The 70,133-nt window shown below is 51.3% G+C and overlaps 2 protein-coding genes across 2 annotated transcripts; both read left to right on the forward strand.

The window, feature by feature from the left end:
• The first annotated feature begins 9,187 nt into the window (after nucleotides 1-9,187).
• Bpi (bactericidal permeability increasing protein) lies at nucleotides 9,188-32,179 on the forward strand. The gene is made up of 15 exons (XM_015999667.3): nucleotides 9,188-9,543; nucleotides 12,367-12,481; nucleotides 13,799-13,927; nucleotides 14,847-15,005; nucleotides 15,918-15,981; nucleotides 18,470-18,533; nucleotides 19,728-19,816; nucleotides 22,495-22,671; nucleotides 23,523-23,582; nucleotides 24,540-24,707; nucleotides 25,660-25,727; nucleotides 26,596-26,638; nucleotides 29,233-29,296; nucleotides 30,038-30,114; nucleotides 31,834-32,179. The coding sequence occupies exons 1-15, from the start codon at nucleotides 9,264-9,266 to the stop codon at nucleotides 31,870-31,872; spliced, it is 1,596 nt and encodes a 531-aa protein (XP_015855153.1). The 5' UTR covers nucleotides 9,188-9,263; the 3' UTR covers nucleotides 31,873-32,179.
• An 8,167-nt stretch (nucleotides 32,180-40,346) lies between these two features.
• Lbp (lipopolysaccharide binding protein) lies at nucleotides 40,347-64,606 on the forward strand. The gene is made up of 15 exons (XM_006971061.4): nucleotides 40,347-40,539; nucleotides 42,437-42,551; nucleotides 43,495-43,623; nucleotides 46,851-47,006; nucleotides 47,575-47,638; nucleotides 50,965-51,028; nucleotides 53,592-53,683; nucleotides 54,172-54,348; nucleotides 55,152-55,211; nucleotides 57,240-57,407; nucleotides 58,366-58,433; nucleotides 58,859-58,901; nucleotides 60,008-60,071; nucleotides 60,864-60,940; nucleotides 64,224-64,606. The coding sequence occupies exons 1-15, from the start codon at nucleotides 40,416-40,418 to the stop codon at nucleotides 64,266-64,268; spliced, it is 1,446 nt and encodes a 481-aa protein (XP_006971123.2). The 5' UTR covers nucleotides 40,347-40,415; the 3' UTR covers nucleotides 64,269-64,606.
• The last annotated feature ends 5,527 nt before the right edge of the window (nucleotides 64,607-70,133 follow it).

The following is a 70,133-nucleotide window of genomic DNA, read 5'->3' on the forward strand; positions in this document are numbered from 1 at the left end:
TGCCTGACCTGAGCAGAAGGGGCATCAAGAGCATCCGATTTGACTCGGCTCGTGGGGAAGACAGGTCAACCTTCTTCACATTAGCAGAGGTGTATGCCACATCATACTTTACAAACAGTAAGTGGTCAAAAAACCATAATCTAACAGTAAAATTACATCTTATTTAAGGGCAAAGACCCTGACTTCAAGGTCCCAAGGGACTAAGTCCTACCACCTGTCCCAAGATGCCCATCAAAGGGACAAGCAGCAGTAAAGGTGGGACGAGAATCAGAATTGGCACACCTGTGCTGGGAATACAGAGGGCCCGGTATCCTCACCCCTGCCTTGGGGGATGAAGCTACCTTTAAGGGTACCAGGTCCTCAGCCTGACTTCAGAGGTACTGAGTCCTCAGCCTGCCTTCAGGGGTACTGAGTCCTCAGCCTGCCTTCAGGGGTGCTGAGTCCTCAGCCTGCCTTCAGGGGAACTGAGTCCTCAGTCTGCCCTCAGAAGTGCAACCAAAAACATAACAAGGAATGAAGTGGGCAAAAATAAGCAGCACACCATGCAGCCTTGTTGAAAATGATCTGGTTGATCACAGCCCAGGCCTGCTTCTGCAAACCTCCATCTAGTTCCTGCTGTGACGTCTGCTTGTATAGAGGGGCAGCCCCTGTCCCACCATGAGGTAACTGCTCCTACATGAGGGGTAGCCTTAGGTCCTGTCATGGGCAATCACTCCACTTAGGCATGGGCAAGTTACTTTTCCTGTGAGGTGGAGATACACTGGTGGGAATGGACACTTAGAACACGTTAATAAGTGCACAGATAACCATAAACACTGTCCCCAGGCTCACCGTCTCTCTTCACCTTTGCAGCTGCTCTGTTCTCTTTGCTTTCCTCTCCCCTGAGAATCCGGAATTGTGACACTGGTAGCAGTGGTTTTCTAGGGTTTATCTGATTTTTGGTTTGGTTTTGTCTGTTTTTTTTTTTTTTTTTTTAAGTTTGGGTGGCTAGAAGGCTACAGGCCCCTCCCCACTTCTGCTTCTCCCAAGTCCATCTCACTCTCACCCTTCCCAGTCTCCCTACACTAGGCAGCTAGTTAGAAATTACAAGGCAGCCTGGTGGTAATGGCGCATACCTTTAATCCTAGCACGTGGGAAGCAGAAGCAGGTGGATCTCTGTGAGTTTGAGGCCAGCCTGGTCTACAGAGTGAGTTCCAGGACAGCCAGGACTGTTTCACAGAGAAACCCTGTCTTGGGGGGGAAAAAGGAAGGAATGAAGGAACGAAGGAATGAAGGAACGAAGGAAGGAAGGAACGAAGGAAGGAAGGAACGAAGGAAGGAAATAAATAAATAAATAAATAAATAAATAAATAAATAAATAAATAAATAACAAGGCTTGCAGGACCCTGGAGCTGTACTCACCTTCATAAACAAGCAGCAGCTGGTAAAGAATTGAAAACAGGACTTATCTATTATCAGTGTGTGTGTTTGGCAGTTCCAGTCTTTATCTCCAAACTGTTTTCTCTCATGACGATTTTGACCCCACTCCTGCCCTACTCTCCTGTTACATTAGTGACTGAACTCCATCCAGTATCCTCAGACAAGCCCCTGGGCTCCTTGGTTCAGGGTCTATACTGGAGACCAAAAGAATGCAAATATGTTAAATTCGCAATGTCCCCTCCCTTTCCCCAAATCAGGGCTTTATAAGTCTAACTAGCATCCAGAAGGTCCCTCAGACTTAAAATCTGTAGAGTCACCTGCCTCAAAGGACAAGACCAAAACATGCCCCTGCAGCCTCATCCCCAGTTCCTCCCTCTTGCAGTTTCACACTATAGCCCCTAAGGTTCCCTCCGCTGGGTGGCCTGTCCCCTCCTCCAGGGCTTGTTCTGCACCACAGGGCAGGTATCAAGTGGGTGGAGCCTTCCTGAGGGCTGGCTGCATAGGTCCCACTTGGGCTATGGCAAAGGCATTGTGACAGTTCCCGGTCTCAGGGTTCCCCTCCTCACCCCACCCATCCATCCTTTGTGTCGCCATCAGGATTGTTCCAGAAAGACATATCTGGTCACACTCTTGCCTCTCCTCTGAGTTCTCCCAAGAGCATCGGTCTTTCTGGCAGGACACAGGCCCTGGCTGTCAGATGGTGCCAGTGTTAGGGTCCTGGAGAAGTCTCACAAAAGACCACCATACACATATGCAATCAACAAGAGCGTTTATTGTCTCGAGAATAAAGGTACCAGCACGCTGGGGCCACACATCTGACACAAAGGCAAAATGGCAACTCTGAGAGAGGCTTGAAGGCTCATTTTATGCACAGCTAAGAAGAGTTTCAGTGACAGGTCATCTCAGATATAACTGGCTTACACGCGTGGCAATCATATTGGTACATTCCTGATTGGCTAGGGCTAGCAGGGGCTGGCGAAGGCTATAGCTTTTCCATTCTGGGGACAGGCTAGACAAGTCCCAGGCTTTGTCCTTATTTGCTTATTATCTTGAGCTGCTTTGGGGGACTGGCTCAGGCCTACTATGTGCTGGGGGGGGGGGGGCTTGCTCAGACCCAGTATGTGCTACCTCCCTCATCCATGCTGTGAGGGGCATTGACAATTGATTGTCCTCTGTTCGTGACTTCCTCAGAAACGGCCTGCTCAGTTTCAAGAAGCAGGGACTGAGGCCTAATTCTTAACTGAGTTATTTGGAGCCTGTCATGATATTTGTCTGGCCCTCTCAGCCAGACCTTCTAGGCACAGGTTCCTGGGGATCAGGAGAGTTGAGGATTCGGCCTCCTGGGCCAGGGAAACTCACCAAGCCTGAATCCTTTCTCTGAAGCAGGAGGAGGGGCTGCTGGATGAATCAGAGGGCCTGCAGTACAGCTTCTTGGCCAGAAGACCCACCTCATTTTTCCCCCAGGAGGTCATAGGTCAGCAGTATCCTCAGGAGGATTGATCCCAGGACCCCCACAGACAGCAGACTGTGCAAAAGAGACATGAGACACTCACATACATTTAGTGTGGGACCAACTCAAGTTTTATGGAACTTTCTGGATTGTTTTCTCTGATTTGACCCATGTTTCATTGAATTTGCAAGTATGGAATCCAGATTTTGAAAGTTCCTGCCTCTCCCACAGTTCCAGTTTTGGATAGGCTTGGAGGCAGGGGAACAAAGGGAAAAGCAAGCCACACTCACACTGGCATTCCCCCATGTCCCAGCTCAGCAGTCATGCACTGTATACTGCCATCACATTTCCTCCTGAGGCAGGCTCCCTGAGGCCAGTATCACTGCCCCACCTGCCAAGTGAGGAGACCCAGGCTGAATGAGGTGACAGCCCTTTCTAAAACCTGGCCCATACCTTATGGGACGGAGTAGTCAGTGACTCCATTGTGACCCAGGCCTGGTGCTTCAGAGACTTTTGGATAAGCACAAGATGTTAGGAAAGGGTGGTCAGGTCGGGAAAGCCCCCTGTAGGGACTCTAGTACTGAACTCACAGGCACTGGGGTGTGATGCTGTCTTCCCAGGCTCAGCCTCTATTTATCCCTTGGGTCCTTTGTCCTCTCTGTCTCCCAGGTGCTCTGAGAATCTTGAGATTTGTCCTAGGAGGTCATCCTGAGAGCCAGGTCCTGGTTCCAGGAGGGTGTAGTGGGTAGCCATTCCAGCTTTGATCTGGAAGTTCCAACCCCCACTGAGGCTTTGGTAACTGTCACGCCTACAAGGCGGGGCCGAGAGAGGACCCTGAAGACCTGAGATCCGGATGCGCCGCTCTCTTGGTTCCTGGACCCTGGACGCTGGAGGTAGACCAAGCAGAGTTCTCCAGAGAACACTGCCAGACTGTGCTACACCTTTCCCAGATCCTGTTACCTATCCCTTCACTTGTAAGTTACCCCTCAAAATAAACCTCCCTTTTAACTATGTGGAGTGGCCTTAATAATTTCACCAATAGGAAGGTGTCAGGCTGAGAGCATACCCACCAGCCAGATAGCCCTTGGGTGACTTCAGGATATATGCCAGGGCTCTGCTACCCTAAGAACAGCCCTGAGTATGACCACAGTAGCTGCCACATGGTGCTCAGACACTTCCCAGAACCCCACCCTGCTTTTGTGACTTCCTCGTCACCTGAGACTATAAATCCATTGAGTTTCACAAGGAGGGCATTCTGACACCTGTGGGCAGGTGCCCCACCTGCCAGCACCCCTCACTGTTTTACCAACCCATCCGAATCACAGCAACATCCCCGGCAATGTCACAGACTAATGCACTGGGAAGGCAGCATCCTCACCAGGTCCCCTGCAGGAATGTGTGACCTATCTCCTACCCCCAGAAAACTTCAGACCGTCCCCAACTGGCATTCTTCAGATAGTAGCTGGCTTGTTCTTCAGAAATGTCAAGGTCATGGAACACAGAGGAACTGTTTCAGCTGACAGGAGGTTTGAGGGACACAAGTGACGTCAATAGCAGATCCTGCAGGGATCCTGGGTCCTGGCAGGACCCTGTGGATACTGCACATAAGACTTGAATGGGGTCTATGAGCTGGCTGCCAGTTCTGGATCAACATTGGTGCTGTGATTATGTAGGAGAGCCCTTGTTTCCAGGAAATACATACTGCATTTATTCTCAAGTAGTTCTGAGAAAACTATACACACACACACACACACACACACACACACACACACACACACACACACATACACACACACACATCTATACTCAATAGATGTATATGTGCATAAGACAATGTTTTGAACTGTTAATAACTCCATGTGCCTGAAATTTTTGTGTGTAGGTCTGTGCACTTGTAGGTCAAGTGTCTTCTCAATCTCTCTCTGCATTTTTAAAACATTTTTAAAAATAATATGTGTATGAGTGTTTACATTCATGGTCACCACATTCTGCCTGGTGCCCACGGAGGCCAGAGAAGGGTGCCAGGTCCCCTGAAACTGTAATTACACAGTTGTGAACCACCAGGTGGGTGCTAGCAACTGAACCCAGGTCCTCCCCAAGAGCAGTAAGTGATCTTAACTGCTGAGCCATTTTTCTGGAGACAGGCTGACTCTCGATCCTAGAGATCACTAATTCAGCTGGACTGGCTGGCCAGCAAGCCCTACGGATTTTCCTGTCTGCTTTCCCCTGTCACTGGGGCTCCAGGCATGTGTTGTCATATGTGGCTTCTCTTTTATGTGTGTTCTGGGGATCCAAACTCAGGCCCTCAGGTCTGACCCTCCCTAAGCTATCTCACCAGCCTCATGAGTTTCAATATAGAAACTTCCAGTGCCATTAGGGGACTATTCAGTAAGTTTGGTATTATTTCATGATTAAAAAATAAATTAAGAGGGGTTTTATTTTATTCTTTCGTCTTAAGATGGTGTCTGCTGTAGTCCAGATGGTCCTTGAACTTAACTGTGTAGCTGAGGAGGACCTTGAGCGCATCCGGTTTTATGCGGTGCAGGGGATGGAACCTGGCGTGTTGTGCACTCTAGGCAAGCACTCTGCCAGCTGAGCTCTGTCTGTTAGAACCCAGGCCTGCACCTTAGGCCGGACCCCACAGCCTGCATCAGGCAGGCCAGGCCTCCCTGCAGCTGGGCAGTTAGGAAGCAGTCTTGACAGCTCTCAATTTATGGTCCCTGGCTTTGCCGTGCTCTTTGTCATGTATGCGATGATGAACTAAACCGTGTGATAAGAGGGTATAGAAGGTCAGACCTCTCCTTTGCTCTGGGAACTGGTCTGACACTCCCCAGGGAGAATGTTCAGAAGGAGCTCTGAAGCCCCTCCCCCATTCTCACTTTTTTTTTTTTTTTTTTTGAGACAGGGTTTATCTGTGTAGCTTTGCGCTTTTTCCTGGAACTCACTTGGTAGCCCAGGCTGGCCTCGAACTCACAGAGATCCGCCTGGCTCTGCCTCCTGAGTGCTGGGATTAAAGGCGTGCGCCTCCACGGCCCAGCTCATTCTCACTTTTTTATGAAGCAGGGTATCACTACATCACCCTGGTTAGTCAGGAATTCTCTATGTAGACCAGGCTGGTCTGGAACTCACAGAGAACTTCCTGCCTCTGCCTCCTGAATTGGCTCTTTCTCACTCTTAATGAAGGTTCTCAACCTTCCTAATGCTGCGACCCTTTAATACAGTTTCTCATGTTGTGGTGACCTCCAGCCATTAAATTACTTCATTGCTACTTCAAAACTGTGATTTTGCTGCTGTAAATGTCTAATATGTGGTCCCAGGGGGGTCATGACCCACAGGTTAAGATCCACAAGAGCCTGTCTGCCCTGCGCCCTCACATCCTACACATATACCTCTACACCTGCACCCCCAAGCCAGGATCAGGGAGTTACCACAGCATACACTGGAAGCCAGGCACCCACCGAGGAGGAGAGTCCCAGATGAGGAAGGAAGGAAGTGGAGAAGGCCTGAGAATGAGAACTGAGGCAGGGGAGAGGCCTCTGGGGTTTCATTGGCCACAAGATGACCTCATAGGAAAGCTGAGTATTCAAGGCTAACGAGAGATGTGGTGTCTAAGGATGGAGTATGGTAACAAAGGAGAAATCTGAGGGTCAGCCAAGTGAAGTCAGGTGACACACAAGCAGTGGATCCAGAACTTGGGACCAGGAGGCTCCACCCCCATTCTTAACTACGGCTGCAGGGGCCTGCTGACCATGGGAGTGGCTGAGTGGAAGGCTCACAGAAGGACACAAGAGCCGTGGAGTCCTCTGTCTGTACTCGCTCAAGACAAACCAAGAAGCCAGAGGTCCCCCAGTTCTGCAGTGGGGCCCTAGTGAGCTGTCACAGAGAGAGTATGGGCCTTCCCAGCCAGCAGAGAGCAAAGCCCAAGCATGCCTAAGATAGCACCTGTGTGTGCAAGTCCACTGATGGCTCCCTTTATTGTCAGCACACCCCCAGGATGGGCACTGTCTCTCCTCCATAAACGAGGAAACAAAACTTCCAATGGGCCTGAAGCTTAGCCAGACTATCGCAGGAGCGGATGACAAGGCAGGACCCGGGAACCCGGGTCTGTATGGCACTCACCCTTGTTTACCTTTCAACAGAGTAAGGACGGAGAGCAGAAACGTGCACAGAATGGGCCTCTGGACCCGCCCACTCTGGACAGTCCCCATGAAGCCCCGCTGTGACCACGGGCTCTGCTCATCACTTAAGCCGTGTTGAGCCCGGATAGCTGAATAGGGTGTGGAGTGTTGATGAAGCAAGCGTACATTCTGAGCAGAGTAAAAGTCCAGGCTAGAGAGGGCTCCGTGGTTAAAAGAATGTATCATAGCTCATGCAGAGGACCTGGTTTCGACACCCCACACCCACTTCAGACATCTTACAACTGTAGTCTAAAGATTTCCTGTGTCCCCTCACTAGGGGGTGATGCTTCAGGGCATGGCTCAAACAGTCACCCACTACCTACTACAACTGTAATTCCAGCTCAGGGAGATCTGACACCTTCTTTTGGCCCTTGAAGTCACCTGTGTGTGACTTCACACACAGAGGTATACACACACACACACACACACACACACACACACACACACACACATTTTTTTTTTTAACTTAGGAAGACCAGAAGTCCATAGGAATAAAAGAAATGACACCAGGGTATGTGCACAGTGTCAAGATTTCATGAACCTGGGACATCTGTTCTGTGTGTGTTCCAACATCACTCTACATTTTATTTTATTTTCAAAGATGTATTTATTTTTACTTTGTGTGCATGAGTGTTTTGCCTGAGTGTATGTCTGTATGTGCAAGTGTCCAGGATTGTTTTCTCAAAATGGCATTTTATGACAGGTCATGGATCCAGGCTGCCTGTGGATATGGAAGGGAGGTTCTGGATGAGGCGCAAAGGGGGAAACCCAGGGACAAGTCTTCCTGGAAACTCCCCCTCACCTCCTCCTGAAAGACAGTGACCATTACCTGACTCGGTATGATCGCACGGGGGAGCAGCAGCCAGCCCTCCTTGAGCCTTGGCGAGGATCCCTGTAAAACATCTGGCGGGACCTGTGTACACAGCTCTGTGTTCCTTCCTGTGTAGGGCAGGAGACTCCAGCTAAGGCAGACAGACAGGGGGCGGGGGGAGAGGGGGGGGCGGGCGGGGACCGCTTAGAACCAGGCGGTAGGAATAAAAAAGGAAACCTCGGGAGGACCCAGGGGGTAAGAAACCTTGAGCCTCTGAAGCCCAGCCCCTTCTGGTCACCATGGAGACTTGGACAGCCTGCCGGGGTCCCGCCCACCGGGGGGCTGAAGCTACTGCAGTCCCAGGGAAGGGGCTGTAGAACTACCCTGTCCTGTGAGCAAAGCTGAAAGAGGTTTCGTGGTCCCCACCTTGCCCCTCCAGCCAGGCGCCCCCGGCTCCCGATGGCATTAGGAGCATTTTGGCATTAAGAGTAGCCTGCTGTCCATCGTCAGCCAGAGGGATGAAATGTGTGAAAACAAATACCTGGTTAAGAAAACTGTGAGCTGAGGAAATGATGAAATTTTGAATTCTGGGCGAGAACGTTTGCTGTTTATTATTCAGAAAAAGGGGACCTTGCAAGGCTACCCAGTGTGATCCCATTTCTGATAGAAAAACAAACAGGCAGGACCAAGTACGCTTGCCAGGAAAAAAAAAAAAAAAAGGACAGGAGAAAATTAAAATATGTTTGGTCTTGTTTCTTGGAGAAGAGTCCACGTAACTTATTCTCGTGTTTATTTCGGGAGCTCTGGCTAATGCTGGATTCTCTTTCCCTGCTTTCCCTGCTGTAAGGCCATTCGGTCCTCACGTTAAGCTAAGGGCAAAGGTGATAGTCTGTCTCCCTATTCTCCAGAAGAGGAAACCGGGGCTCAGAGAAGCTCAGAGATGCTGAGACTTGTCTAATGTCAACCTTAGAGAGTAACAGAGATATCAAGGACGAGACTCCAGAATTAGAGCCTTCAAAAAAATCCCCCTAAGGCCTCCCAGACCGGAGGTTGGGGGAGGGAGTGAGGTGGGGGGGGCGGTGCTTGGGAGGAAAGCTCCAAAGGTTCTGTTTTCTGAAACATCTTACTAAGAAAATTACCTAAGGAATAGAAAATAGATACAGTGTTTCTCAATGTGGTCACCACCCAGCTTCGAAGAAAGCCTTAAAGGAGGTGGGGAGGAAGACTCGGGGAAGGGATGGGGTGCTTAGGAAGAGGGATCAACCCCAGAGCCACAGGCTTCAACAGGCTTGCTCGTGCAGGCTTGCATGTGCGCGCGCACGTGCACGGCACATGCGCACATGCCCATGTTCGCACAGACCTCCAGGCTCCTCTGGGGCAGCCCCTGGACTGGTCCCCAACGTTGATGGGGAACCGCAGCTGCCCTCCCCCTCCCGCCCCCACGGGTGCCTTCCTCCTTCCTCTTTCTACTACTGCCCTGCCCTTCCACAGACGGCTTCTTCGTACGTCTCCGGTTCCCCTCCGAGGCCTTGAGGTTTGGGCTGCCCTGGAGGACATGGCCTGGGGCCCTGACAACGTGCGGAAATGGTCTACCCTGGCGCTTCTGGCCATCATGGGCACAGCCCTGACTGCGGCCATCAACCCTGGCTTCGTGGCCACAATCTCCCAGAAGGGTCTGGACTTCGGTAATTGGATGCCTCTCTCCCTTTCTCCTTTATCCTCAGAGGCACTTATTAAGCATTTAGGGTGTACAGCCCTTTAAATCTGGTGGTTGGCAAGCTTATAGCTCTGCTGGGGAGACCCCCTATCCCTCCGTTTTATAAAGGAAGAAACTAAGGCACAAACTCCTAGGGCTGGAAGTAGCAGAGCTGGGGCTGGACCACGGTTCTAAAAGATTCCAAATGCCCCCCGGACCCTGAAGGTCTTCATGGTCCCCTCTCTCTACACCGTCCCTTGGCGCAAATTTCTAGGCCTTTTTTCCCCCAAAGCCTGGTGTCTGCCTTGCCTCCTTTGCTAGAGGCTGAGCAGGCTGGGAGAGGAGCTCTCTCCAGTGAGATGTCCAAACTCAGCTGGCAGACCCAGAGAAAGCCATCCCAGACTACTCCCCCAAGGCCAGGCAGGTAACAACTCCGCTCACCTGCTTCGCTGCCAGGCGCCTCACAGACCCACGGGTCCCGTTTCTTCCACTGAAGGACTGGGTGGGACACACCACTCCTGTCCACTCCTGCAGGTGAGCCCACCCGAGTCGCGAGTCGCGCAGTGGCTCAGGGAAGTCCGCACCTGCCTTTGAGCTCAGGTCCTCGCTGAGGCCCTCCACGGAACTTATTGGTGCTGCCCCCCGGTGACAGAGAGAGGAACTGCAGAACTCAGGAAGGTCCCAACTCAAACCAGACCAGGCTGAGACAGGTCCTCAAAACCTGTGTGCACAGGCCCCAGGGGATCTGCTGTCCTACTCCAGAACTCATGTTCCAGCCTAGGCAGGGCGTTTCGGAATCACAGGGATGCAGACAGATTCACCCATTGAGCTTTGAAGGTTGTGTTTAAACCCAGAGCTGGTGTGTGTGTGTGTGTGTGTGTGTGTGTGTGTGTGTGTGTGTGTGTGTGTGTACATGTCCTCACATGAGTGCATGTTTGACAGTTTTGGGGGAGCAGAGGCTCAGCCAGAAGTCCTCATGTGCTACAGCTGCTTCACTTTTCTCTTCTGCTGGTGTCCCATGTGGCAACTGGAGTGAGTTTCTGGAAGTGCGGCAAGCCTATTCATATATGTGCCTTCTTCCCCATGCCTCACACCCAAAGGCTGACCCTGGGACCTGAGCTCAGGGAACAAGAGGCTTGCGTTCCCTGACTCTGAGCAAAGCACTGGCCTTGCCCAGCCTGTTTCCTCTTGTGGGGGGTGGAAGGGAGTGCAAGGCTCCTCTTCCCAGCATTGCTCAGCTTTGCAGCAAGCGGTGCCTGATGGGCAGGAAGATTCCGTGCATTTTGTTGTGGCTATTGCTGGTTATGTATGACTACCTCCCAGTTGGTTCCTGGGAAACCGGAAGCCTGTTCAGCTCACCTCTCTGCCTCCCTCCTCTCCCCTCCGGCGACATGTTTGCCTGTTAATTGGATCCTTGACGCTGTTAGCCACAGCGTCACTGGTGGCAGAATTCCTGCCTTTGGGGCATTCATTTATTTACCCAACAAATAGTAAGTGCCAGGCACCACGGTAAATACCGGAGACACATTAATACATAAAAACTGACATTGCAGCCAACTTCTGGGGACTTTCATTTAGCAAAGGAGAGTGACATCAATCAGAGTCATGGTGAATAGATGCCTAATTACAAAGAAAGATGGTTGCTTCATATGAGACATTTAAGACTGCGAAGATAGTGCTGTCTGTGTCGGGGAGCTTCCTGCAGGAAGTTAGGAGTTGAACAGGTGGCTGTGGATGAATAGCAGAAGCTGCACGTCCAAAGGCCCTGTGGAGATTGTCTGGAGGGATGGGGTGGGTGTCAGTGTGATTACAGCCCAGAGTAAGGTGTGGAGAAAGATGCTTGGCTGGACGTTTGGGAGTGATATAGCTGACCAGGATTCACAAACTATAGCCCATAGGCTCAGTGTGGCTTGCTGTATATTTCTGTATAACCTACAAGCTGGTAAGGTTTTTGTTTTGGAAGGGGTGTGTGTGTGTACATGATCATGGGGATGAACACACATGTGTAGGTACCTCTCGGAGCCAGGGGAAACCTCAGGTGTGGTCCCTGAGGAACCATGCACTATGTGTGTGGGTGGGTGGAGATTCTTCATGTTCACGTGTGAAGGGGGGACATACATGGTTGTGTGTGAGTGAGGGTGCCCATGTGTCATATGGATGCCAGAAGATGACATTGTGTGTCGACTTTCTTGATCACTCTCCATTTTACATTTTGAGGCAAATCTTCAATCCAGAGCTCACTGATAGAACTGTTCTAGGCAGCCAGCTTGCTCTGGGACCCTTGTCCCCACCTCTTAGGCACTGGCATTACAGACAAGTTACCACACCATCCAGCGTTTATGTGGGTCCTGGGGACCTGAGCTCTGGTCCTTATCCTGTGTGGCAGTGACTTTAGCTACTGAGCCATCCCCAAGCAGTGGCTTTGGTTTTTAGAGATGGGGTCTTGCTATATGGCCTTAAATAGAAGCTCTCCTGCCTCAGCATTCCCAATGCTGGGATGACAGGTGCACCTACAGTTCCCTTAAAGACGGTATTTGTAGTTCAAATGGTTTAAACAAAAAAATCAAAAGAAGAATGGAGCACCACCCATGAATGACTGTTCCAGGGTTTCCAGCGCAGTGTTGGGACATGGTCACCTTCCTGTCTTTGCCTCAGTGATATCAGAGTGGCACACGGTGTGGGAGGAATGGGTGAGCCACCCTGCCCATCCCACTGCCATTGCTGAGGTCAGGCCCAAGGGTTGGGAGCCACGGGGAACCTCCAGCCCTGCTCCGGAGCTGAGCTCTGAGCTTGTCTCTGCTCTGTCCTCCAGCATGCCAGGAGGGTGTGGTCGTGCTGCAGAAGGAGCTAGAAGCCATCAGAATTCCTGATCTCACTGGAGTCTTTAAGATGAAGCCGCTGGGAAAAGGTTACTACGATTTCTACAAGTGAGGCTTGCGGAGGCTTAGTCCTCCAGACATGGGTTGTGGGGGCCTGAGTCCTGTGGCCACCAAGTTCTCAGCTCACTGACCTCAACACTCCACAGGCAGCATGCACACCAGTCTGAGGGGATACCGCACCTCAAGCTAAGCATGGAGGAAGCCGCCAAAACTGTCTTTCCAGCACCCTACTACAAAGACCATCTTTAAGGGGTGTGTGGGTGCACCTGTCATCCCAGCATCGGGAATGCTGAGGCAGGAGAGCTTCTATTTAAGGCCATATAGCAAGGAGACATCTTGAAACCCAAAACCCTGGGCTACACACATGTATTTCAGGGACAGAAAAACAGCCTGTGCCCGAAAGCATTGCCTCACATGACTGGGTGGTCCAGCTTTGACACGCTTGAGCTGGGCTCGTGTGTCACTGGACCATTGGTCTCTCTTGCCACCTCTCAGTGTCAGGCCCTTTCAATCTTCCAGAGACAAGAGAGCTACCAGGTAATTCTAAGAGCACAGTCCCCTCGGCTGTCTGTCCAGGAAGAAGCCTTCTCCTTGCACCACAAACCAGAGCTCTGAGGTGCACTCTGTTATTTATTTATTTATTTATTTATTTATTTATTTATTTATTTATTTATTTATTTTGGTTTTTCGAGACAGGGTTTCTCTGTGTAGCTTTGCACCTTTCCTGGAACTCACTCGGTAGCCCAGGCTGGCCTCGAACCCACAGAGATCCGCCTGCCTCTGCCTCCCAAGTGCTGGGATTACAGGCGTGTGCCACCACCCCCTGGCCTGAGGTGCACTCTGATTGACCCAGTTTAAATAATGTCCATGCCCCGAACCAACCACTATGCCAGAGGAGTAGAAAAAAAAAACCAATGGGCTAAGCTTAAGTCCCGCCCCCCAAGAAAGACAGACGGGATCCTAGCATGGACTGGGTGAGACGGGCTCCCCAAAGTACATTTGCAGGTCTGCTGTCCCAAGAAAGGGGATGAGGCTGCTGGGCAGAAAACCCCCAAGTGTTTTATGCCCAGTCCATTCAGCAGACATCTGAAGTACCTACTATTGTCACAGCAACAGATTTCACATTCCAACAGTGAGGACAGGTGGACACATTCCACCCTATACAGAGCCGGCGCTCAAGGCTCAGCGGTCTTCCGTCTTTGTTGACAGTCACTCACCCTACAAGATGGAGACTGCCTGTCCATGGTGAACCCAAGGAGCCTAAGACACAGAGAGGCCGATTGACACACCAGGGTGGCATGTGGGTGAAGGGCCTCACGAAGCCCTCCTGGCCCAGGATGCTGACTGGGACCTTTTCCTCCACAGCATGGTTGTGGAAGGATTTCATATTCCTAATCCCCAGATCCGTCTGCTGCCCAGTGAGGGCCTCCGGCTGTCCATCAAGGATGCCAACATCAAGATCAGTGGAAGATGGACATCAAAGAAGAACTTCCTGTGAGTCTCATGCGCAAGGATCGCTGGGTGGACTGGTGGCATTTGCAGGCACCAGAGCCAGGATGTTGGGAATGTCCACTTCTGCTTTGTCTATAGGCATGTGTCCCCACAGGGTCCCTGTGGGGAGGAGGGGGAGTCACTTAAAAACACTCTACCCTGCATGAATAGCTGAGTTGGTTCACATCTCAGTACAGGGTGCGGCAAGGCTGAGTCAGTGTGTGTGGCTCAGGAGGGAAAGCGAGGTGGGACTTTTGGTTTCTTCCTGTATTAGCCAGCTACTGTTGCTGTGTGTAACAAACATCCCGATCTCAGCGGCTTGAAACAGTAACCATGATGCATTGCCTGTACCTGTGTCTCAGCTAGGCCCAGCTGAGAGGTGTGGCTCTTTCTCTGGGGTCCTGTGTGTCACCCAGAGCGTAGTCTTAGTGATAGAAAAAGTACAAAAGGCGGAGCTGATCATGCACATTCCTGTCCCCTGTCTTCCATAAATTCACTTCATTCCTACAGGGGCAGTGATTAATTAAGTCCATTAATCAATTACTGGGTCAGTAATTGCTTAAAGTCACGACACCAAACACTTATATTTTTAGAGACAAAACTGAGATGTACACCCCCATGTTCAGGTCCTAGTACAAGGTCTGGGTGAAGAAAGAAGCTCAGAGAGGTTAAGAGACATTCACAAAGCCACACAGCAAGGGTGGGGGGGTGGAGGAGGCAGAGTACCAGGTGAAAACAGGTTGGGATATGGGGTTAGAACCCCGACCTCCAGGGTTGGGAGCTTCGCACAGCTGCCTTTTCTCTCTGATGCGCCCCCATCCCTGGAGTGGGGCCAACGGGGAGCCTGAGGTCCCCTGCTGATGGGGGAAGTGTGAGGAGGGAAGGGTTTGCTCCAGGCCGCTTCTCTCCATCTCCTTTTCAGCAAAGCCAGAGGCAAGTTTGGCCTGAGCATCCAAGGCGTATCCTTCTCCACCGACCTGAAGCTGGGCAAGAGCTCCTCAGGCCATATCACTGTCAACTGCTCCGCCTGCGAAAGTCACATCGACAGCATCCATCTCCAAGTCTCGGGCAGCATGCTGGGGTAGGTCTCCTGGGCAAACGCCCTTCCTCAGAAAGCATAGCTGTAGACGCGCCTCCACTCAGACCCTTACAGAGTCCTGGGTGTGAAAAGGGCAGGGCCCGGGGGTGGGAGTGGGAGCAGGGAGCAGACACTGACTGTCTCAAGGCACAGCTCGGTATTGATGGGCGTCCACATTCCTACCCCCCCTCACCTGTAAGACTGACTCTGCACCAGAGGATGCCAGGCATTGATGAAACCTCGCAAGTACCTCATCAACCAGAACCTTGCTGTGCAGTCAACACTGCTCAGCATATTCCTGCTCTCACGCCATCTGCCCAGGGAACTAAAAGAGGTCTCGTGACCACCATGGAGTAGTCAAGGCAGGCTGTCTGACCCTAGGCCCTCAGGCAGCCCAGCCTGTACTCATAATGCACTAGGCCCATGGTGGCTGGGGGAGTGGGGGCGGGGAACCTTAGTGGTGTTTTTACATCAGAAGGGCTCACGTAGGGCGATAAGAACCTAGACTTAGAAAAGGTACAGAGTGCCCCGGATACCTAGAACTGGAGGACCTGGCCCAGGCTGGGGGCAGGAGGAAATGACATTTGAACTGAGATGAAAAGAGTGAGTGGGTGGAAGTTGGTGGTGGGGTGTTTTGGACAGGGGGTACCACATGCGCTAACTGTGGTGAGAGGAAGCAGAGGGTACCAGGGAACAAGGCAAGCCAATGCGGCTGGTTTACAGAGAGGAGGGCCGTGGGGAGGTGGGCATGGGATGGGGCGGGTGTCTATAGCTGGTAAGAAAATAGTCCCGTAAACAGGTTGCTGCCAATGGGGAAAAAAAATGTCTAATGAAGGCTACATGACCCAGGGCAAGCTGCCAGGGTCCCCAGGCACACCTCAAAGTCCCTTGTATGTCCCCACATGTCCTCCCTAGGTGGCTGATCCAGCTGTTCCACAAGAAAATCGAGGCTTCCCTGAGAAACACCATTTATGAAAAGGTAGGCGGGCATCAGTTGGTGGCAGAGCTGAGGCCTCAGAGAGACAGCTTAGCCTTGCTGGGCACCTTGGCCTTCATCTCAAGCCCTCAGCATCCACAGAGCGTTTAAGTCCAGGGCCCAGCTGGGTGCTTTACCGAGAGTCCCACAGATGTGCAGGGAAGGGTGGCGTCCTCCCCAGCAAGCCTTCCTATAACTGCCAAAGCTTCTCTTTACCCTACCCCAGTTCCTTCACAGAGAAACAGCCAGCCTCTGTTGTCTTCCCCTGGCTGCCCCCCCTCCTCTCCCCTCCCCTGCCCTCCCCTCCCTCCCTTTCCCTCCTCTACCTGGTGCTGCCCTAGAACACACAACACTGAGGAGGAAGATGCTGCACCTACAAGATTTCTTGCTGCCACTAGGAAGGACCCCTGTGGAGTGTGGAGCAGGGTGATGTCGAGGGTGCAGATGGCGGGGTATCCCCCATGCTGAGGGCAGACATGGCTTAGCATAATGCCAAGAACTCTGTGTGTGTGTGTGTGTGTGTGTGTGTGTGTGTGTGTGTGTGCGCGCGCGCGCGCGCACGCACTCTGGCATTGGGTCCCTGAAGGTCATCCCCAGCAGGCTATCCTGCTTGGCAGCAGCCTTGAAACAGTAAGGAGTCAGGTGCCTCAGGCTGTAAGTAAGGCCTGAGCAGGCTGGAGTGGGCTGGGACCAAGAAGGGAGCTGAGGCCATGGGAGGCTCGGTCTCCAGGAGATTTGCTCGTTTGGAGCCCCCCCACCCCATTGGCTGATGGATAAAAAAACAGTGGGAGCACACAGTGCCTGAGGGGCAGCTGGAGTGTTTGGCCGCCGTCCCTGCTCCCCCTCCCAGCCTGGGCCAGTGACAGCGGTGGTATAGGAGCCTCTGAAAAGGGTGGCCCAGTTCCTCTTGGGGCTTCAGGGCCCGCTGTGACAGAAGCACATTCCAGGGGCAGCATCTCTACCCCTTCCCTTTGCCCTTCTTCCTTCCCAAATCCTCCTCCATCCTGAGCGGTGCACACCAACTTCTTTTTCTTGAAGGTTTGCTCTTATCCAGTTGGGGACCCAGCCCATAGAATGAGTGTCACCCCGTTACAGCCTTTTCTTGACTTTAGGGCCAAATCTTCGGCCCTGTCCTTGCCCAAGGATGAAACACATCTTAAATGAACATATACCGTGGCACGGATTTGATAGGATATCATTGTCAGAGTTCCAGCAGCAGCATGCCTGACCTTGGAGTCCTTATCAAGTCTAGTTCAGCTGCCTGAGCACAAACACGGAGATCAGTCTGATGACCCGGGTGGTTACTAAGTAACTGACAGGCTGGTAGTATAGACGGCTTGGATACAAAGGGCAAAGGAGTCATGGGGTCTTAGGTGGGGTGGGGTGAGAGTTCATCCTCTCTTCAAAATGACACTCAATTTAAAACTTGAGAATTTCTTATTTCTAGAATTTTCCATTTAATAGTTTTGGACTGTGGTTGATTGTAGGTAACAGAAGTTTTGCCCAAGGCAGAGATTCAGTTATCCAGGCTGCTGCAATTGATCTGTTCCATGCTGGAGGAAGGGGGTGGTGGCAGGGGAGATCTAGAGAAATGGAGAGACTTCCTCAGCAACAAGGTCAGCCAGTTCTCAGGCCAGTGTGTCTTCTTCCCTTGGGAGCCATGGTGTGGGGAAGCTGCCAGAAATGGCATCTCCGGCCACAAGGCTAAGGTGAGGGCACCTACACACACCCGAGCCTAGAGGTTGCCACGCTATCCAAAGCCCAGAGAAGGGAAGGCTGACCACGAGCCATCTTGTACTTGTTCGCCGCTCCATTCCATGAAGGATCTGAGACAACAAGAAACAGGTCAAGAGAACAAGAAAACCACAGTGACCACAGCACTCCAGCACAGCTCACACGAACACCCATCGGGGAAGTTTTACGTTCAGGAAAGACACAAGGTGCAGATATATAGGCAATATAGTCTTTTGCAGTTAACTGTGTCTGAGGTTCCTGTGGCCAAAGGCAAAAAGGACGCTTAATTAGCTGCATGATTTTTAAGAAGACACTAAAGGGAGAGAACGTGTGTATGCTGTGGTTTGGATTTGTCTGCACAGAGTTCATGTGCTGGACACTTAATCCCCAAATTAATCTGTTAATAGTGTTTAGAGGTGCAGCCTGTGGGCAGCAATAAGGGTTAAATGAGCCCCCACGGTGGCTTTGGTGGCTTTATAGGAAGAGGTAGGGGGACCTAAGCTAGCACATGCCTCTATCTTGCCAAGTTCTACCCTCTACCGTGTTACAATCTGAAGCCTCTTAGCAGACACTCCCCCTGATTGTGGACTTGAAGGAACCATGAGCTAAATAAACCTGTGTTCTCTGTAAATTACTTGGTCTCGGGTATTTTGCCATAGCCACAGGAAAAAAGATGGAGACGGTGTGCCTGGACTCTCACTTGTGGAGGGCACTTTCCACTTCTGAAGCTCACTGGCATTTCTTTGGTTGCCCCTAGATCTGCAAGATCGTGACCAACTCTGTGTCCTCCAAGCTGCAGCCTTATATCCAGACTCTTCCACGTGAGGGCTAGGAGTGGGCTGAGGATGGGAGGGGATGTCAGCGGCTGGAAGGGAGGCAGAGTGGGTGGAGCAGGCCTGAGCCTGGTGGCCAGGGGCACGGTGGGCTGCAGTCCCACAGCTGGCATTGGGCCAGTTCCCTGTGCAGCCGGAAGTGAAATGGAAGGCAACTCCAGTCAGGCAGCAGGCAAACACCCTGGTACGCCAGCACTCCAGTACCCCACACCCTGGCACCCCAGTACCCCTGCACCTTGGCACCCCAACACCCCAGCACCCCTGCATCCTGGCTCTCTGAGGCCAGCGACACACACAACCTGAGATGAGAGACTGCCCACTTCTCTCTAGACTTCAGTTCCCACGCCCTGCAAAAGAAACGATATCTCTATACACAGCGAATGGTAATAAGCAGCAGCTGCTGCTGGCGGGCATCCTCCTGCCCTGGCCCCCTCGCTTCACTCCTGGAGGAACCAAGACTCAGAGAGGAGCAGACACTTGTTTGAAGTCCCAGAGCCATCTAGAAGAATCCAGATCCCAGTGTGGAGATAAAACGTTATTCTTTGGCAATTTCATACATTTATATGATGTGTCTTAATCATATCTACCGGAAGTTGGGATCTTAAAAACCTCAGATAGGACTGCCCCCTTGTGGACTGCAGTACCGCTGGTCCACAGTGCATGCTCTGGTGCAGGACCAAAGAACAGCCTTCTCTCTCTCTCTCTCTCTCTCTCTCTCTCTCTCTCTCTCTCTCTCTCTCTCTCTCTCTCTCTCATCCAGGCTAGCCTCAAACTCTCAGCAATCTGGGTGGCTTCAAACTCCTGCCTCTGCCTCCCACATGACAGGGTAACGAGCATGTTGTCCCCTCACTGAGCCATTGCTATCTGTACATGTGTGTGTGTGTGTGTGTCTGTGTGTGTGTTTGTGTGTGTGTGTGTGTGTGTCTGTGTGTGTGTGTGTGTGTGTGTGTGTGTGTGTCTGTGTCTGTGTGTACATGTGTGCATGAGTCTTGAGACTGAACCCAGATCCTGGCATTGGCTCACTAGGTGCTCCAACCCAATCTCCATCACCAGATTTCACTTCTTTTATGGAAATCTCAGGGAGCCCCTGCAGGGGTCATGGGAAAAGGCCACAGTTCCCCTTGCAGCTGTGCGGGTTTCTGCCGCTGGAATCAGCTCACAACCCATTTTCTCTGTGTCTAGTGATAGCTAGAGTGGATGAGGTGACCAGGATTGACTACAGTCTGATGGCTCTGACAACCACGGCTGAGTTCCTGGAGGGGCAGCTAAAGGTGAGGCTTCCACAGAGATGAGTACCTGCTCGAATGTGTGCCCGGTAACCTTGGAAACTGACTCTTCCCAGCTGCTTTACCCCCTCCACACACACCTGCATCCCCGGCTCCAGCCATGCTGGCTGCCTCCAATAATCCAGAAACTCTCTGTGCCTGCCCCGTGCCCAGGGCCTTTGCACCAGCTCTTTCCTCTGCCCGGGGTGCTCTGCAGCAGATCTCCACACCGCTCTCCCTGCTGCCTTCCAGTTCTTGGTCAAACAGGCCTTCCAGGGAAGTCTTCCTGGGGATGCTTTCCCCAGCCACTCTTGCTGAAATAGCCCCCACCACTGTACCCCAACGCTGCCTTTGTCTCAGCAGAACTAATCACACACACACACACACACACACACACACACACACACACACACGCACGCACGCACACACGCACATGCTATGGTGAGAGAGGGGGCAGGGACTGCTTTGTTCACTATTGTATGTACAGCACCTGGAAATATGTTTGGTGTAGGGTAGGTGCTCAGGAAGGAAGGAACGAATGAAGGAAGGGTTGGCAAGGCAACAGAGGGGAGAAAAGGAGCAACGTTGCCTAAACCCATGGTTCTCAACCTTCCTAATGCTGTGACCCTTTAATACAGTTCCTCAGGTGGTGACTGAGCCCCAGCCATAAAATTATTTCATTGCTCCTTCATAACTGTAAATTTGCTACTGTTATGAATCATAATGTTTATATCTGATATGCAGGATATCTGATATGTGACCCCCGTGGGGGTCACGACTCACAGGTTGAGAACTACTGACCTAAATCATACCATCCAGAAATAAGCACCATCAAGACTAATGTAGACCCTCCAATCCTTCTCTACAGCAGTACAACATATAAAGAGAGAGCAATGGGGCGAGGGGAGGGAGGGAGAGAGAGGGAGAGAGGAAGGGAGAGGGGGAGAGAGAGAGAGAGGAGAGAGAGCAACAGCACACACAGAGGCATAGAAACAGATCCACACAGCACAGATGCAAACACACACACACACACACACACACACACACACACACACACACACACACACAATGTCTCCTGTGGCCTTTCGCTGGTGGCTCTGTGCTTCAGTGAACAGCCAGAACAAGGCCCCACCCACCTGGGACAGTTGGACTTTTTTCAGGTGTCCCATGCAGCTAACCAGAGCTGCAGCTGGTACTGAACCAGGTCCATTTTGTCCACTGTGTGGCATGCCGGTTACTAAAATAACAAGTTATTCATCTGACGGGTAAGTGTGAGTAGGCAGCCTGGGTCTCTCGTTCTCCCCAAGGATGAACTCGGGGATGTTTATGGGCTGGGACCCCGGGAGAGGTGATAGAAGGTTAACCAGGGGCAGACAGAGGACAGAAAAACAAGGAACTTGGGGCAGAGGTAAGAGCAGGCAGTTGCGTCCACAGGGACCACCCTGACAGCTCTCTGTCCATTCATGACTACTCTCTAGAGGTGCTGGACAAAACTGAATGCTCAAACACCCACATACACACAAGCAGTGCACACACATACACATGGACACACATTCGTGCACACACACACGTGCATACATCTGGGTACATGCATATGTGCACATGTATGCACACACATACATAGTACACATGCATGCACATACCTATGGCATACATACATACACATATGTAATATACACATATGCAAACATAACCTGTTTTGCATGGGGGATGGTGCTGTCCTGCTTGTATTTCTCCCTGAAGGATGTGTATTGACGTTAGTGTCCGCTGCCTGACCAGCTGGGTGTGGTGATGCACGCCTTCCATCCCAGCACTCAGGTAGCAGAGGCAGAGGCAGGAGGATCTTTGTGAGTTCAGCCTGGTCTACACAGCAAGTTGCAGGCCAGCCAGGGCTACGTAGAGACCCTGTCTCAGAAAGAAGGGAGGGAGGGAGGGAGGGAGTCAAAAGGAAAAGAAAAGAGAAAAAAGGAACTATATGACCTTCCACAGTGTGGGCAACGTGGATATTAACTTTAAAGGACAGCATGGGTCAATGGTTCAGAGCTCAGGGCTGGGCTGGCACCCAGTGGCACAGGGCCCACCTGCCTGTATGACACCAAAGGTTCAGGGATGTCCCCACTGCCCTCCTGCCCACACCAGCCACCGCACTGACTATGATGTTTGTCTTTTGGTGCACGTTTTTAGACTTTCTGTGCTCTTTAAATTTTACATAAGTGGTATTCTACCATATGTATCTATAATTTTCTTTCCTGAGCTCAACATTAATTTTCTTTCTAAATAAACAATCTGCTTTCACTGCACGTTGTCAAATCACTTTTTAGAGACATAAGGAACGTGTGTCCTTCCAGTAGCATGTAACACTGACCAAATACACACACTTCAGCCTTCCTGATTCTGCTAATGGGACAAAGAAGGCAACCTGCAGGCCACTGTTCTTTTGATGGCTACTGAGCTGAGTGGCAAGAGGGAGATGGAATGGTACATGGGAGAAGGAGGTGTTGGCTGGATGCCTCTGCTACTTCTCAGCCCTGTGACCTTCTCAAAAGTGCCCCCAGGTGCCCCACATTGCCATCAGCAGTTCCTGCTCATGCCCAGCTGGTTCTCTCCCAGCTTTTACTGGACTAGAGATGCTCACCTGCAATCTTAGGACACACAGACAGACCTGCTCTGCTCTTTCCACCCAGGGCGAGTTTTTCTGGCGGGGAAGCCGCAGCTCACTTCCTATTACTCCACCAGCAATGAGTTTTTCCCCAAACAATGACCACATGGTGCACCTGAGCATCTCCGACTACTTCTTTAACAGCGCAGGACTTGCATATCAAGAGTCTGGAACCTTGAAAATAACCCTGAGGGACCAAATGGTAAGTGTGGCTAACTGAGCACAGAATTGGACTCCGAGTCCAGCAGACCGAGGTGGGAGGCTTTGTTCACAGGGGTGGAGTTCAGTGTGCTGTGAGGGTCAGGAGGCAAGGAGCCCTGGGTTCAAGTACTGGTCCCACTCCTTTTCAGCTGAGGGACTCTAGGTCACTTATGTATCCTTGTGCCTCAGACTCACCTGTAAGTCACCGACACCAGTGTCCTCCCCAGAGTCCATTGTAAGTATTAACTGAAACAGCAGTGTGAGTGGCCAGGAGCCCAGGCAGGGCTCAGTGCATAGCAGTCACACCCCCATCAACATGTTATTCCCACCCCTGACTCAGCATCATTGGCTCTTACCACGTGTTCATGGCTGAACTCACTCTGGGCCTCAGTTTCCCCATCTGTACATGATGAAGTAACCCCCTTCTCTACAGCCTGGGAGGTATAGCCATCCCAGCCTGGCCACCTACATCCTGGGTCCCTCTTACAGCACGCCTCAAAACCATCAGGTTGTCCTCTCTGTACAGGAAGACATGCAGAATGCCCACTACCCACTGTAGAAGCAAACACAGACCCCCCGGGGGGCCACGCTGCTTACTCACAGCATGACGGGAAGCATGGAGGCAGGCTGAATGAAGCAGGGCATCCTGGGATTGGTTTGGCAGCAGATGGCAGCCACTGGCCATGCCCACCCTTCCTAGCCAATGACTAACCAAGTTGTCGCACCAGGGGGTATTGCCACAGTGGTCCCAGTGTGCACTGATTGATACTCAGTGTCTCGCCCCTGGCCTGGCACGACCTGTTCTTCTCAGCTTTAACAGTCTCTCAATATCCTTTCCCCTCCTCGCTGCAGTTGCCAAAGGATTCCAAGTTCCGACTGAACACTGAGTTCCTTGGGACCTTCCTGCCCAAGGTAGGAAGAAGGCCTTGTCTCCTCACTCAGCTCACTAGCGTGCCAGGGTGGACTGGACCATCTTGATAGGATGAGAGCCCCCTTCAGGCCTACAGACAGCAAGAGAGAGTGGAGATGACCCAGCGTAGCCCAGCCCAGGGATAGTCCAGGTGTCCCATCAATGCCCTGAGGGTTAGGCCGGGCGCAGGGCTCACCCATCCTTCAAATCTCTGCCGAGCTGGGGACCAACAGAACAGACTGCCTGCCTGCTGTCTCCCCACCTCTGTCTCCTCTGCCCACCCCTACCCCCTGCCCCTCCCCTCCCTGATTCCTTCATGCTCCTCTGCTTCCTGCCTCTCTCAGTGCTGTGAAGACAGGAATTCTCCATCCAGGTGCACAAGGCAGTTAAATGAACAAACCAAGCATGCAGCCTGTGCCGGTGACACCATTGTGTAGATGAGATTACTGTAGACAGTGGACAGGCAGGTTCCTTTTGCAGGCTGAATGGCTTAAGCCAGAAATCGATTCCTCAGAGTTCTGTGGGGTGGAAGAGCAAGATTGGGGTTCTGGAAGGACAGTCTGCCAGCCACCACTCCGAGGGGAGGGAGAGGGGAGCGCTGCTCTTCCTTCTTCTGAGGAGAAGAGCCCTCTGCTCAGAGCCCTGCACTCATGACCTCATTCATCCTGGCTTCCATAGAGGCCCATCTCTAGGCTATAATGTGAACTGCAGAAAAGGAGCACAAGCATTTCATTTACAATAGTGTCTAGAAATTTCGGCCAGGAGATGGTGGCTGAGGAGGTGTGGCTGGCAGAAGTGTCCAGGAGGTCTGTCTTGAACATCGGCCTTGTGGTCGCTGCTCTTACCTCGGCTGGATTGCCTGGGGGTGGGGGGTGGGGATGGACAGCTTGCATGGGTCTCAGGAACTTTCGATAAAAAGGGACCTCTCTGTCGCTTGTCACTGGTACCGGGCACTGCAGGTGGCCATGAAGTTCCCCAGCACAGAGGTGCAGCTACTGATCACCGCCTCCGAGCCTCCACGCCTGACCATACAGCCCTCAGGCCTCTCGCTCGACCCTGCCCTGGAGACCCAGGCCTTTGTGGTGCTCCAAAACTCCTCCCTGGTCCCTCTTTTCCAGCTTCACATGGTAAGCTGGGTGGGGACCCAGATCCAAGCCCAAATACTGTGGACTCTACAGCCTGGGCCCAGAGACAGCGACTCACCTGCTCACACTCCCACAGGCACCTATCACCAGCTGTCCTCTGTGTGTTTGCTTATTTATGTGTGGCTGTCCTTTTCTTCATTCAGCCATTCATTCCTTCATGGCATAAAACAGTTCCCAGCAGCCTGTCTTTGGTGACTCAGTTATGCATGCGTGTGGTTTTCATCCATCCATTCACCTATTTGTCCAGTTTTTAATTAAGTCGATTACTCATTCTTACGTGAAATATGCTGTACCTTTTCCGGCCCCTACACCCATCACTTACTCAATTATTCACGGATTCCTTTGCTTAAGCCTTTGTTCAGTGGGTCCTTCATCCATCACTTACTCAGCCACGCGTATCTTCTGAGTATTCCTTCATCTGTGCATTTGCGTAGCCCTTAATTTGTTCAAGTTTTCATTCCATTGCTGATTTGTGTTCATTAGCTGGCTCACCCTGTCGCTATACAAACAAACGGTTGTGGCCCCTGTGTGTGTCCAGCATCTCCCCTAGCAGAGGACGCTAGAGGCCTGTGGCGTACCTACAGGAGGTCTACAGCCTCCCAGCAGGGGGCGCTAGAGACCTGTGGCCGATCTGCCCGTCTTCAAGCTTAAGCTCACTTGGGAGCTGAAATGGGTTCTGATTCCGGGTTACCATAGGTAGACCGCGAGCTGAGGTGGGCCTTCTCTTCCTTAGTAGCTTCTGAGTGAAGCGGTGGGTGGCCAATGTGATCACAGGCCAGCCAGGACTTCCAGCCCGTGCCTCCTCCTCATCCCAGGCTGACAGTCCATTCTCCCTGCTTCCTGGGCGCTGTGGCTATGACCCAGGGGTATGGCCACTCTGCTGGCCCTCTGCTGCCAGGGGTCAGGCCAGTTACCTGGGTCGCTTGCTTTGCAGAACACTAATGCGTCTATGGAGGTGGACGCTGAAGGAGACAGACTTGTTGGAGAGGTGAAACTAGAAAAGTAAGCCTGTGGGGACAGGAGGAGGTGGGTGCCCGTCCGTGCCTGGGTCCATAGGAAAGTAGTGGCCTCCCCGCACACTCAGCACCCAGCCCTGCCCTTGGTCCTCCTGACCAAGCCTCAGACGGTGTGCAGTGCGCACACTGCCCATTTGCTCAAAGCCAGGCGTGGTGGCCACTTGGATACTCGGGTGCCTGCCTGGCAACTTAGTGAGACCCTGTCTCCAAACAAAGCTGAAAAGGACCGGGAATATGACTTGGTGGTAGAGTGTTGGCCGGGCATGTATGGGGCCCTGGGTCTTCCTCCCAGCACTGCCAAGCCAAACAAGAAACCAGACTGATGCTCAGGGACAAGTGACTCACCCAGGCTCATACATAAGTGACCGCATGTCCAGTTTACTCGAAACGGCCTGGCTTTAGTGAGCAGGCTGCGGGTTCAGCTTAACTGACAGGCCTGAAGCTTCCAGGCTGAGTAGAGCCAGGTGCCCCAGTGATGTCCTTGGGACCCTGAGTCACTCTGCCTCTAGGTTTGCTGTCCCCTGGGGCTTGGCTTCATTCCCTGTAGGCTTTCCCCACAGGCAGCAAGCATCCTATGCGGCAAGAGAGAGACACTCACTTGCTATTCTAGAAGCCTTGGGACCAGCTCCCACCGGGCAGCATGTTTTTCAGCATTGAGCAGGGGAGGTGGACTGTGCTTGGAGCTTAGGGTTTGGTCAGCAACACTAACCATTCTGGGGATGTGAGTCCCCCCCCCCCAAGGGAGAGCCTGGGGCATGCTGGGAAAGCACACTGGGTCCGAAGCCTGGGTGGTGTCCATGGGTGGGTCCTGGGCCACTCAGGCCATCAGATGACCTCATCTCCCCTCCCTGCAGGCTGATGCTGGAACTGAAGCGCTCTGACTTCGGCTCTTTTAAGGTGAGTCGGGGCCCTGCTGAGGAAGCCCCTGGCTCAGCCTTACAAAGCTTGCCCTGTGGGCAGGCGAGCTGAGCCGGAGTCCCTGCCCCACATAAACTGTGCAGCCCCAGGCCAGTCACGTCTCCCTGGGAACTCACTTGTTCCTCACCTGAGCTCGTGTGCTGGAATTCCATTGGGACAAAAAATGCACACAAAAGAACGGCCTGGGTGTTTGTTGAAGGGACAAATTAATTACTTTACTGAGCCCCACTCCCCTACCCTCCACCCCCATTCCTAGATATTAGACCATGAGATCAAGATGAGTTCGTTAACCCCAGCCCTTGAGAAGCAGAGGCAGGCGTATCTCTGTGAATTTGAGACCAGCCTAGTCTACGTAGTAAGTTCTAGGCCAGCCAGGGCTACATAGAGAGACCATGTCTCAAAGAAAGAGGCAGGTGAGTGAGATCAGGGAAGGCCACCCTGAGGAGGTGATATTTGGCTGTGAGTATGAATGAGCCAGCAGCCCTGTGACAGGAGCATCTTGGCATGTGTGGGGAATGTAAGAAACTAGGGTGGCTGGTATACAGTTAGCAGAGGACCGGAGATGTGGTCAGTGAAGCAGGCTGGGACTGGATCACCCAGGGCCCGCTAGCTAAAATGGAGGAGAGAAGGTGGAGTTCCAGGACAGGAAGCAGTCTCGGGGAACCTGTCAGGGAACAGGGAGCTGTGGTTTATGCCACTCTTAGGGCCCTGTGGTTGGACAAGGGGAACAGCCTCAGGACACAAAAGTATGCCCCCCCGGGGGGGGGGGTGAGGCTAGGAGCAGAGGAAGGAGGGTGGGCTGGAGGAGGGATTTGGAGGGGGCTTAGACGGAACGGATGGGAGCAGATGTTTGTGGGAAGGCATCGTGGTGGCATCTGGGTTGTGGCTGAGTGACTGAATGACCTAGAAGAGGTCTGGCCACTGGGCTGTCCCTCCTCCCTCAGGCCTGCCCACAGTCCCATCAGTGTGGCACCTCACACAGTGTACCTCCACTGAGGCTGAGGCCCCTGGAGCCCGGGCGGAGCCCTGCTTCCCGCTGCCTTGCAGAGCGCCTGCCTTCCCCACTGAGGGCCTTGGAGCCCCCAGCTCCAGAATCACATGGTCCCAGCCTGCCTGCAATCTCCAAGTCTGCTAAGAATCCATCTGGGATCATAGCAAACAGAAGGCCAGCCTGCCCCTCCCCTCCAGGGGCTCCTCCAGCTTCCCCTGCCCAGGCTGACTCCGGCTTTAAACTAACTTCTGCTCCTGCAGAAAATGATGCAGAGCTCAGAGGGCACAGAACCGAGGTGCCCCCGGGAGCACAGCCTGGGAAGCAAGCGCGATGACTCCAGAAACAAAAGCATCCGCATTTACGACACATCTCTCATATTCTTATTAGGAGAGTAACCAGTGAGGACGGAAACACTCAGCCTTAACTCAGTAAATTAGAAAACCTTCAAGAAAAAGAAGTTAGTGTGCCCCTCTCGGTGACAACCCTAAATATGGGGTTCAATGTCACTGCTCAAGGCAGGCATCCTGATGTGGGTTCGGGTAATTAATTAATTAATTAATTACAGTATCCTCAAAACAACACATATGCAGCACTAAGCACCCGGAAACCTGCACTTTTGCAAACCCAAGCAGTGAAACTTATTTGTATTCCTAGCATTCGCTTCGTGATTTAGAATATAGCCTTCCTGGCTTTTCAGTATGCGTCTTTAATTAAAATTCAGAATTCCTTGGTTCTGAGAGCCTCCTTCTCCTGCCTCACACCTTGGCCCAGCCCTGTGCTGGTGGTTGCATTTCTACACTATCCTGTTTAATGACTCCCTGCTACTTCTTGGTATCAGAGTAGCGCCGTGTCCCCCAAGTGAGTCCCCCTGCTGTTGGACGCAGTAGTTCAGTTAGTTCATTGTTTGTGTTCAGTTGTCTTGTGGAAAGACTCCTGCTTCTCAGGTTTTGCTTCCATCCCATGTTATTGCTTTCTCCGAACCCAACCCCTCATAGTAAGGATGCATGAGGCCCGTTCCTGCCCCAAAAACACACATTTGAAATAAAGGCCTGCCTTCCTTCCTTCCTTCCTTGCTTCCTCCCTCCCTCCCTCCCTCCCTTCCTTCTCCTCCTCCTCCTTTGCTTTTTGGATTTTGAGACAAGGTTTTACCTTTGTAACTTGGCCTGGAACTTACTATGTAGATCAGGTTCATAGAGGTCCACCTTCCATCTGCCTGTGGCTCCTGAATGCTGGGATTAAAGGCACCGTGCCTGGCTTGGTTGTTTGTTTTGAGTCAGGGCTCAGGGTCTCGGGAGTCTGTGTTGATCTCAAACTCATGATCCTCCTGCCTCAGCCTCTGAATCCCAGGCATGCCCCATGTCTTGCTCCTTTGCAAGGCTTTTGTTGGCCACGGTGGAAGAGTCCTGAAAAGCTGCCTTTCATAGCCCCTTTCCTGGTGTCTCCTGTCACTTGCTCCTGCTCTGGGTGCTTCTCCAGGCTGGGAGGCTGTGGAGAGCCTGGGGGGGGGGGGCAGGGAGAGGAGGTGGCTCTGAAGGGCAGTTGCCCTGATGACCTAGCCCCACCCCACCTTTCCCATCCGAAGGTGGAGTTACTGCAGGCTGTCATAAACTACCTCATGCCCACGTTGGTGGTACCCAAGATCAACGGTAAGAAGCTTTGGAGAAACCACTGGTTTTCAGTCCTGGTCAGAACGGTGGGGTTGCTTGTCTGCGGGTCCTGATTCCTGGCCCAGGTTAGAGGGCAGAGGATGGGCCCCTCAAATGACCCCAAATGACATCTGACCCAAAAGTTGGGAGGACAAAAGGAACTCACATGCCCTGGGCTCCTCCTCTGCTCCATTCCCTTATGAGGTGTGAGGTGGTGGTGGTGGTGGTGGATTACTGAGTGACTTTTTCAGGGTGGTGTAAAACTAATCTATCCCCAGCCGGGGTTCACACCAGCAGCCCCGAGACTAACCTACCCAAGTTCATCTCCATGGGAAAGATGGGTCTATGACAAATTCCTCGGGTCTGACCCAAGCCACCCCAGGTTACTAAACTATCCCTTGCACCAGACCTCAGTTCCATCTCTGTTTATGGGGTCCAAGGGTTTTTCACCCCAGCTACTGCCCATCCACAGCTTCATCTGCAGCATAGAGCAGCTCTGTGCGCAAACTCCCCCTCCCCAATCCCAGGTCCATGCTCTGTCTATGCTGCCCCTGGTTTCACTAAGGTGTGGACCCTCAGGAGGGAAGTCACTGGGGAGAGGACCACGGAGGTCCTGCATGTGGGCTTGGGGGCCAAGGGAGGACAAGAGGGCCGGGCACAGACACCAGGTCAACCTTCCTTCCCGGCATGCAAACCCGTGCCCGCCCCTGCTTCATTCCCCTCTCTTGTCTCACGCCACAGAGAGGCTGCGGAGAGGTTTTCCTCTCCCTTTGCCCGCAGAGGTCAAGCTCAACAACATCATGTTTCAGTCCTACCAGGTAAGTCCCCAAGGTCTCTGGTCACCAAATGTCCCATGAGAATAGCTGCCCACCGCTGCCAAGCCACACCCTGCACGGAGCCCTTCCTGTCCTCCCAACGTCCTAGCACACAAGGAGAGCTGGTGCTTAGGAAACCTGGGCATTAAGTGAAGTTCACGGTCTGAGACAGGCTCCTCGCTTTTATGCCATTGTCGCTTGTTTCTGTAAACGTGGGCTCACCAAGTAGACACACAGTTCTTTTTAGGTGAATGTGTCTAAGTGCCTAATATCAGATTATTTTTTAAAAGCTGCTGTAGAGAGAGAGGGCAGAAGAAAGAGAGGCTTGGTCTGACCTGAGGTGGGACCGTGTTCATGCACAGATGGGGGCGTCTTTGTCACCCACATGTGCGGATGGCCAAATGCCCACAGGAGGAGAGAGGATGCAGCCTCTTATAGGGATGGAAATTACTTCTGGAGTCCTCAAGGGAAGCTGGGACGTGTAGTCTTTCACAGGAAACTGTCACCTAAAGCATGGTGTGTGCTGCTGATGTACCAGCATCATCCTGGTACATTTACAGAGTTCTCCCCAGCCTATCCTGCAGGCATGTGACACCCTGAGGTTTGCGTACCTTCCTCTGAGTTTCCAGGCCCCTGGGCTTCTGGGGCCTTTCCCTCAACTGTTCCAGTCTCCCTTTCTTGTTCTGTCCCCCACCCCTGCACACCAGCAATCCCGGCCTTCCTCCCCAGGCATCTTCTCCCCATATTACTGGCATTCTTGGTCACTTTCAGTAACTCCTCAAGCCCAGCAGCCACCACCCAGCTTCCCAGCCGTGGGACCAGCCTTCCTCTATGCTGTACATGTCAGCCACTTTTCTTCCTCAGTGTCTGCACCCCAAGGCCCTGGACCCTTCATCCCTAAACACCCCCCAAAACCCATAACCCCGCAGGGAAGCCCTGACCTGGCCCTGAGTTCCCGCCTCTGTTGACAGCTTGCTTTTCTGACACAGGGCCATAAGGAGAAAGTCCTGCGTCACCAAGTTCCTCTCTCTAAGGCCTAGTCCAGGGGGACTGGGAAACAGGCGACAGAGCAGAGGATTCTGTCCCCACCCTCCCAGCATCTCTGTTCCTGAACTTTATCAAGGTCATCCAAAAAAAAAAAAAAAAAGACACCCCCGCCCCAGCAAAATTTAATTTCTTCACTTAGAAACAGAGGGAAGGACACTCTGGGTAGAGAGTAATTTTTCAGCCTTAGTTGGAACCGGGTCTTTTGAGCTGCTGCAGGGCAGGGATGACAAGGGAGGCCCCCAAGGTGGCCGAGAGAACCCCTACCAGGAAAGCTGCTGACAGGGTCTCCGGCTGTCACTGCAGTCACACAGACCCTCCGCTGACACCCTAGGGTCCCACTGCCTCCTGCCTTTCTCAAACAGAATGGCCTTACTCTGCCCCCGTCCTAGCCAGCCCCCCCCCCCCCCGCCAAGTTTTCTTTTTTAAATATGTGTATGTGTATATGTGGCTTGCACATTGTGTGTGTGAATGTGTGTGGATGCACGTATATGTGCATGTGAACATGTGTGTGTGCGCATGCGAATGCATGTGGAGGCCAGAGGTGACGTGGAGTGTCTTCATCTGTCACTCTCTGAGACCTTGTGTGTTGACACAGTTTCTCAGCCAGGTCGCCTTCTTAAATCGCAACCCAGCAGCAAGGGTGCACTTGAGCTCATGGTGTCTGTCTCTCCCTAGAATTTCCTGGTGCTCAGAGCAGACGTCCACCGGACCTGAGCGATCACCTGGGCCTGGGAGCTCAGCAGCCGCTCCCCAGGGGGCCACCGCACGGGCAGGATAGCCTGCCTGCTCCAGGAATCCTTTCATCTTCGGCCCTGCCCCCCCCAACCCCTTGCTCACTTCCCCAAGCTCAGCTCTAGAAATAACCCAAGCTAGTGGAAGTTGAGCCCAGGAAAAGAGGGAGGTTTGAATGCCAGGGCCCCACGCCTCTTTCAGCGAAGCCCCTCCAGCATTGGCATTTCCGCCGGAACTGCGACATTACTTTGGACTTTGCAAAAAACATCTGGTTTTTTTTCCTCCTGCATATTCTGTGTGCTGGTGTGGCTTCTTGTCCGTTCATTAGTGCACTCACTGGCTGTAGCCAGCGAGGCCTGCACATACGCTCTTGAGTCCCCGACACCTACTTGAGCACAAAGTGCCAGTGTCCTCGGGTCTTTCTTAATCGGAAAGGATGAGCCTGGTTTTCTAGGGTCCTGCAGTTTTGAGAGGTCTGTGTCTACTGGGCTATTGTCCCTGTCATGGCACCACTATTTTGCCTCACTCCTGTACAGCCTATTGGCTTCCTGTGGCCAATGCTGACTGTTGTTCCTCACTACCACGTGGTGGCGCTGTTGAACACATGACCCAAAAAGTTGATTTACCTCAGCAAGACACCGGCCCGGGTATGCGATTCTTCTTTAGGGTACTTAGCACATCTTATGATCTCCAGGCCCTGATGTGGGAGCCATCAATCCCAAGCTCTCCAGGACTGGTGCTGGATCCTGCTGGGGGCTTTGGGACATTCCTTTCCTCAAGAAATCTGATGGGACTGCCCAAGCCTGTTAGACGCACTTAATACGGATCAAGTGACCCCAAGGCCTCTCTGGGCTGGGGACCTTTGGTCTGAGACCAGGATGATGAACAAGAATACATCTAAAGGTTGAAGCAAGCGGCGGAGCCTGGGTACCATAATCAGTTTCATTTTTAAAATAGTATTTCAGTGACATCTGAAAGCTTTGGAAAGGCAAAAGTGGAATAGAGTGATCAGAAGCAGAGGTCCAGAATTCAGACTTCAGCCAGGCTGATGATGGCCAAGGTGGAGAGAAGTGTTTGGGGAGGTGGGGTGGAGAGTAGATGAGTGACCTTCCTAAAGAAGGATGCACACACCTGCTGACATCATGACTCTGTTACATGGAGGCTGAGGTTCTAGGGCCGCTAACCCAAACCCACAGGGCCAGCCCAGCCCAGGAGGATCTCATTCAGTCTTCAGTACATTCCGTTCCCCTCATCCTGGGACTCATTTGTGTCTTTCAGATTAGGTCACTGCTAATCACAAGCCCCCGCTTGTAGCAAAGCTGGGGTTCCTACACTCCTGCCCTCCTCGGAGCCCGTGAAACTTCTGTCCTAAACACCTCTCATGTGTCCACCTGCTTCTTTTCGCTGATGGCTAGTGGAGGACCTGGCTTAGGACCAGAGGGCAGCCAGGAAGGCCGGAAGGAGGAGAGTAAGGAAGGCACCGTGTGAGATGAGGCTGCTTTGGTCTCTAAAGCTAAGGGAAGCCCTTGGGGGAGGGGGGGTGAACACAAGAGTGACACAATCCGGGCTATAGAGACGGCTCGGCCACTGAGAAAGCCGGCTGCTCCTGCAGAGGACCAGAGTTCAGGTCCCTCAGGCAGCTCACAACCTCCAGTAACTGTAGCTCCAGGTGATCTGATGCTCTCTTCTGACCTCTGTGGGCACCTGCATGCACGTGCACATGCCTACAGACAGACAGACAGACAGACAGACAGACAGAGAGATCCAATCCTTTTGGTTTTTGAGACAGAGTTTCTCTGTATAGCCCTGGCTGTCCTGGAACTCACTCTGTAGACCAGGCTGGTCTGGAATTCAGAGATCCGCCTGCCTCTGCCTCCTGAGTGCTGGGATTAAAGGCAAGTGCTGCCACCACTCGGCCCAACTCATTTTTTTAGTCTCGCCTTGGGCCGCTACACATGGAGACACAGCCCTCTGCTCCTTCACCCTCTCTCCCGTCATTCCTGTGGCGATTAGCTAAGGTTCTCCTGAGCTTTCTGGTTACTTTCCAACATATATGAGAACCTCTGCTTTACCCTCTGAAGAACAGTCACGCCTGGGCCCTAAATGGGCAGGTGGAGCACATAGTTCCCCCAAGAACATCTCTCCAGTGTCAGGGAAAACAGCAGCATGGTCTGAATTAGAGAGGCATGTTCCCCAACACAGACCCAGATCAGGTCATCTGCAAAGTAATTGTTTGAGCCATTTCTCCTCCAGGCAGGGACCTCCTGGTGCAAATAACCACCGGTGTGCCCTAAGTTCCTTCCAGGGTTGAAAGGCTCTCAGGTTAAATGGCAGTGTGGCTGCCATGCTCTGTGATAGACGAAGACCCCCCAGACCACATGCTCTGCATGAGTGAGTCTTATGGAGTGTATTATGTGTGGTTAATGCTGTCAACCTATTCAGATTAACCAACAGGAGACAGGTAAAGTGTATTCCAGGTGTTTCCAGATAGGATTAGATCATAGGAGCTCTGACCTAGTGGATGGATGAATTTCCTAATGGATTCCGACTGTGATGGTTGGGGGCAGTGTGGAAGGTGGGAGATGAGGCATGCTTGGATGAGGTAGGTCACTGGAAACATGTCTTTGGGGCTGCTTCCCTGGGCCGACCTACAATCTTTCTTTGCTTCCTGTCTGTCACGACATCAGCTGCCCTGTTCCACCACGCCCTCCTGGCCATGATGGAATGACACTTCTGAAACCGTGAGCGGAATTAAATCAGCCCTCCCTTCAGCTATTTATATCAGGTAGTTCATCACCATGATGCCAAACCGATACAGTAAAATATAATGTCAAGAAGTTATTTTTAAAATTAAAAAGCAAAAGGGATTGTCCACCCCAGGATGACTGAATGCTCCCCCTTGCAGCAGCTCCCCAGAGGGTCAAGCACTGATTTATAACAGGTGGGGAGAGGTGCTGTGTGGGGAGAGAGGGCGAGGTTGGCCACAGAAGACCAGCCCCTGGCTTGCCATTTTGCCACATCTCACTGGTGCCAGGAGGAGACCAGGCCTGGCTCTTCATCCCATTTGGTCCCCTCAACAATGCCCAAGTTAGACAGGGCACCTCATGTTCTAGAAGACCTCATGAGACCTCAGAGAGGTCCTGAGGCCTGGGCTCAGCTCAATGTTCGGAACCCCAGCCATGGAGTTCCCAGGCCTAGTTTCAAACACCAACCCAGCGTTCCTCCCCCATCCCCCATGCTGTGTGACTTCACAAATGTCACTTGCCTTTGGAAGCTTCTTTTGTCTTTGAAAACAGGAGATAAAATCCTGACCTCTTTTTCAGCTAAGGTTGCTGGAAGGAACCTGTGGTACTACTGATAAGCTCCCTGGACAGAATTAAGAGCATGAACTGTGGTCCCAGGCACCTTGGGTTCAAATCCCAGCTCTGCCACTTGTCAGCTGTGTGGCCTCAGGCAGTCATTTGATTCTCTGGTCTCTCAGCTGGAATGCCAAGTTTTCACCACACTGACAGGACCTTGACCACACTGACAGGACCTTGGCCAATCACCGCTCCTCATACACTAGGTGCCCAAGAACTATGTCTTGAAAGGAGCTTGGAGTTGGTCCCACAGTTGCGTGACCCAAAGTCATTGTGTGTGAGGGAGGCTCAGATGTGCTTGTCCTCGATGACTCAGGAACTGCTCCCCTGTGACAGTGTGGTCTTTCTCCCTCTCCAGGCTCAGTCCTTGCCCCCTAAAAACCAAGGGTTGTCTGAATTCAGGGAAGGCTGGGTGTGGACAAATGTTAAAGAACCTGTTCTTGCTGAGAAATTCCAGGAGGCCTCTGCTGGAATTTGAAGTGATGCCCACTGTGGGACAATGACTTACCTCCAGCCATGAGGGCTGTGTGTCCAGTGTGGCCATCTCTGTTCCAGGACCCCCAACACCCCTCACAGGTGACACAGTCTTTGATCCAAAGAGATCATCTCTGGTGTTATTGATATTGGTATTATTTCATAAATCGGTGTGACTCAAGGTTTGCACATGTGCAGAGTGTGTGTGTGAGTGTGTGTGTGTGTGTGTGTGTGTGTGTGTATGTGAGACTGGGCTAGGAAGGGGCTGCCTCCCTAGTCCCAAATATTTCCCGTGCCCCAAAGTACCCCACAGAGAGTCAGCTGTGGTGTTCATGACATCATTGTTTTCCAAGAGGAACACCCCCCCCACCCCCCCCCACCCCCGTTCTCAGGAGTGTGGGAGAGAACCAGTGTGGAAAACAGCAGCGAAGAGCAAGGGGAGCTGGAATGGCTGGGATTGGGGGCTGGGGCCTCACTTGTCCCCCCCCCCCCCCATTCTCCAAGCAGAGCCAGAATTTACATTTGCATGAACTCTCAGGTGCTGTGCCATAAACCACAGGTCCCAGGCCCCTGCCTTCACGGCAGGGGCACAGAGGGGAACCTCAAGGGAGTAGAGAGAGGCAGGACTTGGGCTTCGCTGCCTTCTTCGAATGTCTTCTTGGCATTCCTCGCCTTCTGTGCCTCCTCGGCCATCCCAGCCACCACAGACGCAGCAGTACCACCATGTCACCTCTATCAAGCCTTCCCCAGCGCTCCTGGGTCTTCTGGCGGAGCACAGATGCGGGGATTTTTACATTTCTGTCTTCGGTGGTTACTGCTCCCAAAACACCAGCTAAGCCTCTGGAAAGGCTTGAGAGCTCAGCCCCCCGGGGTCCCCAAGTCCAGAAACAAGGCTCAGTGGCAGCAAGCTGTCCATCAGAGTCCAGGCAGGAACCGGAATGAGGCGCTTTTACAGAGTTGGGCACAAGCTCAGGAAGGAGTTCAAGTCAGGGTGAGCACCCTGGAAGCAAGGGAGAAACTGGGTATCTAAACCACAGGACACTGGGTGAACCTGGAAAGCATGCCCCCTACCAGACTGACCTCTGACCTCCTACACTCGGTCCTCTGGCTGAGCCCAGGTTTAGATGAGGAAACTAAGTCATAAAGAACACAGAGCCAGGCCTTAGGCCTATAAAATTCACGTAATGTTTATCCTTCAACTACTTCCTACTGTGAACTCTGCGCACCGTGAAATCCCATTCCTGGAATTTCCAGCCAACACATTTGCAAACAAGGAAGGGGGTGTGGCCACCACTTCTGTGGATGTGGGTAGACAGCCTGCTGGAAGAAAGACTCCGGGGTCACCAACATCAGCATTAGTGCCAGCCAGTGTGGGGGAGCAGTCTGGACCTGGGACAGTTGCACACTGGCTGGCAGCTCTGAGGTCCAAAGGTCCTTGCTGTGGGAATTTCCCATTCCCACAAGAGCTCCACTCTGGGACCGTCCTCAAATCACCTGAAATGGGAAGAAAATGAATTCCTATCCCCACCAAGTCGCCGCTCTCCCGACGGCGTTTCTCTGTTCTCTAAGCTGCAAAGCCCAGGCTCTCCCGACAGTGTTTCTCTGTTCTCTAAGCTGCAAAGCCCAGAAGAGTCTCCTGTTCAGTCCCAGCACTTCACACAGGGGAAACCGAGGCCTGGGATGAGGCTGCTCAAGGTCACAAGGAAGGAGCTGGGCACGGTGGGAACACACTGCTCTGGCCAGATTATGGGGAAACAGAGGCTCCCTGGGGACCCTGGGGACATGCCTGTGAGCTCTATCCTGCTCCCCGGCCTCTGTCCCTATCGTTGGGACAGCTCTTCTTATCCCAATGCCTGGCCCTGGCTTGTCACGTCCTCAGACAGGTCTTCCTTGACCAGTGTTTTGGGATGGAATCCCATAGCCTTGGACCCAGGGCTTGCTGGTGACCATGAGCTACATCAGTTACCCACCAGAGATTAGAATGCACACCCTAGGGGACCGGGCAGGCACAGGGAGGAGTACAAGCTTGACCAATAAGGGTCTAGCTTATACAGACCCTCACTAAACACAGCTTCCTTCTAATCCCCATCAATCCTTAGCAGCAGCCACAGGGTGGAAGACATGCGTCATCATCTGGAAAAAACCAGGCTGGGGGCGGGCCCAGAGACGAAGGCCCCACATGAGGGGCTGCCCCATGACAGGGACAATGCAGTACATGGAGCAGACAGTCCTGGACCGTGGGGTCGCACACGCAGAATTTCATCTTAACCCCAATGCCTTCAGTCCTTCCTGTGAGCCACGGCAGCCACACCCCTGCCCCCTCCACATTCAGTCTGATGCAGTTTCTGAGGCATCCCCAAATCCGTGGGATGTGGACAGGCTCCACCTTTAAGGGTTTTGTTTGTTTGTTTGTTTGTTTTATGTGTATGGTTATTTTTCCTGCCTATATGTCCTATGCACCACATGTGTGCAGCACCTGAGGAAGCCAGAAGAGGGAATTAGATCTCTTGAGACTGGAGTTACACACAGTTGTGAGCTACCAAATGGGTGCTGGGAATGAAACCCAGCTCCTTCTGGAAGAGCAGCCAGGGCTCTTAATCACTGAACCACCTCTCCAGCCCAGGCTCGAAGAACACCAGAGGAGCTGCAATCATGTTTCTAAGTGACCACAGTTACCACAAAGCGAGTGTAGTTACCACCACGCTGGGAAGGCGCAAGGGATTCTGGGAGCCCAGGGAAACATGGGAGTAGTCCCTGAGACAAGGGCGGAGCAAAGTTTATAAATATTGGAAATGATGGGGTGAAAGCCAAAAACACAGGACCATCCCTACTGTAAATTGTGTTTCCTGCTGTGAAATTTTATTATCTTTACTTACTGTAAATATATATATATATACATATATATACATATATATATATATATATATATCTCCAGGACTACATCCCAGTACCCAATAAAATATAAAATTCAATGTCATGTGTGTGCTGGGTGAGCCCCAAATACCCACAATCCTACCCAACTAATAGGAGCGACCTTCATAACTCCTTGATAATTTTGATCTTGATTATTGTAAGGCGTAGAACCTTGCACTATAATGTCATTGGAAATGACACTTCCCATTATTTCTGCAGCTCTGTCACCGAATCAGACCCAGAGGCAGGCCGCTCCCCTCCCGGAAGCTGGTCCTTGGGAAATGAGAGCTGGTGGGTAGCAAATCCGATTTATTCAAGGGCTGGCAACCTGGACGGTGCAGGGAGCTCGCACCCTCGAAGCTTCGACACACAGAACTCAGGATCACAAAGGGGTGTCACAGGAAGAGAAGAGACTAGGCTGTGGGCAGGAAGACTACCTGCTTCTCGGGGTCTTCATGGCCCTGGGTGCGAGTCTTTCTTATTTTCCTATATTCTCTGGCTGTGAACCATTGCAGCCTGAGGGCTAGTTCCTATGTCCACACATACACAGGATTTCGTGCATGCTGGGTTAGTACTGTATCGTGAAGATCCATGGCCCTTCTCCATTCTCTTTACATACTTTGGACTTTTCTGTTAGCCCTCCAGGCAGTTCAGGGGTTTGTGTTAGTCTATATTCAGAATGAAAAACTAAAGAAGGCAGGCACTGCCTGCTCTGATGTCCTGTGAGGGTCCCCATTGCTCTTTATTCTGTAAATCTGAGAGTATTTAGCAGTTAACCTCTGTATCACAAGCTGCAACTTCTTGGAATTTCAAATGCTGGTACTAGGGAAGTGGAAAGGGCTTAAAGAGGATCAAGAGTTCAAGACCAACCTGGGCTACATAAGGAGACCCCCCCAATCTCCAAAATCAAAGAAACAAACAGAAGAATTTTCTAGAATGCCAGGAAACAGGGAGGACATACGATGCTTACAAAGTGTAAAAGGGGAAATGTAGGGATGTCCAGCTCTTAGAGGAGTAGTGCCATTACAATGTCGCTTGAAAGGACCCCCCCCCACCCCCCCCCACCCCCCGCGCACGCGCGCGCACGTTAAAATGCTCGTGAGCAGTCCCCTCTTCCCTGACACCTTAGCTGGGGCTCACCGCTCCGCCTGGGTCACACAGTGCCGCAGCTGACACATTTGCACACTGACTGAGTGTGCAAGTCCCAGAAAGAAGATTGCTGGGGTCAGGGGCACAAGGCTGTTTGGAGAGCTTTGGGGTGGTGTTTGGTTTGGCTTGATGCTGGAAATTCACGTTTGAAGATGTGCCAAGCTGCCGTCTGGACAATTATGCCACAGCAAGGCTGGAAGCAGAAGTGGTTATTTCAACAAACAGAGTTGAAAAAAAAGCAGAGTCCAGACCGAGCCACACCTATTACCCCTTCCAGCTTTCATGGGCTGGGCTGTGACCCTGAGTGAGCCTCAGTTTCCTGCCCGAGACACCAGGCCTTCCCAGCAGAGTGGTCAAAAGATTGGCCGAGGCAAGGCAGAACCTCCAGGGGGTGTGGGCGGGGCTTACCCCCTGGGGCCGGGCCCACCCTCCCAACCTGAGCAGTGGTAACAACAGTGACCCCAGTAATGTCGCAAGCAGGTTCCAGTCCACGGGCCTCCCTTTCCCGCTTGCGCTGGCGGGAGCCCGCCCTCCCTCAAGAACCGCCCCTAACCCTGGGCCTTGGCTACTTAAGGGCACCAGAGCGAGCCCACGTTGACACAGTTCCCACTCACCCACCGAGGGTCCAGGATGGATGCTGGGATTGTGCCTCTGCTCTCCACACTGCTGGGGCTGCTGCTCTTGTCCACACCCGGGACTCGAGGTGCCAACCCCGCCCTGGTGGCCCGGATCACCGACAAGGGCCTGGAGTACGGTAAGAAGCCGCACTGCAGGCTGGCCTAGGAGACCCGACACCAGGCTTAGCCAGGACGTGGAGGACGTTGCACCTTTGGTAGGGAGGCTGCTGCGTGGGTCATGTGGCGGCGATAGCTGCGATTCTGGCCGGGTCACTCCCCAGCGGTGTGACCTCAGCACACGACTTGTGTTATCTGACTTCTGCACCCAGACAGGGAGGAAGGTTTGGGTAGCTGAAGCAGGAGGTGACTGAGAAAGGCAGGTAGCAGCGGCCGATGAGCTAGGTAGGACTAGAAGGCAGAGGAGAGCTTGGTAAACAGCCCCACGCAGGGAGGGGCCTGGGACGGCTCCCTCAGGAAGAGTCTTGGTGGTGTTTCAAACGTGACCTAAAATCCACAAGTCATAGCTGGAAGCAGCTAGAGACTGGGAGGGACTAAGGGAGGCTGGCTGGAGGATGGGGTGTGCCACGCCGGGATCTGCGTGCTGGTCATGTGGCTTATCAAACTTTAAAACGTACGGATTGGTACCTTCAAGATGAGCACCCCTCAGGGGCCTATGCTCATCTTACTCCTGGCTTTTTTCCCCAATTATTTATTGCAGTACTGGGGGTCGAACCCAGGGCCTTGCACATGCTAGGCAGGTACTCGACCACTACATCTTCTCTTTTTCAGTTTTGAATTTTGGATAGCAACCGACTGAGTTACCCAGGCTGGCTTTGAACTCACTCTGTAGGTCAGGCGGGACTTGAACGTGTTCCGATATTCCTGCCTCAGCCTCCCAAAGTAACCTGGGTTACAGTTCTGCACCACCAGGCCTGACCCAGCTTTAAAAACTGGGGAAGAGTATTTGACAAGATGCTGAGATGATGCCACAGAACTATCGCGTCCAAGGGATGAGGGAGCTGGGGTGTTTGTAGAACCCAGACACGTCACATCTGAAGAGCCTCCACTGCCTTCTTTCTGGAGGTCATAACATTCCCTCAGTTGGGTGCAGATGTTGGGATCTAAGACAGGCTGTGGACAGGGTAAAATCAGGGAGGGCTTCCAGGAGGAGGTAAAGTAGAAAAGGCAGTAAGAACTAGCCAGGGACAAAGGGTGGCAATCTGTCAGAGGGCTCCTGCTGCACACACCCTAAAGAAGAGGTCACCCTGAAAGAGGTGAAAGAGAAGCCCCAAGTGACCTGTGTGCACAGCCCAGCGGGGGGCAGACACCTAGATTCTGTTCCTGTCAGAGGCACAGTAGGGCCACTAACTGCATTTGTTTGGAAACCCCAAGTCAGGTGCATTTGTCTCCTGCCCCTCCCCTGGCCACTCCTGCCATGTGTGTGCCCAGTGCTCTGGAGTTGGTGGCATGTGTGTGCCCAGTGCTCTGGGGTTGGTGGCATGTGTGTGCCCAGTGCTCTGGGGTTGGTGGCATGTGTGTGCCCAGTGCTCTGGGGTTGGTGGCATGTGTGTGCCCAGTGCTCTGGGGTTGGTGGCATGTGTGTGCCCATGAGGAGGGTGTCATTGTTGTCACTGAGGGATAGAGAAAGTGAAATCTGGGGACTTGTTAAAGCTACTCAGTTAGAAAAACATCATGGCCAGGATTGTAGCCCTGGAATTCTGCCAGTGTTTGCCACACCCCAGGCGGGCAGCACTCCTTTCCTGGTCGTGTTGTTGGCAAAAAAAAAAAAACAAACTCGCCATTCTCTTCTGTAAAATGGGCACAGGCCTAACAACTGCATGATGTTGATGATGTTGAGGCGCTGTCCTGGCTCCATGCTGCCTGGCTCTGGTGGGCTGGGCAGCCTGTGCTGTGATTACCGTCAGCAAGGACACCGGCCTCTCTATCCAGGGAAGGTGGGAGCCACTGAAGAATTTAGAGAACAGGAGTGGGGCCAGGGTAACCAGGCTGACTCCAGTTTTTCCTTGTCTGCAGCGGCCAAGGAGGGGGTGTTGGCTCTGCAGAGAGAGCTGCAGAAGATCACCCTGCCCGACTTCACCGGGGACTTCAAGATCAAGGCTGTGGGCCGTGGGCATTACGAGTTCCATAGGTGACTGGGGAGTGGTCCTGGCAGCCTCTTGGGGCATGCAAGGGGGGTTCCGAGGGGGCTTCTTGGAGGGAGCTGGGTCCCTGCATTCAACATGCAGCAGTGTTAATGCCTGCTGAGTGTGTGGCCCGAGCCTCAGTTTCCTCATCTGTCCAGTGGAGCTGCTGTGCTCTCTCTCCCTTAGAGGGCTAATTCAGGATCCCGCCAGTCAAGCAGCCTGGAGGGGAAGGTAGGCTTAGAACTTAAAATGAAGTGTCCTGACCACTAACGTTGCCTTTTGTGGATGGCGCAGTGAGGGAAGGCTTCCCAGAGGAGGGGGTGCCCCGGCTGAGTCTTTAAAGCTTTACTAGATGTAAGTGCCTCCTGTTTGTTTTTTTTTAAGGCATAAAAGATGGAGAGCGGAAAGAGCAGTCAGGCCTGCAGCCTATGAGTGCCCTCTTTGCTTGGTGTTCCTTTCTTTTATTCTTTTTGTTAGTGCACATTTATTTAGCACTTACTGTGTACCAAGGTCCTTCAACACCTCCACCCCAAAAGGAATTGACCTATTGTTTCCCATGGATAGCCTTGGCCCCTTCCAGTCTTCTCTGAGGGCTATCTCAGGCTTTCTTAAGCCTGGCCCCCTTCCTGGGCATGAGGAGGGCAGGGGTGGAGGAAGGATCTGCCATCTGATGGAGAGTATCTGCCCATCCCGGGATACTGTCACCAGCCCCGAGGTTCAATCCTGTGTGCCTGGAAGCCATTGAACCCTTCCCTCAGAGTGTAGTTAACGCTATTGTAAAAAAGGGCAAAGCAGCAGCGTCTGCTTCAGGGAGCCCGGTGACATCAGGAGGGTTGTCTGAAGCATGCCTGGTGCTGTGCCAGGCAAGGCTGCAAAGGAGGAAGCATGGTCCATGGGCCAGCCATGTCCTGACACCAGCCTGATGCCTCCCCTCCTGTCTCCCTGCAGCCTGAAGGTCCAGGACTGTGAACTGCGTGGCTCCTCCCTGAAGCCGCTCCCAGGCCAGGGCCTGAGTCTCGCCATCTCCGACTCTTCCATCGAGGTCAAAGGCAAGTGGAAGGCACGCAAGTCCTTCCTGTAAGTTAAGTCCCATCTGCCCCCGGGCCTGTGGTCTCAGCCTTCATTCCTTCTTCCTGGGTCATTGGAAAGACCACATGATGGACAGAGAGGTGTGGACCAGAGTCCACGTTCTCTCTCTCTCTCTCTCTCTCTCTCTCTCTCTCTCTCTCTCTCTCTCTCTCTCTCCCTCTCTCTCTCTCTCCCTCTCTCTCTAAAGGGACAGGCCTGCTTCTCCTGAGGGTTCTGAGTGGACTAAGCAAGACCACATGCCCTATTCCCTGTTTGTTTCCCACAGATCTAGACCCCAAGGCCAGGACCTCCCATAATCTAGGGCTGTCCTCGGGAGGTGGCCTTCCAAATGTCTCCTCCCTCAGAGGGAGGCACAGAATGGGAGGAGTAAGCTTAGGGACAGTTGGCGCTCATGGAACAGGACGATGGAGACTGTGAGAGATGCCCCAGAAGTCCCCAGCTCAGCCTGCTCACCCTTCCTTCTTCTGCCCCGCATCAAGGGCTATTCAGTTCCAGCCCCTGGATGGGACAGCCCCCCAAAACACACATGGGTGATTTAAGGACTCTAGAGGTCAGAAGGTCAAGGTCAAGGAGGCAGCAGGCCTGGCTTTCAGGGGGGCCTCTTTCCTCAGCTCGCAGTTGGCAAGTGTTTGCCACATTCCCATGTGGGCTCTTGACAACACGGGTTTCTCCTTTCCTACATCCTGACCTCCTATGAGAGTGGTTCTCAACCCATGGGTTGCAACCCTTTTGGGATCAAATGATCCTTTCTCAGGAGTCACCTAAGACCAGTGGAAAACACAGATGTTTACATTCCAATTCATAACAGTAGCAAAATTACAGTTATAAAATAGCCACGAAAATAATTTATGGTTGGGGGTCACCACAACATGAAGAACTGTATTAATGGTCGCAGCATTAGGAAGGCTGAGAACCACTGTCCTATGAGGATCTGCCCTCTTTGCCTGTTAATCACACCAACGCGTCTGTCTCCATGTGGTGTGACCGCCAAGGAGTACTGGGGGCGGGCCTTTAACCTGTGCATTTGGGGACACAATTCAGCCCAGGACCAGTCCCAGCTTGGTGGCCGGGTCACATCTACTCCCAAGATCTGCAGTGCCCTATGAGGCAGCTTCCAGCCATGTGTTTTTGCCAAGTGTCTGGTATAAACAGAGCCCCACCAGAAGAGTTAAATGGCCATATTTACAGATTTGGTGTAAGGAGGGGGGGGGGGCAGGGACGCACAAATCTTACTAATTCTTACACAGGCCACTGAAGTTTACGCACTGAAATAGCGATATCCATTATTATACTTATTTTGGGGGCTGGAGAGAGAGCTCAGCAGTTAAGAGCACTTATTGCTCTTGCAGAGGACCTGGGTTCTGTTCCTAGTTTCACATCAGGCAGCTGCCAATCACCTGTAGCTACACCTCTAAGGGACCCGTGCCCTCTTCTGGCTTTCTAAACACACAAAGATGCACACACAGACACATGAGTGAAAATAAATCTAAAAAAGTTATTTTTGCCGCTTTCTCTGTCATTTTAGTGTGATGACTAGGAGTCTGTGAGTGGCGTGTGTGACTCCCACTCTGTGTCTGGTGACGGCACATGCCTGGCGCCTGTGAGCACTCTCCATTTCCACCAGGGCACAGGACCACACCACCTCCTCCAGCTTTTCTCTCCCATCTGCCTTTAGCCATGCTTCCCCGTGAGCATATGAAGATCTGCTCTACTTTTTTTCCAAAATTGCCTTTTGATTTAGTTTTCGTTTGTTTTGACTTTTTCAAGACAGGGTTTCTCTGTGTAACTGCCCTGGCTATCCTGAAACTCACTCTACAGACCAGGCTGGGCTCGAACTCAGAGCTCTGCCTGCCTCTGCCTCCCAGGTGCTGGGACTAAAGGCTTGCACCACTACCACCTGGAGCCTTTTGTTTTTTTAAATGAAACTCACAGAGTACAATACTGATCATTGGTGTTTGTATGTCAGTGGCTTTCACTACCTTCACAGGGCTGTGTAATCATGGCCTCTACCCAGTTCCCAAACATTTGTGTCACCCCAAAGAAAAGTCCATTTACATGAAAAAGTCGTACCTGCTCCCCACTTCCCCATTTGCCCCCAACCCCCCAACGCACACAGATCCTTCTGTCCTGGACCTCCACTATGAACTTGATCATACCACACCATATATCTGCTTCTATCACTTAGGGTTTGAAAGCTTTTCCACATCACTATGCACATTAATATTTCATTCCTTGAATAGAGTCCATCTCATGAGTAAATTGTATTTTGCCCCATTTTCAAAGGCTGCATAGAACATAAATGTCCAAAGCATATTTTTGTTTTGTTTTGTTTTGAGACGGGGTTTCTCTGTGTAGCTTTGCGCCTTTCCTGGAACTCACTTTGGAGACCAGGCTGGCTTTGAACTCACAGAGATCCGCCTGCCTCTGCCTCCCGAGTGCTGGGATTAAAGGCGTGCACCACCACCGCCTGGCCAAAGCATATTTTTTAAGGTTGGTTTTATTTTGAATGATGTGTATGGGGGTAGGTGAGTGAACAGGTGCATGCTCACCTGAGGTAGCCATAGGCATCTCATCATACTGGATCTGGACTGACAGATCCTTGACAGCCCTCTGGGTCCTCTGCAAGAGCAGTACACACATTTAACCGCTGTAGTCTCTCCAGGCCCCCTCAGGCTGTTTCCTGAAGGTATTTCTTCGTAGGTTGTTTTTGCTTTTGTTTTTTTCTGCTACCCATGATGCTTCAGTGAGCCACTCCACACACGCATCCGGGAGAAAGCTGGGAGTCGGGTGTCTGGGCCTGATAGTGTGTTCTGGAACTCAGATAGCTGTGCTGGGTTGTTTCAGAAAATGCTCCCAGTGTCCTGTGTGGGCCACTGCACCCAAGTGTCAATTTACCTTCATCTTCAAAAATTCTCAACTTTGTGGGTGGAAACCGGCTTTGTTGTAGGTTCATTTTCCATAACTTTTCCTACGTTAGAGCTGCGCAGAGCTTGAGTTTCTTTTCATTGCTTTCTCCCTTTCTTATTACTTTGTTCATTGTGTGGATTAAGGAATGAGCCTCCGTGTCTGCTCATATAAATCTTTTTTTTAATTTGTGATTAAGTCATAAATCTTTGTTCATGTCCACTCGCTTTGAATAAGAATCCAGGTTCCTGTTTATGCTCCAATGGCAGCAGATCGTAGCCACAATGAATAACTGTTCCTCTGACCTCCAGGAAACTTCAGGGCTCCTTTGACCTGGATGTCAAGGGTATCACCATCTCAGTGGACCTCCTCTTGGGCAGCGATTCCCTGGGGCGGCCCACAATCACTGCCTCCAGGTGCAGCAGCCGCATCTATGATGTGAATGTGGACATATCAGGAAAGGTGGGGTGAGTCACCACAGGGACCCCCCGGGTATGGTCCTCCGTGGGCTCTGATAAGTGTCCAGATCTGGGTGGAATGCTTAGCGCCCCACAGACACTAGAGACCGTCCCTCAAGGACTCTGTTGAGACAGACAGGTACAGACCCAGGCTGAGGTACCATTTCCACAAGCCAACAGACTTAGGGGACCTTGTCAGGGGAGGAAGCTTTGGGTAGTGAAGGAACATGTGGCTTTGGCCAAAGTTCAAGTCCATGTTCAGTTTTTTGCCTCCCAATAATCTGTTCCCCTGGCTAGAAAACCAGACTCTAGTTCCAACCCCAAATCCCATGTTCTCTCAGATGTGGCAGGAGGCTGGAGCCAGCCCTACTGGCCATGGCAGGGCTCTGGGACACTGATTGTGAGACCCCTGATGTGGGTGCTAAGAACCAAACTTGGTTCCTTTGCAGGAGCAGTATGTGCTTCTAACCACTGAGCCATCTCTCCATCTCCAGGTGGCAGGGCCTGGCTTTCTCCATCCCCACTGTCCCTGTACCTAGTGGCAGACAGCTGACTGTATACTGTGTCCCCTGCCTAGGTGGCTGCTGAATATCTTCCACAACCAGATTGAATCCAAGCTCCGAAAAGTATTGGAGAAGAAGGTAATTAAGGCCAAGGGGGTCGGGTGGATCTCTCCACAGGCTGCTGTCTCTGGACAGGCTGCAGAGGCCTGTTACACACACACACACATACACACACACACACACACACACACACACACACACACACACACACACACACACACTGTGGTCCCGGGGTCAAGGTGAACTTGATAAACACGCCAGCCTCGAACCCATGACATATCACCAAAGTGACTTACACTCCCTGCTGCTGTTTCTGATAATGATTAGCAATATATCTTGTAACAATATGCGTTGCAATAATTTTATCACAAAATACAGTGGTATAATTATTGTTTTGCTCAATTAACATAATTAGTGCAGAATATACTATTCTTATTTATAAAGAACAGCTTCTGTTTTATGGTCCTGTGCTTTGGCCACGAATAATGAGCTAAGGTTTTTGCATAATCTTGGCCTCAGTTTTTCTTTTTATGTTTTTTGGGGTATTTTCTTTTTGTTGTTGTTGTTGTTGTTCTTGTTCTTGTTCTTGTTTTGTTTTGTTTTTCCAGGATTTCTCTGTGTAGTTTTGATGCCTGTCCTGGATCTCACGCTGTAGACCAGGCTGGCCTCGAACTCACAGAGATCCACCTGGCTCTACCTCCCAAGTGCTGGGATTAGAGGCGTGTGCCACCACCGCCCAGCTCATTTTATGTTTTGAGACAGGGTCTTACTATATAGCTCAGGCTAGCCTCAAGCCCAAGATGTTCCTGGCGTTATAAACATCAACACCAAACTGGGATTGATCTCAGACTTTGAAGGAGAGACTGGGGAGGCTCAGAAGAGTGTAGTAAACTAACGGGTGCTACCTGGTCAGACTAGGATGGGGGCTGTCCCATGTCCCAGCACTGGGCCCCATATGCCAAAGGCCTTAGGAGAGCTGAGTGTCTAGGAAGGGCTGAAGATCCCGCTTGGCCCCTGCTCTCTATGAGTCTTCAGGCATCTCTTTCCGGCAAGCTTTTGTCTCTGGCTACTACAGGACTCACTCTTCCCTGCTCAGGGTAGAATGTGCTTTCTGAACCAGTGAGGCTAAGAAGGCACGCTCTGGAAGACATGCTGTCTTGTTGCCCTGTACCCCCAATCACCTAGGAAGCGGTTGGGTTTGGTCCTATGAGCAAGCAGCCAGAACCCAGAGATGCAGAGGTCGCAGGGCCAGTGGCTACTGATGAGGATTTAAATCCAGAGGGAGGGCCTTTTCCTCCTTGCAGTGCCCTTAGCCACCATGCTTCTTCCATGCCTCCAGAAGGCCCTACTAGGCATCTGGAATGGAGGACCCCATCTTTCCCCTCCACAAGCATTAGGTCTCTGAAATAACAGGGCGCCCAGGCTCAGGATTTGGGGGATTTGGTGGGATGTTGTCTTTCCAGGGAAGGGACAACCCTAGGTGGGGCTGGCAGCCTCTCTGGGCTCCACAGCTGCACCCCATATCTTCCAGGCTACCATCCCTTCCATGGCACCTCACAGATGACATTCTCTCCCAGCTGCAAAGAAAGGACGAGCTATTACCCTTGCCTGCCCAGCCCCCATGGCCTTCCCTACTGCCTACCACCTGACTGACAGCCCTCTGGAACCATTGTCCTTAAATGTGCATTAGACATGGCTATCCTCTTCTGAGAAGCCACCTGTGACTGCAGCAGGACAGTTTCCATGTCTCTCCCTTTCATTGCACACATTGGTACATTGCAATCGGTAGTAACTCACAAATCAAAAAGAGCTTTTAGCTGGGCACGGTGGCACACAGCCGCAATCCCAGCACTCAGATACTGAGGCAGGAGGATCTCAAGTTTGAGGCCAGCCTGGGGTACATAGGAAGAATCTGCCGAAATGGAGGGGAGCAGGGCAGAGATGGCTCAGTGGGGAACGTGCTTACTGTGCAGGCCTTGGGGCCTTGAGTTTAGATGTCCAGCCTCATGTGAAACCAGCAGTGTGGCGCGTCTGTAACCGAGTGCTACAGGGTCCCAGACAGGCAGGTCCCAGGGGCTCGCTGGCCATCTAGTCCAGCTGAAGAGTGAGCTCCAGGCTCAGAGAGAGAGCAGTCAAGATTCAAAACCTAAGGTGGAGAGAGAGAGAGGGAAAGACACTCAAAGTTGACTTCTGTCTTCCTCTGCATGCACGGGTGAGTGCACCGGCACACATGTGCACATATGTGCACACATGCACACAACATACAACACCCACAGAAGGAAGCAGAGAAATGCTGTTCAAAGTTCCCACTCTCCTGTGCACACATAAACAAAGAAATACGCATGCATGGACTCGGGTGTAAGTAAAGGGGAATTGGCACAGGACGTGGAGCTGTTCTTTGAGATGGGCTCCCGGCAGACACAGCACCCGGTCTTTCTCACCTGTGGGATCAGCTTGTCGCAACCAGTTGCGTATGAAGAATTCGCTTGCAGACTATCCGCATGCTGGTGACATTTTTTTATTTACTTGCTGTTTGTGAGAGGAGTACCACATGTGCCGTGGCACTCGTATAAAAGCCAGGCGCAATCTGTGGGAGACAGTCTCTCCTCCCACTCTGCGGGTCCTAGGGATCAAACTCAGGATGTCGGGATTGGGCCCAAGTTTCTTTACCCGCTCAGCCACCTCACCAGGCACCAGCTCTCTTTTTAGTACGCTTCTCTTCCTCCTGGCTTCTCTGTTGTCCAGAGGGAACCATGGCACCTCGCCTTTCAGAGTATTTATCTCTGGTTTTCTTGAAAACATTTCTTCTTGGTCATATTTTGTTGGCTTATATAATAAATAACTCAAGTGATCACAGCATCCAGGACAGCAAACAGGTTTGAAGACATTTATTTACTGCTCCTGAGACGCTCACAGCCCCACTGGTGGCAATAAATTGTATGTAAGTGGTTTATAGGCACGACCACTGGGTTTCCTATGGGTACCCAGGGAGCAGGGTGGCCCAAGTCGCCACCGCCCAGTGACAGCCAGCAGGGGACAACTGCAGGACCTCTCTGCCTGCTTAGACTAGGTCAGCTGTTCAGCTCTGAGCTCCAGCAGCCCAGGCTTGCCCTAAGAAGCCCGGAATGGTGGGGTTTCATGCACCATGTCTCACCAGTACCTTTCTGTTTGCAGACATCCAGCCAGCTCTGAACAGCCCACTCGGACCCTGTTGGAGTCCGTGTCAGGGCTGACATGGTATTTTTGTTGTTGTTGTTGTTGTTGTTTTATCACTTCCGCTTTGGTGGCACCTGGTATATGGCTAAGCATTTATGGATATTACAGGTCGATGACCACTGAGCAAATGTCACTGAGGGCTTGCATAGGTGTGGACTCACCAGCCTCCCCCTTCCTGTTCCTCTCAGGTTTGTGACCTGATCCAGGAGTCCGTGACCTCCGACCTGCAGCCTTATCTCCAGACTCTGCCAGGTAGGACACCCACGTGCCCCTAGAGACAAAAGAGTAGAGAGAGTGATTTACAATCCTCTTTTCTCCTCAGCTTTTCTGCCAAGAGGTAGCCTTGATCTCGGGTGGATCTTTTCAGATAATTTCTTTTCATGTCAAAACATAATGACACACTGGGTGGTGGTAGCACACGCCTTCAATCCCAGCACTTAGGAGGCAGAGGCAGTCGGATCTCTGTGAGTTCGAGGACAGCCTGGTCTAAAAGCAAGTTCCAGGACAGCCAGAGCTACACAGAGAAACCCTGTTTGGAAACAAACAAACAAACAAAAATATAATGACACATAAGCTCACAAGTGTATGTTCTCATGTGCCTGGGTACATGTGTGTGTGCCTAACTGTGAATGTTTACTTCTCCATATACACAATGTAGATATTATTCTGATCTTGAAATCCCTGTGACTTGGAGAAACTTCTGTGTCAGTATATGTAGGTTCAGGGAGACAGAGAGACAAACACAGACTAGTTCTGGCAGCCTGAAGCTTCATGGGGAGCCTATAACCAGGAAGGCCAAGCATGTCCTGCACTGGACTGCCCCTCCTCCACAGCCCTGATTGGGAGAATGTTCCAGGTCCCACACATAGTCAGCTGGGCCAGCCTGGGCCTCAGGTGAAGGAGGGTCAGCGAGTGGCGTTTTATTGCTAGGCATGGTATCTCACTTCTGTAATCCCTGCACTTGGGGGATAGTGTCAGGAGGACCAGGGGTTCAAGGCTAGCCTCCAGTACATAGTGAACGACAGGCCAGCCCAGGCCCCATGAGATTGTCTCAAAACCAAACTCTACTTCAAACCAACATGCATTGATGGAGGAAAATACTCAAATCCTAAACATAGCCAGCCTCCTGACCTAGAAGGTCCCCTTCAGTCACTACTCAGCCGCTGTCAGCACGGTCCCTGCCTGTCCCAGCTCTGCACGGTACATGAGTGGACCTCACTGTCTTCTGAGACCTTCCAAGTCTTCCTTTAAAACAGGAGGCCAGGTCACATGCTGCCCAGGGATGTTCAGGTATTCTCCTTGCTGGAGACACGGCTGACAGCGCACAGCGGTCCCTCCATCTGTTTTCCCACCATGCTGTTGAAGGCTCACTGGGTAGTTTTTTGTTACAGACTCTTCTGGGCTGGGCTGCATTGAATGTACTAGGATTGGTGGCTTCAGGTTTTAGGGTATAGGCCTATGAATGACGTCACAAGCTCAGGTGCTCAGAATTGTATCCTGCCAAAGGGTTTCCAGAGCGCTTGAGGCAGTCCTATGATTTTTAACAGTTGTGTAGTATTCCACTGAGGGTGTCCTCAGGTATTTAGCAGCTTCCACTGCTGGACATCGTCTTAGTCACTGTTCTATGGCTGTGAAGAGACACCATGACCAAGGCCACTCTCATAAAAGAAGGCATTTAATTGGGGCTTGATTACAGTTTCAGAAGCTTAGTCCATTATCATCATGGCAGGGAGCCTGGTGGTTCACAGGCAGGGGCTGGAGTAGCTGAGAGCTATTTCCTGATTCATAGGCAGAGAGAGAGAACCTGGGCCTGACAAGGGTTTTTGAAACCTCAGAGCCCACCCCCATGTGACACACTTCCTCCAAAATGGCCACATCTCCTAATTCTTTCAAATAGTGCCCCTCCCTGGTACCAGAGATGTCTAGTTTTGCGATTTTTTTGCAATGGCCACGAGGCCTGCCTTCTTGTCCACATTCAAAGAGCGCATCTGAGGAGCAGCCATGTTTGGAGTCCAAGTTCTAGGATGTATATGGAAAGTTTGCACTTGACACAGGGTCTGTGCATTCTATGATGAGGCTCCCAGGCCCCTGAGTGGCACTTGCTAACACCCCTTCAACTGAGGCTGAGACTGGGGCTGGCACATCTGACTGTGCGTGGGTCATGGAACAGTCCCTTAACCAAGGACAGGGAAGGGATATTCCCACAAGGCCCTTGGGAGATACCTGGATTTCCTGGTCATTTTGCTTAGCGTGTGTGTGTGTGTGTGTGTGTGTGTGTGTGTGTGTGTGTGTGTGTGTGTGTCCCTCTGGCTGGCTGTGACCACCCAACTTTGGAAACTGCTTAGGCCTTAGGAAACCTAAGGAAACCTCACACCCTCACCACAGCTTCTCCACCATGGGACTGGAGAGTTCTACCATGTCCCCTTGTTGGAGAGGTATGGCCTGGGAGCTGGGATGGATGGATGTGGGTGGAGGGTCTTTTAAGGTTTTGTTTTTATTGTTTTATATTACATGTCTTTGTGTGTATGTGTGTGGGTATGTACACATGAGTTCAGATGCCCTGGAAGGCTAGAAGCACCAGGTCCTCCTGGAGCCGGAGGTATAGAGATGGTTGTGAGCTGTTTGACCTGGGTGCTGGGATTTGAACTCCGGTCCTCTAGAAGACCAAGATGCACTCTTAACCGCTGAGTCCCCTCTGCAGCCCCCAGGTTGAGGGTATTTAGAGGAGCAGTTAGGGCTCACCCTCTCTTCACTTGCTGCAGGCCACCCCTGGCCCTGCTGCGGCCCCTCACTCTGTTCCTGCTCTAACTTACAGTCACAGCGGAGATTGACGAGGTCCTGGGCATTGACTACAGTTTGGTGGAGGCTCCCCGCGCAACGGCCCAGGCGCTAGATGTGATGTTCAAGGTGAGGGTGCTAGAACCGGAGCCAGCCACAGGACGGTCAGCCCACGCTGCTCCCTAACGTCAGGGCTGTCCTCAGTTTTAGGGGTTCTTGCTCTGCCCAGGGCCCGGAGTTATGAAGTGGCGGGTAGTATCCCCAGAAGTGGGAGTCGCACAGAGTGTCTCTCCACCACCCGCAGCCTCAAAACTCCCACTCGCTCTCCCCAACTTCTCCAGCACCTTGCCCGCCCTGGTGGGGGAGGGCACCAGAACTGGGTGGAGCAGAGGGGGCTGGCCAGCATACATCCTGCTGTTTCCATAAAGCAAAGCCTCTAGGGCCCTCGTGCCATAAGTGACACCAATTTGCCCAAAGGACTTCATCATTAAAGGGGCAGTTAAGGACGGTGTTTCTAGTCAGAGCCGTTCATCAGTCATCGTAGGTAACCCCTGAGTTCCGTGACTAGACATGGGGTAGACTTCAAACAATCCAACTGTGCCCATTTCTCTCTCCAGGGTGAAATTTTTAATCGGCATCGCCAGACCTCGTCTGCCTCCCCCACTCCAACAATGAACCTACCTGAAGACAGTAAACGAATGGTCTACTTTGCCATCTCAGATCAGGCCTTCAACACAGCCAGCCGGGTGTATCACCAGGCTGGGTACCTGAACTTCTCCATCACAGATGACATGGTGAGAATGTGGGCTTCACCGTGCTCCCCAGGGACAGCACTGCCCATCCTTCCTTCTAGAATCACCAAGAAGTCAGACAAATCCCTGGACATCTCTGTGAGGGGTTATACAGATTAGGTTAACTGAGGTGGGAAGGTGCAGCCACCTGTGGGCGGCACCATTCTGTAGGCTGGGCTCCCGGCTGAACAGGAAGGAGAGAGTGGGCCAGGGCTACTCTCTGCTTCCTGACTGTGGGGCCAGGGTGTCCAGCTGCCTCAAGCTCCTGCCGTGATGGGCTATACTCTTGAACTGTGAGCCAAAATGATCCTTCTTCAAGTTGCTTTGGTCAAGTATTGTGTTACAGTTGCTTTGGTTAAGTATTGTGTTACAGTTGCTTTGGTTAAGTATTGTATTACAGTTGCTTTGGTTAAGTATTGTATTACAGTTGCTTTGGTTAAGTATTGTGTTACAGTTGCTTTGGTTAAGTATTGTGTTACAGTTGCTTTGGTCAAGTATTGTGTTACAGTTGCTTTGGTTAAGTATTGTGTTACAATTGTTTTGCTTTGGTCAAGTATTGTGTTTCAGTTGCTTTGGTTAAGTATTGTGTTACAGTTGCTTTGGTTAAGTTTTGTGTTACAGTTGCTTTGGTTAAGTATTGTGTTTCAGTTGCTTTGGTTAAGTTTTGTGTTACAGTTGCTTTGGTTAAGTATTGTGTTTCAGTTGCTTTGGTTAAGTATTGTGTACAGCAGTGAGAAGTGACCAACGTCTGTCTCCACAAATCTCCTCTAATGAGTACCCTAAAGCTCTCTGTCTTCTTCCTGCAGTTACCACCTGACTCCAACATCCGGCTGAACACCAAGGCCTTCCGCCCCTTCACCCCCCAGGTAAAGCTCCTTCCATCCTCCATGGGCGCAGCTTGAGCCCACCAGTTTGCCGAGGTTTCTCTCTAGAACCTCTGTGCCCCTCTCCACTTGACCCAGAATCAGAGGGTAGTGAGGAGACCCTGGGGAAGGCCTGGGAACTGCAGACTTGAGGGCTCCCTTCAAAGTCCTTGCAGCACGGGCCTAAGCTCCCCTAATCAGCCTTCCTCGGGTTTTCTGGTCTGGTTTTGACGTTTTAGACTCCAAGGGAATGCTGGGAAGGGCACCTAATTAATATCACCTAGCAACCAGAGAGGGCTTACCAGGAGCCAGGCATGCTCAGCTTGTTTCCAGGGGCTCTTTCAACATCTGAGGGTCTGGGAATGGGACCTGGGGTACACATATGCTACAAAAGCTCACTACCTTGGAGTTACAACTCAGCCCTCAGTTTTCTAACACAGGATCTCATATGTAGCCCAGGCTGGCTTTGAACTTACAATCCTCCTGCCTCAGCTTCCCAAGAACTTGGAACTACAGCTGTGCACCAACTACACCTAGTACTGAGATTTTTCCAAATGGAAAAGAAGTTCTCATATCTCACAATTCCAGAGATATAAAAGTGATGGAAGGAAGTAGTCCTGGCCCCTGCTGGCCCCTGGGACCCACTTCCCATGAAAAGGCTCCCAGGTTCCCAATAGCAAGAGGGTGTCAGATCCCACAGGTCGTGAGGCCCCTTTGCATGTACTAAGGCTTGAACCCAGGTCCTCTGCAAGAAGCAAATATGCTCTTAACCACTCAGCCCTCTCTCCAGGGCCCCTCCCCCAACCCCTCTCTCATAGTCTCCGTAGGAGGCAGTGTGCATTCTCCCAGGTTCTTTTGCACAAACCAGTGTTCTGCACTCTCCGACCTTCCCGTCTGTGGGAAACCCTCCATACTGGAAGTTAAGTAGCTTCCTTCCCCTTTTGGTCACAGTGAGACAACCTGCTCTTGTGTGGGTCTAGTCTCCATAGGACTCATGGGTTGTTCGCAGGCGTTGGTGACCCCAACATCACAGTGAATATCCCTGTAGTTCTGCGCCTCGCCCCCAGGCCTTCCTGTATGTTGTTTCAGTTGGTCCCCCAGATTCCCACTGGTTCCTCACTCAACTTTATCAATCGTGCCTTGCAGAAGGCTTGGTACTGTGCAGAGAGGAATTAAAAGGGTAAGAAAGAATTTAAAAGTTTGCTTTGGAGGGATGGCCCGGCAGAGAAGAGTGGCTGCTGTTCTTACAGAAGACAGTGTTCAGTTCCCAGCACCCACATGGTGGCTCACAATCATCTGCAACTCCAGTTCCAAGGGATCTGATGCCCTCTTCCGACTCTGGACATCAGACATGCATGCAGGCAAAATACTCATAGACAGAAAATAGAATAACTAAATCTAAAAACAAATTAAAATATAAGAAGGAATTGAATGTCAAGTCCTGCATTGTCAGACCCTGGCCCTCCTCAAAGTCACAGAGTTGTCCCAGCTAGTTCCGAGGCGTCCTTGGTCAGACCCTGGCTCCAGCACCCCTTGGTTTCTGACTGACCTACCTCCTTCTTGTCAGCATCATAATCACGCAGCAAAGTGACCCCCTGCTGTGTCCTCAATGACTAGCAGCCCCACCTCCTCCAGCTCCCAAATCCCCCTGACAGGAACAGATGGATCTGCTCTTCTAGAACCAAAGGCTCATGGGAGTTTGTTCTTCCACTAACTCCGCCCTCCCCAGGCTTGTCCCAGATTAAATTCTATGGCCACCGTAATTCAATAAAATGTTGAGCTCCCTTGGAATGATGAGATCTGGTCAGGTCCGGTTTCTGAGAGCTAACACAGATGCTACGGTGCCCTCTTTCCCTACTGGCCAGGGAGGGTGGCGGTGAGGTGCCTACTCGGGCAGATGTTCCTCTGCTGTTAATGAAGGCACAGGGTCCAGCACATCTTGTGGAAAGTAGAACCAGACCCAAAGTGTCCCCTCTAGACTCTGTAAACCTATTTCCTTCTTCCGACGTAATCTCCACATTCTACCCCCAGATAACCAGAAAGTACCCCAACATGAACTTGGAGCTCCAAGGAACAGTGGTCTCTACCCCACTCCTGCATATCAGTCCTGGGAATCTATCCTTGGCCCCTCAAATGGAGATTGAAGGCTTCGTACTGCTGCCCAGCTCCACCCGCGAGCCTGTCTTCCGGCTTGGTGTGGTAAGGCTGAGAGCCTTTGCAAAGGCTGTTCCTCTTCATTAGCGTTTTGCTCCTCACTCTCCTCAGGTTTCAACTGATGTATTACAACCCCGGAAAGGGCTTTCTTTCTTCCTCTTTCCACCAATCTGTCTTACCATTTGCATTTTTTTTTTATTTGTGGCACTCTGTTAATTCTCTTCGTGGTGTTTGTTGCTATTTGTGTAGCTATTTGAAGATTTGTTTATTTAATAATGTACATGTCTCCCTCCAAGTCAGGGATGTGGTGGGGAGGGTCTTTGTCCTGTTGCCTCTGCAATGTAGCCGATCCTGAAGACTACATTTCCCAAGCTCCCTTGCATTTTGATTTCCAGCTTTATCGGTCAATAGCAGTATTGGCTTCCTGCTTTCACTAAGTTCTGACACCCCCTCACACACACTTTTTTTTGCTTCTTAAGAGTCCTTCACCCACATAACCATTCCCTTTTAATAAATTCTTTCTAAATTAAATATCCTTTCTGGATGGCTCCTGGCTAATGGGCATGGATTTCAGAATCCTTTGGGGGACCCTGTGCACTGGATGAAGAATTTGCTGTCTTGCTTCAGGCTTCAGCTCAACAAGGCCAAAGTGCTGAAGGGCAGTTCCTTTCAGGGCGTGTGTCTACCTTTTGGAGTGTTACTGATGATATCGAATTGTTTTTAAATGAAATAGAACTCATCACTATCATTATTAGAGCTGAGCCCTGGGGGTACCTAGCCATGACCTCTAAGAGCCGACTAGGGATGCAAATTTCAGGTCTTCTCTTGGTACCCTGTTCAAAGTTTAAATGCTGTGATCCTCAGCAAATTCAAGTAAATCTGTTGTGTCCAAGTTCAGTCCCTAACTGATCAACACATTGAGCCCAGTGGGCAAATTCCTGCCCTCATCCCTAGCATGACAACCACCATCATTAAAGCTTGTTTCTTTCTACTGCCTCTTCAGGTCGCTAATGTGTTTGCCTCATTGACCTTCAACAACAGCAAGGTCACCGGGATGCTGCATCCAGAGAAGTAAGTATCCTCTACAGGGGTGGGCGGCACAGCAGTGGGGGGAAGCTATGCGTGGATGCCCAGCCAGGCTCCATCTGGACTCTGTGATTGGGGGAGGGGTGGGAAGTGACACCCCTGTCAATGTTGAGGGCCTGCCATTTGGGTTGGAAATACAAATATTACTTACTCTGGTTGGTTTAATTCTTCTGCTGTACTTCCCCACACAGCGTTTGCTATGCTTTCAGTCTGTGAATTTCAGCTCTCAGCTGTATTGACTTACTGGAACGCTAAATGCTCTTTGACACGTCCCCAGTCACCGCTGGTCTTCCCAACATCACCGTGTCCGTTTTTCCTGGCCCTCTGGCACCTGCGCCTCCTCCTCTCTGGGGACCCACTTCGCCTCCCCACCCCATGATGCCTACCCCTGTGATTCTGCTTTCTTACAGGGCACAAGTGAAACTGATAGAGTCCAAAGTCGGCATATTCAATGTGAGTCACTGTCCTTAGTTACGACATGATTAAGATGCCGGTTAATTGTGGATGTTTCTGAAGTGGTTGCCATGGCACCTAGAATAGGAATGGGAATAGAATAGCAGATCTCTGCCCGGGCCCCTGTCGAGCCTCTCAAGAATGCAATACAGGGTCAATGAATAATTATGTCCCAATATAAGACTGGCTGTTGGTCAGAATTATTTTTAACTGCAATGGAAAGAAATCCACCTCGGACTGTCTTGAGCAGAGAGGTGGGATTCAGAGGGTCATGTAACTAAAAATAAAACGCAAGGCTTGAGAGATGGCTCAGTTGGCAAAGTGCTTGCCATGTATGAGGACCTAAGTTCAAATCCCCAACACACAAGTAAAAAACCAAGCATGGTAATCGCAGTGCTAGGGAGGAACAGGCAGACTCTTGGAGCCCACTGGGCAGCCTAATCAGTGAGCCCCAGGACCAGTAAGAGAGCCTGGCTCAGAAAATAAGGTAGATGGCTCCTGAGGCATGACATCTGAAGCTGACCTCTGTCCTTCATAAGCACACACACACACACATGCACACACCCACACGCGTGTACTTACCCATACAAACATGCACGCACACCTGCATGCACACACACGCAAGACAGCTACCAGCATAAGAACTAAGGGTGAGCATTTCAAGTAGAGCTGGATCCAGGAGCTCAGGTCTGTGCATCAAGAGCCTCTGCCCATCCCTCAGGTCTAATTTCATCCATCTTGGCTTCATTCACAGACAGGTGCTTTCCATGGGTAGCAAACCCGAGAGTCTCCTGTAGTTTAATTTTTCTGGAGAAAAAAAAATTTCCTAAGCTAGCTCTCATTAGATTAAGGTTAGTTGTGGGTTTTGTTTTATTTCGAGACAGGGTCTCACTATGTAGCCCTGGTTGTCCTGGAACTCACTTGTAGACCAGGCTGGCCTCGAACTCACAGATCCACCTGCCTCTGCCTCCCAAGTACTGGGATTAAAGGAGCAAAGATTTGTAGTCAGCTCCACCATTACCACATGGGCTGAGATAAACTGCATGTAACTGTTCATTTGGGGCACAAAATGGCAGCATGGTCACTGTGCACCTCTTCTCCCCCAGGTGAACCTGTTTCAGGCATTCCTCAACTACTACCTTCTCAACACCCTCTACCCTGATGTCAACGGTAAGAACGGCTCTAGGACTTCCCAGGTCTGGAGTAGACACCACTTCTGGGGAGAGAGTCTTTGCCCTGGATTGGAAGCCAGGGACTCCTGAGAGCTGAGTGACCTGAGAAGTCACTCGTCAGAGCTTTGATGGCTGCTGTGGGATAGAAAATAAAGGCAGCCTCGTGTTCTTCCAGGGCCCCAGTGGGGATTTGGGATTGAGACAGTTCTTTGACTCACAGTAAACTCCTATGGGGAAGGAGAGACTTCCAGAAATGTCCATACTTCCGGAGGTGACAGGTGAAAGACCAGGGATTGGGTCATAGTGGACAAGGCAACCACCTTGAATGTGCATTTTCTAGTCAACTGCCCAACTCTGTAGTCAAATAAAATGTTGTAAGACCCAAGGCCAGTTCTGTGACATACAGCTTCAGCAAGCTACAACAGGAAGCAGGTGATGGAGGCCAGAGGGTTGCCCACAGCTCATCACACTCTTCTGCTACACCATACCTGCCACTTCCCCCATCAGACCATGTCTGGTGGCTCTTAGGTACCCTGCTAGCCATTCTGGGTTCAGATCTGCAGTTTTCTTGCTTTGGAACCTAGAACAAGTTACTTGGTCACTCTGTGCCTCAGTTTCCATATCTGTAAAATGGGAATAGTGATAACACCTACCTCACAATCTTAGGCAATCACTGAGGGGGAGGGAGCACACTGCATCAAGCGTATGTAGAGCACTGAGCCTTTGGTAAAAATTTGTCTGTCGCTCTCAGTTATCAACACATCTCTTCCATGGTGTTGTCGACCCACAGGTGAGCTGGCCAAGGGCTTCCCCCTCCCTCTTCCAAGGAATATTCAGCTCCATGACCTTGACCTCCAGATCCACAAGGTCAGTGGGGCTCTGGGGATGTGAGGGATGGGAGCTGGGCAGCCTACCAGGTCTGGAAGCTACCACTCAGAGGTCGGGCCCAGTTCAGTCCTGCAGCTGGGAAGACTCATGAGGACACAGTGTCGCCTGGAGTTAAAATATTCCAGGAAGCCATATGAGTGTCTTTTAGAAGTGATACAAGGCTGAAGCCAAGGTTGGGGTCGGGGGACAGTACAGGTGGCTCAGTGGTTGAGAACAAGTTTTGCTCCTTCAGAGGACCATAGACTGTTTCCAGCCCCCATAATGGGTGGCTCACAGCTAGCTGCCTGTAATGTAAGTCCAGCTCCAGGGGATCTGATACCTCTGGGCTACGTGGGTACCTGGGCTCACATGCACAAACCCACACACAGATGCATGCACACACTGCAGCTTCCTGGCAGCCTCATGAATGTCCTTTGTAGCACCTAAATTTTTCTTCTTGACAGAGGACACAAAATCAAGAGCTCCTGGGCTTCACTTTCTTGATGTTCTTATGCTTCCATCATCTAGATGGGTACAAACTGGGCCAAGTTCTTCCCCAGGGATCCACCACGGTCTTTAGCGGTCAGATGGCCATAGTTGACCTCCAAATTCTAATAAACATGATAATGTATGATAAATTGTATAGTCACTTCCCAGGTGCCAGACATAATAAATATATTAATTATATATGCATATACACAATTAATCATAAAACATACAGATTTTGTCACTATTGGGCAGGAGGTATTTGACACAGCCTGAGGCCCCAAAAGGCTCATTTTGAAAATCCCAGCCTTGCCAACAGGTCATGTTTCAAGGCCATTGGTAAGTTTTAGGATTCCCCAGGTTGGTTTGGTTTTTGTTTGTTTAATTTTCTGCTGTCCTGGGTTTCACACATGCTGAGAAACACTCCCAACACTGAGCCACAGCCTCAGTCCCCATCTTGATTCGTAAGTGGAAGAGCTGTACCCCAAATGCAGCTGAGAGCACCCTATTTTAAACAAGTGCTATAGCTTATACTCGTTGTTTTTCATTGTCCAAAGGTAGGCCCATTGCCACCCACATGCACGGTTGGAATTCGGTAGACCTGTCTCCAGTGCCCTGGGGGTTTAGGGTTTGTTTGTTTTTTCTTTCCCTAAGGTTTTCTTAATTTTTATTTCAGACATGGGCAGTTTAGCTCTTGTATTGTTCCAGGGGTCTTTCAGTTCTGAGCGGTTTGAATTCAGTCAAGAGACAGAGATAGTTCAAAGAGAAGTTTATTTAGTAGGGACTGGCGAGATGGATCAGGGGGTGAAGGCACTTGCCCCCAAGTCTGATGACCTGAGTTGGATCCCCAGCACCCGCATGATAGAAAGAGACAACTGACTCCCATCAATTCCCATAAGTTGTCCTGTGACCTCCAGGCATGCACCATGAGGTCACATGTGGGTGCTCACACACAGACAGTCACAGACACAGACACACACACACACACACACACACACACACACACAATAAATAAATAAGTAGATGATAGATAGATAGATAGATAGATAGATAGATAGATAGATAGATAGATAGATAGATAGATGATAGATTTCAATGTGATTTAGAAGGCTAGATAAACACTCCAAAGAGACTGAAGTGGGCTTCCCCAAGGCACCCAGCTACCAGGAGAACCTACTTTGTGGATTTGAAAGCTTTTATAAATATGAGCTAGGTGACAAATTCCTAGACTAAGGTAAACCTATCTCCCTCCCAAATCATGATAGACCAGATCTCCATTTTAGGGCATTTCTTCCCAAGATCCTCACCAAAGGGGGAGGCAAAACCAAGTGATAACGGACTCATCTTGGGATAGTACGTGACACAGACCCTTCATCAGTGCACTTGTCTGGGAGGATGCCCTGGGGCCTCAGTTTCTGACACAGAAAACAACCTAACTGCAGAGGGGCAGCCTAGCCATCAGGAGACACAGCTACCAGGATGTGACTGCAGTTTTCCTCAGTGACCTCATCTCCGACAGCTTTCTGCCTAGTATCGAGATTCATTTCTTTTCCTTAAAAAAAAAAAAAAAAAAAAGTCATTCCTTGGGCTTGTTCCTTCTCATATCTAGCTTCTCCAGCCCAGTGGTAGATAGTTGGATACAGTCCCATTGGACACAAGGATGGTGATTGACTCCATCAATACATCAAGAAATATACCTGCTTTTCACTCTCCTGACTATTATCGTGATGACCCATTTCTGTGGTCCGTCTGCACCGAGTCCCGGTTACCTCTCTAAGCAACATCTCCAAGATGAGATAATGGGGCTGGCAGATGTGTGAACCCCACTGGAGAAGCTGTGGTCCATGGTTAAAATCCATCTGATCAATGCTCAGAACAAAGGCTAGGTGACCATTCACAACTGGCCCCCAGTTCTCTCCCCTGGACATGGGGTATAGCTCAAACTTCCTTGAGTTTTTGTGAAAGCCAGGGGCCAAGAATGGAAGCTTTTCATTTACATCTGACACCTGGGAAGAGACTATCAGAGTTATCACACATTATCATATTCATTAGAATTTTGAGATCAAAAGCCAGGCAGTGGTGGTGCATACCTTTAATCCCAGCATTCAGGAGGCAGAGCTAGGTGGATTTCTGTGAGTTCAAGGCTAGCCTGGTCTACAAAGTGAGATTCAGGACAGGCACCAAAACTGCACAGAGAAACCTGTCTTGAAAAACCAAAAAAAAAAAAAAAAAGAATTTTGAGATCAACTATGGCCCTTTGACCACCAAAGACCATGGGGAATCACTGTGGAAACGAGTCCGAGCTGGACTGCGTTCCCACCCCATCCAGATGATGGAAACTTAAGAACAGCAAGAAAGTGAAGCTCACGAAGTCATGTCCTTTGCCAAGGAGAGGAAATTTAGATGATACAAAGGACATTTATGAGGGCCTGCCAGGAAGCTGCAGCTTGGGACATGACAGATAGGGGACCATCTGGGAGAAGGGAGCTGGCAAAGGCTCTGGTGGGGAGCCTGGGACCCGAAGCTGGAGATTTATGCATTGACCTGACTCTTATTTCTAGTGGAGCTTGTGTTCTTTATAGCAGAGCTATCTTTTTGGAGTAATGGATTCATATTCTCTGTCTGTCTGTCTGTCTTCCCTCCCTCTTTTCCTCTCTCCCTCTCTCCCTCCCTCTCTCTCTTAACAAGGTCTGGCCTCAAATTCATGATGCTCTTGCCTCAGTCTCCCAAGGGCTGGGCCTGCAAGTGTGTATCACAATGCCTGACTCAGAGGCATCTCTTGACTGTTTTTTCCTAGGACTTCCTGTATTTGGGTGCCAATGTCCAGTACATAAGAGCCTGAGGACAAGAAGAAAGATGGACCCAGGAGACCACAGCTGGACCTGCCATCTGCAATTCCAGATGTGCAGCACATCTCTGGAGAGTCCCCAAACACAAAGATGTTTCTGTTCCTGGCTGTGGTAGACCCTGTCCCCACAGGCCTCTTCTTCACCATATGCACCCTCTCGGCCTGGACTTGACTCTCTCTTCCAGGAAGGACCCTCTCCCCACACTGACCTAGAAGAGCTTTCAAAGCAGGCACTGTGGTTAAGAGCAGACGCTGTGGTTTTGAATTCACCATTTGGTATCTGGCAGAGTGCTGGCACTTAGTAGGTCCTCAATAAATATTTATAGACATGACATTCCAGCTGAATCTCCTGATTGCTTCCTCCTCGCCTCCGGTCTGGTCTCAGCCAGTCTTAGATGCTCGGCTCCAGCTGTGGTCTCCAAGGCTAGACCCTGGCCTCTGTCTCTCTCCTGTTGCTGTCCGTGCTATAAGTGTCTCAACAAGAGAGTGGAGGACTCCACACGCCCCCTTCCCCACACTTGGTCTGGTGTCCAGCACAAAGGCCCTGTCCTGTCTAGGCTCCCAGCCTCATTCCCACAGGCACCACTTTCTTGCTTCCTGCTTGCCGCAACAACAGACCCAGAGCCAAAGCAAAATCACAGCCCCTCACTGCTGTCCCCATCCAGGCCTGTGCAAGTGAGGAAGAGAGGGATCCGAGGAAGGTTTTGGTTGGACCCAAATCAAAAGCTCATCTGACTATTGTTCACAAGCCACATGCCTGCGAGGAGAAGCCATGATTTCTAACTACCGAACAATAAGCCTTTGATCAGACTTAATAAAGAGTCATTCCCGTGTTATGTGGTTAGGCCCCCAGGCTGGGAATCAGAAGGCTCATTGGAGTTGTTTTTTGTTAATTGTCTTAATGAGCAGATGGATAGCGCTGCTGGCTAGCAGATAACTCATGGGGAATAGACCCATTTACTCCGTGTATGACAGAGACGAGCTCGGAGACTGGTGGCAGGGTGACACACGGCTTCTCCTCCCCTTTGCCACCCCTGTGAAGAGTGGGAGGGGCCCAGGCTTCTTCCTATGGCCCTGGGCAGGTCACTCCCTCCCCGTACTATTTGTATGAAGATAATGGTGACAGGAGTCACATCCTAGGGCTGTATGGTCACATCATTAGGTCATATTTGTATAAGACTGACCAGAATTCTGGAATTCCTGCTGCACCAGTGAGCAGACACAGGAATTGAGTCTTCAAGTTGCACTGTATTCAGGGGGGCTGGTGACCCACAAAGGTGGCAGGTACTTTGTAGGAGAAATAAACTACTTTGCATCCCATCTCTGGTCATCTCAGAGCTGAGTGCTGCCCCTCTGGTCAGGTGATCAGCAGAGTCCCCGAGAGTCATGGTGTCATGCCTCTCTTATCTCTACAACTTCTTCCTCATTATGTCTCTGGCTGACCCTTTTAATTGCACACACACACACACACACACACACACACACACACACACACACACACTGGTCTAGCCTCAGCCAGTGTTGGTTGTTCAGCCCCAAAGGTCTCCAAGGCTGGACCTTGGCCACATCCCTTTTTTTGTCGGCGCCTGCCATAGGGGCTTCAAGGAGAAAGCAGAGTGTTCAGACACTCTTAACCATGCTGAGTTTGGTTAAGTGTCTGCCATAATCAATCCAGCATCCCTCGAAATGCCACCCTGGCTGGGGCTTAACTCAGAACAAGCAAACACTTAATGGTGTGTATGAGCTATTTCTACCATATGAAGTATAACTGTGTCCTTATGGAAAGGAAAGTGGCCTAATGTAGTAGAATATTATTTTAAGGTGTGTTGCTTTTGTTTACGTTGCTTTGTTTAACTCTGTGAAGCTGTGTTACTGTGCCTGTCTAAAACACCTGCTGGTCTAATAAAGAAATGGCCAACAGCAAGGCAGGGGAAAGGATAGGCGGGGCTGGCAGGCAAAGAGAATATATAGAAGGAGAAAACTGGAAGAAGGGGATCGAGGAGAAGCCAGAGAAGGAGGACATCAGGGGCCAGCCACCCAGCCACCCACCCAGCCACCCAGCCACCCAGCCACCCAGCCACCTAACCAGCAACCGAGTAAGATTTGCAGAAGTAAGAGAATGGGAAAAGCCCAGAGGCAAAAAGGTAGACAGGATAAGTTAAGGGAAGCTGGCAAGAAACTAAGCCGAGCTAAGGCCAGGCATTCATAATTAAGAATAAGCCTCTGTGTGTGATTTGTTTGTGAGCTGGGTGGCGCCCCTCCCCCAACAAAAGAGTAAAATTCTAACAGCAGCCTACCCGTGCTCCCTGTCCCCTGTCAGAAGGACTACTTAGTCACGATGAAGATTTGATATTTTGGGCTGAGAAGGACCAGGCAGCAGAGACCCAGCTCCGATCTCTACTTCTGAAAGCGCTGCCTTGGAACTGCAGGAAAGAGTCAGTCTGGACAGCGACTGGCCTGGCCTGCCCTGGGCCTTTGGCAAAGTTTCTCTGAGCCTCCTCACCTGTCAAATGATGCTGTGAACAGCTCATTCCCTGGCGAGGTGACAACAGCCTTTGAGGGTTCATGTCAAGTTCCCATGAGTGCCCAGGGCACAGCCAAGCCCTGTAAATGGCAGACATGGCCGTCACCTGTTTTACCCAGGCCTTTCCAGAAGCAGACCCCAAGACAAAGAGGAAGTCTGAGTTGTGTATCTGAAAGATGACCCCGGGAAATATAGAGGGGAATGGGGAGCAAGAGAGAGAAGAGAGGACAATCTATACAGGGCTTGAGCAAGCTGGCTGCCTCCACAGTGACTGCAGTTCAAGCCCTTGAGGAAACAGCCCCATTGATCACCCCTCAGCAGACCTCTCCCCCAGCCCCCTTTGTAAAAGTCTGCTTTCTTTTTATTGTCACTAGGATCAAATAACTGGCAGAACTGCTTAAAATAAAGGAGATGTTCATTCTGGCACGTGGTTTTAAGCCTGTCTGTATTTATGTGGCAGAGCTGAGCAGTTTGTGTCTTGGGGCCAAGAAGCAAAATGGAGGAGAAAACTGGTTTCTCAGTGTCTCAGGTTGCTTTCTACTGCTATGATAAAACACCGTGACCAAAAGTAACTTGGGGAGAAAAGGGTCTATTTGGCTCCCATGTTCTGATCACAGTCCGTCATGAAGGGAAATCAGGGCAGGAGCCCAAGGGAAGAACTAGGAGGCAGGAACTAAAGCGGAAATCATGGAGGAACACTGCTTACTCACATGCTCCCCACAGCTTGCTCAGCTAGTTTCTTATACACCTCAGTATCACCTGCCCAGGCACGGGACCTCCCACATCAATCATCAATTAACAAAATGGCCCACAGACTTGCCCACAGGCCAGTCTGGTGGAGATTGGACTTCTTCCCTTGAAGTCTCTCCCCCAGTGACTCCAGCTTGGGTCAAGTTGACCAGAAAACTAATACTCAGTCCATTTTCACTTCACTTTCTCTTCCCTTTTTTTCCCCATCATGGCCCCCCAACACATGGGACAGTGCTGCCCATATTCAGGGGTGGTCTCCCAGCTCAGACGATCCTTGCTGGAAATACCCTCGCCAGTCTCCTAGGTAATTCTAAATCCAGTCAAGTTGATGGTGAGAACTAACCATCAAAGAGGTGGTGCCCGCATATAGTCATCCTTCAGCATCCCTGGAGAGTGGTTTCCAGGGCCCTCTGTTCCCATGGATACCAAACTCTGCAGCTTTGCAGGGTCTTTGTATGAAATAACATAGTGTTTGCATATGACCTACACACATCATCCCGTATTCTTAAAACCACCTCTAGACTTTTTATACCTAGTACAGTACAAACACCATTGGCAATAGTCATTCTGTATTGATATTTTCAATCATAAGTTGGTTAAATCCATGGGTGTGAAGCCCTTAGATACAGAGGTCTGCCTGTGTTTAGGGAAGTTCCTGCCCATGCCATCATAGTAATTCTTGAACCCTGAGAAGTCATCTTTTAAGTCCTTGGGATGCTTTGTCTGATGAGAGCTTCTGTTAACCTGTGAGATCTGTACCATGCCATGCAGTCTGACAGTGGGACCTGTGATGGGGACTTTTGTTCACAGGGCAGGAGCTCATTCTCTGCAGGCACTGAGGACTAAGCCGAATGCTGGCATTAAAGGCATACACCACCACTTCCCAGCTATATCCATTTTTCTTGTCTTTGTTTTGTGCCCAGGCTGGTCTTCAACTCCCAGCAATATCATTGATCCTCCTGCCTCAGCTTCCTAAAGAGCTATAGTTACAGATATGAGCCACCACACACGGGTCTACATGTTTAAAAATAATTTTTAAGCCTTGTGTCTTAGTTAGGGTTTCTATTGCTGTGAAGAGATACCATGGCCATGGAAACTCTTATAAAGGAAAACATTGAGTTGGGTGGCTCACTTATAGTTCAGAGATTCAGTCCATTATCATCACTGAGGAAAGGGGGACTAGAGAAGTCTGCAGGTCAGCCTTCCTCACATACAGGGTGTTGGTAATTGATTAGCTGTGCTGAGCTATAGAACAGAGAATTTGCATAACGGAGTTTCTATTGCCCTTCTGGAGTGACTGTAACTCAGAAGTGTGGGATCCAACCTGGTGCACATGCCTTAGGAACAGACTTCTCAATGTGTGGCCACATGTTCCTAGGTTGTGAGTGCTCTTCAGTGTTAATGAGAAGTATCTGAACTCTGGAGAACTCAAATCCCTCAGAGAAACCCCTCCAACACAAGTCTCCCCACAATAACAACAGCTCCAGGCTAGGTCTGTAGCTCAGTTGATAGAGTGCTTGTCTAGCATGCATGATTGGTTCAGTCCCCAGCAGCATATAAAACTGGGCATGGCCATGCATGCCTGTAATCCCAGCACTCAGGGGCGGGGGTGGAGGCAGAGGGATTATGTTCAAGGTCATCCTTGGCTACTTAGGGAGTTTGAGGCCAATCTACATGAGGTCCTGTCAAAAAAACAAAACAAAGAAGCCACCTTCCCCAAGCTATGCCCAGATTCCTTCCACTGCCTTCTTCCCGGCCACCTCCCAGGGGCCAGCCACTTCGCCTTCTGCTCTCGATGTCCCTCCTCCTCTGCCTCCCATGTGCACCTCTCTGAGGCATCAAGTCTCTGCTCTCTTCTCTGCCTCCTCCCAAAGGATACCAGCCTCTAAGACTCAAAACTGTCTGTCCTGATATGCTTTCTGTTGTTGAGATGAACGCATGACCAAAAGTAACTTGAGGAGGAAAGGTTACAGGTTATAGCCCATGATTTAGGGAAACTTAGGCAGGGGCTAAGGGCAGGAGGGCACAGCAGAGGCCCCAGGAGAACGATGCTTTCCGGGTTGCTCCCAGACTCACCTTCAGCAATATTTGTTACACAGCCTGGGCTATGTGTTTCAGAATGATTCTGCCCACACTCGGCAGGGCCCTCCTGCATCAATGGGCAACCGAGAAAATTCCCCATCGATGCGATCACAGGCCAATCTGATGGAAGTAATTTCTCAGTTGCGGTTCCGTCAGCCCAGGTGTGCCAAGTTCCTAATCAAAGTTAGCCATCACAGTGTTCCTGGCCCAGTTTCTGGCCCAATGGAAGGGAGATCCTTGAACTGCCCAGCTGTCTCCTGACTGTGGGCTTGGCAACCCCTTTTTTCTCACTGGATTTGGAAGGCTGCAGCGGGCCAAATGTGTTGGGAAGGTAAAGGCACTGTGGGTTTCTGCTGGAGCCCAGAGCATCAATCCCCTGCAGCATGTCTACCTGGGCCTGCCTCTGTTGGCCCTCCAAGGAAGGCGGGTAGTAAAACACAGCGGAACAGATGGCTGCCTCATGAGCCAGAAGAAAATGACTTCCCACCTGAGGCCGCTAAAGA

The sequence above is a fragment of the Peromyscus maniculatus genome, chromosome 4 (assembly GCF_049852395.1).
Source record: "Peromyscus maniculatus bairdii isolate BWxNUB_F1_BW_parent chromosome 4, HU_Pman_BW_mat_3.1, whole genome shotgun sequence".
Lineage (NCBI taxonomy): Eukaryota > Metazoa > Chordata > Mammalia > Rodentia > Cricetidae > Peromyscus > Peromyscus maniculatus.

What these genes read in the sequence shown, in the direction of transcription:
- Lbp (XM_006971061.4), top strand. Translation starts at nt 40,416, where the DNA reads ATGGATGCTGGGATTGTGCCTCTGCTCTCCACACTGCTGGGGCTGCTG. An exon ending in AAGGCACGCAAGTCCTTCCT is followed by an intron (nt 43,624 to 46,850) that starts GTAAGTTAAGTC and finishes TCTGACCTCCAG; the next exon opens with GAAACTTCAGGGCTCCTTTG. An exon ending in GAAAAGTATTGGAGAAGAAG is followed by an intron (nt 47,639 to 50,964) that starts GTAATTAAGGCC and finishes TGTTCCTCTCAG; the next exon opens with GTTTGTGACCTGATCCAGGA.
- Bpi (XM_015999667.3), top strand. Translation starts at nt 9,264, where the DNA reads ATGGGGAACCGCAGCTGCCCTCCCCCTCCCGCCCCCACGGGTGCCTTC. An exon ending in GGTTACTACGATTTCTACAA is followed by an intron (nt 12,482 to 13,798) that starts GTGAGGCTTGCG and finishes TTTCCTCCACAG; the next exon opens with CATGGTTGTGGAAGGATTTC. An exon ending in TTATATCCAGACTCTTCCAC is followed by an intron (nt 18,534 to 19,727) that starts GTGAGGGCTAGG and finishes CTCTGTGTCTAG; the next exon opens with TGATAGCTAGAGTGGATGAG.